Consider the following 72,089-nt stretch of genomic DNA (forward strand, 5'->3'; position numbering starts at 1 on the left):
AAACCTGGGGATGGTCTTAGAAACTTTCAATGTCAAACCCTTTCATTTGTTCCCTGACTGGTAGGGTAAGAAACATTATAGTGGAAAACCTGAAATTTCCCTTTCCCTAGCCAAGATAGTAAATAAGTAACACTGCATCCTAATTTCAGAGATTAGCACTACATTCTAAAAGTTAAAGTATGCAGAGGTGATAGTCTCCTCATATCCTCATTTAATTCACCTGTTCACCCCCTGCAAAAACTGGATGGATCATAGTGATGACAATGGACTGCAATTTGCTTAATCAACTGGCAGCTCCAATTACAGCTGCCATACCAGTGGTTATCTTTACTGGAGTAGATTAGTATAACCTTTAGCACTTGGTAGGTGGCTATTTTTCTGGTGAATGCGTTCATCTTAAACTCCACCAGTGAATAAAATCAAAAGCAGTTCATCTTCTCATAACAGGGCAGCAAAATATATTCACTGTCTTGCCCCAGAGCTATGTTAACTCTTTCCCTTACTTTTGTAACATACTCCACAAAGACCTCAACATTGAACATTCTACAGAACATAATGTTAGACTACCATATTGATGACATCATGCTAATTGGGCCTAATGAGCAGTAACTGAAAAGGACCCTAGATGGCCTAGCAGGACACATGCATGTCAAAGAGTAAAAGATTAGCCCCATGAAGATTCAGGGGCCTGCCCCATCAGTGATGATTCTAGGGGTCTGGGGCATGCCAGGAAATCCCCCCCCCAAGGTAAAACACAAGTTATCTCTTGCATCTCTTACCACTAAAAGAGAGGCACTGTCTTTGGGGACCTCTCTGGATTTTAGAGGCAGCATATACCATATTTGGAACTCAAAATGCTGCCAGGTTTGAGCAGGGCCTGGAGTAAGAAAAAGATACGTGGCAGGTTGAAACTATAATACTAGCCAATCTGATGTGATCTAGTCAATCTGATGTTGCTAAAAATGCCAGTAGTGGCTAAGGATGCTGTGTGGAGTTTCCAGCAAGCCACAGTAGGATGATTATAGTGCAAATCTTATAGTGCAGATCCATGCCTTCTATAGCAGATAATTTCTGTGTCCTTGTAAGTAGACACTGTCAGGCTCCTGAGCCCTAGTAGAGACTGAGTGGCTGACTATGGGACATCAAATGATCATCATGTCATAAGAGCTGCTTAACGTGGGCTTGGTATCATCGGAGCCACTAAACCATAAAGATTTTTTCTTTTTGTTTTTTTTTAAGAACTGATTTTATTTGGGTAACTGACTAAAGGAGTCTCATTTGTAACCAAGATGGAATTCACAGTATGTTGTTACATTCACACTTAAAAAATGTATCTCTATGTACAGGAATTTGCAAATTGATATAAACATACATTGCTTCCAAGTACATTTCTCCCCTTCTTCCTGGAGGAAAAAGAATAGAGCCATCCAGCAAGTCAACTCCTTCAAAATAACTTTAACACAAAGGACGTAAGTATCTCTAAATCAAAAAAGTGGTTCATCTGACCTGCAGATGTCACGGGAGAAAACATCATGGAATGACAGCAATGACAACAGCTTGACTTCAGATGGAACCGGACTATTGAAAATGGAGTTTCCAGGAAAAATAGGCACTGATTTCTAGAAGGAAATTCACTCCTTACTGAAGCTATTTATTGAGCCAATATGGCTGGTTAACATTCTCACTAGTGTAAAGTATCCCAGTGCAGAACTCGCGGACGACGCCGGTTGAAACCAAACGCACAGTCGGGTCACAACTGGCGCTGCCTGGGTTCCACTGAGAGCCGCTGTCCCCACTCGCCAGATGTGGAGGACCACCCCAATTTCATCTCAGGGGCCCGGTCCATTTCTTCCCATACTGCAACTGTCTAGCATTATACAAGGTACCCTGCTGCTTACCCACTTAAACTACTTTTCAAGTTAATTAGAAAAACCTTTAAAAAACAAAGGAAGAAAGAAAGGCGCTGTGAGTAGTACCAAAAATTCAAGGAAGAAATAATTCCAATCTTATACAAACACTACCATAGAATAGAAAAAAAGGGAGAACACGCCCTTAAAATATTTTGCATAACCCTGATATCAAGAAAGGAAAATTAAAAGCCAATATCACTCACTGACATAAAGTAAAAGAGAAAAAATCATACAATAATTTTTAGAGACACAGAAAAAGGATTGGATAAAATTCTGTTTATAATGGGGGGAAAAACTCCTTAAATTAGAAATAAAACTTCCTTAATCTTTAAATGATATGAAAACATGTACAGCAAAACACATTAATTGTGAAATGTTCACAGCTTTCCTCTGAGATCAGAAACAAGACACAAATGCCCACTATTACATTTATTTGATATTGTACTGGAACTTTTGGCCAGCATGATAAGGCAAAGAAATACAAGTTATGTAGACTGCAGAGTAAAAAGCAAAGTTGTTATTATTTGTAGATGATATTAAGGAGTACAAAGAAAATCCAAAAGTACCTACAGATAAAATATTATAATTAATGAGTTTAGTAAAGTTGCCGAATTTGAAAAATCAATATAAAATCAATTTATTTTATAAACCAGTAAACAGAAATTGACATTTTAAATAAAGATAGAATTTATAATAATAATAAAAATCAAGTAGCTAGGAATAAGTCTAACTAATAAAGTATAAGGCCTCTACGGAGAAACCATATGCCTTTGTGAAGAGACACTAAGATGACTCATATAAATGGAGAAATATATATATGATGTTCCTGAATTGGAAGATTCAATGTTTTAAAGTTATCAATTCTCTTCTCCCCCAGGACAACATTACTTTAAACATTACAACATTACTTTAAAATTCATATGAAAGAATAAAATAAGAGCTAGGAAACTTCTTAAGAAAAAAAGTAGGATTAAAAATTTGCCTGATTTATTATTGACTTGTTATAAAGCTATATTAATCAAGATAGTCTGCTATTGGTGCACAGGCAGAAAATTTGGCAAATGTAATAGATTAGGGAGCTCAAAAATAGACTTATATATATATGGAATGTTTGAACATTACAGAGATGGCAATTCAGAATGTCTTAGTCTGCTCAGGCTCCTCTAACAAAATACCATAGACTGGTGGCTTAAACAACAGATATTTATTTCGCATAGTTCTGGAGGCTAGGAAGTCAAAGACCAAGGTGCCAGCAGTTGGTTTCTGTTTGGTTTTTTTTTAACATCTTTATTGGAGTATAATTGCTTTACAATGGTGTGTTAGTTTCTGCTTTATAACAAAGTGAATCAGCTATACATATACATATATCCCCATATCTCTTCCCTCTTGCGTCTCCCTCCCTCCCACCCTCCTTATCTCACCCCTCTAGGTGGACACAAAGCACTGAGCTGATCTCCCTGTGCTATGTGGCTGCTTCCCACTAGCTATCTATTTTACATTTGGTAGTGTATATATGTGTATCCCACTCTCTCACTTCGTCCCAGCTTACCCTTCCCCCTCCCTGTGTCCTCAAATCCATTCTCTATGTAGCAGTTGGTTTCTTAATGATGGCCTTCTTCCTGGCTTATAGGCTGCAGCCTCCTCACCATGTACGTATATATACACCATGTATGTATACATACACCATGTATGTATACATGGCGGAAAGAAGCTCTGATATTTCTGATATTTCTTCCTCTTCTTATAAAGACACTAATCCCATCATGGGCTCCACCCTCATGACTTTATCTAAACCTAATTAGTGCCCAAAGGCCCCTCCTCCTAACACCATCACAGTGGGGGCTAGGGCTTCAATATATGAACTAGGGTAGTGGGTAGGGCACAAACATTCAGTCCATAATACAGATCAATGAGAAAAGATGAAATGTTCAATTAAAAATGGTTATCCATACAGAAAAGGATTAAATTGGGTCTTAATTTAAAAATCAACTTCAAATGGTTCTAAGACTCATATGTCAAAAACAAAAACAAAACCCAAAACAGCGTTCAAGCTCTTAGTGGAAAATACAGGTAAATGGATTTTAGACCTTGGGGTAGAAATAATTTCTTTAAAAAGACACTGACCAGCGCTTCCCTGGTGGTGCAGCGGTTGAGAATCTGTCTGCTAATGCAGGGGACACGGGTTTGAGCCCTGGTCTGGGAGGATCCCACATGCCGCAGAGCAACTAGGCCCGTGAGCCACAACTACTGAGCCTGCGCGTCTGGAGCCTGTGCTCCACAACAAGAGAGGCCGCGATAGTGAGAGGCCCGTGCACCTCGATGAAGAGTGGCCCCCACTTGCCACAACTAGAGAAAGCCCTCGCACAGAAACGAAGACCCAACACAGCAAAAATTAATTAATTAATTAATAAACTTCTACCCCCAACATCTTACCAAAAAAAAAAAAGACACTGACCATAGAATAAAAGAGTAATACATTTGTAATAAAATCAAGACACTTCATTCATCAAGAGACATCTTAAAGATGGGAAAAGGTACAAACCAGGAGAGGATACTCACATATATACTCTGACAAAGAATTAATATCAAGGATATATAAAGAACTCCTACAAACCAATATAAATAAAAATAACAATAGAAAAATGGTAAAAGACATGAACAAACATTTCACAGAAGAAACATATAACCAATAGATGCACAAAGAGATGTTCTTTTGCTGTAATTAGAAAAATATAGATCAAAACCAAGATAAGGTAGATTTTTTTGTTTGACAAAAATTTAAAAGCCTGACAATGCCAAGTGTTGGAAAGCATGTGGATACAGGAGATTCTGGCCTATATATTGCAAGTGCGTGTAAAAATCAGTACAACTACTTTGCAAAATAGTTGAATATTAACTATTAAATATAACGATTACTCCTAGATAAATACTTGCGAGTTCCAAAATTTCTATTCCTAGTTATATACCCAAAAGAAATTCTTGCACATTTGCATCAGGAGGTATATGTAAGAATGTTTATATTGACAGTGGGCAACAGGAGCAAAAATCAGGAAACAATCCATATGCCTATCAACTGAATGAATAAGCTACGGCATACTCACAAAATGGAATGTTTTACAGTAGTCTAAATAAATGAATTACAGGAACACAAGATTATTGGATTTTAAAAATAAATATTAGAGAAAAAAAGTACCAAAGTATCACATACAGCATTTTACCCTTACTATAAAATTTAAAACAAGTAGAAAAATATATATGTAGGAGTAACATATAATACAAAAAAAAAATTCAAAGGAGCAAAGAATGATGCACATAGAATTCAGGATGATAATTACCTTCATTTGCTGGGGGCCAGGGACTGGTAGGAGGAACCACTTGTACGATTAGATGTATATTACTACCAAGGTCCTGGCATTTGTGGGGAGGTACTGTGTTCACAAATTCTTATTACTATTTCGATAGATAACTACATATATAGATATACAGCTAAATGATATTGGATAGGTAAGTAAATACACAATGCAGGTCAGGTATGGACTAATGATGACAGTTTATCATAATCCAATTCTGTGAACTTGAGGTCCAACAGTATAAAAATAAAACAAAACAGCACATGTGAGAGAATATAAAGCACACAGAATCACCAATGAAGTATTCTTGCCAAAAATGTTTAAGCTCAACCAAGCCTTTAGACCTTCTCTCAAGGAGTGAAAGTCCTGAAACCCAGGAGACTTCCTGCCTAGTTCTTCGGAGTAACAGACCAGAATCAACCTGGAGGAAAAACTCCTGGATATAGTGCAAAGCTCTTATCGACGTGGTTCAGCTTTGACTCCAGACGGCAAAGAGAAGTGGAGAGGCAAGCATAAAAATAGAAGCAGAGAATTAAAAATAAAAAGCAGTGTGTCCTAAAATCCTTAATGCATTACAAAAGACAGTAATGGCGCCGCGGCAGCCTCCGGACTCAGAACCGAAGACTTACCCTGCTGCACGGCCTCTTCATGAGCAAGTGGGCACCTGAGTCCAAGTAGATTCCCACGTCTGGTGCTAAGGAGACAGAGAAGGCTTTTTGTGGACAAAACCTCCAACAACCTAGATCGGGAACTCAGAGCACGGGTTGAAGGTTCTGCCATTCATCTAAAGGCAGAAAGGAGTCTTTGCTCCGAATGGACAAAAGAACCATTTGTAAATCAATGAGCAAAGAAATTAAGTGGAGGGATGCCCCGATGAAAGTCTGCTGGTTATTGAGGAGGACCCAGTGAAACTACTTTAGGCTGGAGTAGAAATTCTCACTATACAGACAATTATCTGGCTTCCCTGTAACAGAAATAATACTCCTTCTGAGTACAATTGTTCCCCCCATAGAATGTGTAGAATTGTTAACAGACATCAATTTTCTACAAAAGTACTTACCCACCTGTGAAATTTTTTGTCTCAAGGTGCAGACTAAAGCCAGTAATACCAAATTTTCTGAAGTGGTTTTGAAAAAGCCATTATATCTGTGGCAATGAACAGAGCATCAGAACAGATGATACTCCACCAACCTTCAAGAGATAGGGACACAGGAAGATCCTAGTCCTCCTTTTAAACATCGTTTACACCATTCAAAAGGAGCCTGTATTTAAAAGTGCTGGCATTAGGAGGGCGCTGAAAACATGGTGGACCATGGAGCTCAAAGGGTGGACCACAGACTTAGATGATAGTTCCAACACTGAAATAATTTACTTTCTAAAAAGGCTCTCAGAGATTCCTGGGCCATTCCACGTGAATTTGGAGAGATCAGAGAGACCAGAAAGTCATAGACTTTGAAAACAGGAATTTCAAAGCTCAAAGGGTGCTTACGTTGGAAACGCAGGCTCCAAACAGAGGGTACTTTATGGCTTGAGCAAAAAATCTCCTGTGACTGTTTTATGCACGCAACAACTTCCTGATAATAATTATCACCCCTTCTTAGAGATATGGGCCAGAAGAAAAGAACCTACTTTTCTTCCAAGTTCAACAACTTGGGGACATTTTCTTGTTTAATTCAAGAAAATGATCAGGTTTGATACTCCACTGCCAGATATGGTCCTTCTGAGATATTACATATACTTAACTGCTGTAGCTTGGTATTGGTATCCCATGAAAGCTGGAACAGAGAATGAATTTCTAGCTACAGTATCACTATAGCATTGCAAGATGCATACCATCTGGGCCTGACAGTAGACCAAAGGGTATTATAAGATTTTTGAAAGTTGAGGGATACCAGGGAGTTCCCTGGCAGTCCAGTGGTTAGGACTTGGTGCTTTCACTGCCATGGCCTGGGTTCAATCTCTGGTCGGGAACTAAGATCCTGCAAGTTTTGCACCATGTCCAAAAAAATAAATAAAAATAAAAATAAAAAAATTGAGGGATAGCGGAGAAAACTCTAATTTTAAAAGATACATGCAAGTTCATAGTAGCACTATTTATAATAGCCAAGACATGGAAGCAACCTAAATGTCCATCAACAGATGAATGGATAAGAAGATGTAGCACACACACACACACACACACACACACACACACACACACACAGGAATATTATGCAGCCATAAAAAAGAATGAAATAATGCCTTTTGCAGCAACATGGATGGACTCAGAGTTTATCATATTAAGTGAAGTAAGTCAGACAGAAAAAGACAAATATATGATATCACTTATTTGTGGAATGTAAAAAGATGATACAAATGAACTTATTTACAAAACAGAAATAGACTCAAAGACTTATGGCTACCAAAGGGGAATGGGGGAGGGAGGGATAACTTAAGAGTTTGGGATTAACATATACACACTACTATATATAAAATTGGTAAACAACAAGGACCTACTGTTTAGCACAGGTAACTATACTCAATATCTTGTAATTACCTATAATGGAAAAGAACCTGAAAAAGTATATATACATACACACACACACACACACACACACACACACACACATGTATAACTGAATCACTTTGCTGTACACTGGAAACTAACACAATATTGTAAATTAACTATAGTTCAATAAAAAATAATTTTTAAAAAGTTGAGGGATAAATTATACTATGTGGAAGTAAAGTTTAAAATAAGGCTAGGGGCTTCCCTGCTGGCGCAGTGGTTGAGAGTCCGCCTGCCAATGCAGGGGACGCGGGTTCGTGCCCCGGTCTGGGAAGATCCCACATGCCGCGGAGCGGCTGGGCCCGTGAGCCATGGCCGCTGAGCCTGAGCGTCCGGAGCCTGTGCTCCGCAGAGGGAGATGCCAAAATGGTGACAGGCCCGCGTACCACTGAAAATAAATAAATAAATAAATAAAAATAAAAGAAGGCTAGGCATCAAAAATATGGATTTGACCAACATAAATTTTAGAAATAAATACCATCTCACCACAAATTAAATAAATAAATAAATAGTAACCTGTGAGGTGATGGACATTAACTAACCTTATTGTAATAATCATTTCATAATAAACACATATATAAAATCATAACATTGTACACCTTAAACATGCACAATATTATTTGTCAGTTATATCTCAATAAAGCTGGGGAAGAAAAAAGAAAGAAATACCATGAAACTAATTTAAAGACTACAAAGACACCACGATATAAAAACAAAAACAGGGCTTCCCTGGTGGCGCAGTGGTTGAGAGTCCGCCTGCCGATGCAGGGGACACGGGTTCGTGCCCCGATCCCGGAAGATCCCACATGCCGCGGAGCGGCTGGGCCCGCGAGCCATGGCCGCGGAGCCTGTGTGTCCGGAGCCTGTGCTCCGCAACGGGAGAGGCCACAGCAGTGAGAGGCCCGCGTACAGCAAAAAAAAAAAACAAAACAAACAAACAAAAAAACACAGTTAAGGAAAAGATTTTACACACACACATCACTGATTTTACATACACACACACACATATACACACATAATTTGGATTCTATTTTTTTGTTCTAAATTGTATTCTAGAATATTGCTCTTGTGACTGAAAACAAACATCTAGACCATCAGATCCCTGAGAACAGAAACCAGACCATTAATATCTGAATACCCAGAGCTCAATATAGTATACTGTAAATGGTGTGAATTCAATAAATATTTTTATTTAGGTAAATAATTTTAATGATAGACCACTCAAATTTCTTTAAACACAATATTTCAAGTTACTATATTTTTGTCTGAGTACAGATCTGAAGTGGTACAAATTGTATCTAAATATTGAACCATGAATTAAGCAAAAAGAGTGGAAAACAATTCTTCTGACTTAGGTTTCAATTCCTTACTCCCACTCTTGCTTGCCTCAAATGATTCCTATTGAAGATATTTAGGTAAACCTTTAATGGACAACATGTGAAAAGGTCCGTTGACTATAGGGCTAATTGAGATGAGCTCATGGGTACTGAGCAGGGGGCCTTCAGACTTTGAAAGGTTCACTTCCTGCAGAAGCCATTCCTGTTCTCTTTTCTGCTTTAATCCAGACCTGCTTGAATGAAGCCCCACTAAGTAGCTACTGACCACTTAACGTACGTAATATATAACTTAAATGTATAAATAACTTAGAAGTAAAGTAGAAAAAATGGTTTTCTTTTAAAGAAAAAGCAAATGGAAGACCAGCCATCGCTCTGGAGCACACCAGGGATGACACTGAGCATCCCCTCCCCAAATGTCTGCCCCAACCCCCATTTGTCAACATCCATCACCCTGACCCTCTTGCCTCTGGCAATATGGCTAGACTTACCTCAGAGGTTTCACATATAGAAAAAAGCTGAAGGAAACTGGTGACTCCATACCAGGTGTACATCCCGCCAGCAGTGATCGACACACATGCTATGGACGATCATTAACACTGGGAGCCTGCCTGTTTTCAGCTTTTCAGGCTGCTTAAGAACACTTACTGAGAGAGACTCTGCTGGTCTTGGATCATCATGGAATGATGAGGCTTACTTTAGTAAGAATGACCCTCTTACATTATAGGGCCAAAGAACAGATGCACAAGTGTGTAGGGATCAGATGAACTGTTTTTTTGGTTTTGGTTTTTGTCAGTGCCTATATACATACATATGGTATAGTTTAATAAAGTTGCTTTTCTTATGTTTCATTGCTTTGTAAAGTCACATCATATATACAGTCATCAATAAAACTCACAGATGGCCAGTACAAAATTTACAAGTTTCCAACACTGTAAAAAAATGACAAGGAGTTATCAGCCCTCAGGTAAACTTCAGGATGGGTCAGCCCTAACATTAATCACTGTGGACTGCAAGCACTAAGTTCTGTCTAGTTCTGTTTGAGAGGAGAGGACTTCATCCACTGGTAACGTCACCTGATCACCATCAGGGAACAAAAAGTTCTCATGGCTTTGGCACTCTCTGTTCCCTGGAAGGGTTTCTGACTGGTGGAGGCAGAGAGGACAGTGAACGATCCAGAGGGGATCAACAACCCCTAAATGGGCCAATAGTACATCCTGGAATCCTACCCAGGCCAGGACCCTGAGACTGGAAGCTAAGAACTGTTGTCAACTACATGGGTCTTCATCCAAGCACAGAAGCACAGCCCCATCCCTCACCCCTTCCTCAGTCTAAAGTAGAGCAGAGGGGAAGCTCTTTGGGAGAGGAGAGGAAGGAAATTTGGTACAAAGGCCAGGCTACTTCCCAGAGGCCTAATGCTCTAGGCCACACCTAACTAAGAGTGTGGAATATGATCCCACTTTGAAGATGAATAGCACTATTTTAAGAGTAGAACATCTTGGGAAAATCCAGGATGCCTACTCTGAAACTTTAACTCGAGACTGTGGAAGACACATCAGTATGCAGGTATATTCTCCTCTTAAAAATCTAGATGAGAGAGACCACCCTGGTGGTCCAGTGACTAAGGCTCCACGCTCCCAGTGCAGGGAGCCCAGGTTGGATCCCTGGCCAGGGAACTAGATCCCGCATGCCACGACTATAAAACAGATTCTGCATGCTGCAACTAAAGATCCTGCATGCCGCAACTAAGACCCGGTGCAGCCAAATAAATAAATAAATATTTTTTTAAAATCTAGATGAGAAAAAATATGAAATCTTGCCATTTGCGACAACATGGAGGGACCTTGAGGGTATTATGCTAAGTGAAATAAGTCAGACAGAGAAAGATAAATACTATAGGATTTCACTCATATCTGGAATATGAAAAACTATAATAAACAAACAAAACCCCTAATAAATGAACAAACCAAAACCAAATAAAACAAACATGTCATTACAGAGAACAGAGTAGTGGTTATCAGAGGGGGTAGGTAAAGGAGGGAGACAAAGTGGATAAAGGGGATCAACTGTATGGTGACAGATGAAAAATAAATTTTTGGTGGTGAGCACATTGTAGGGTATACAGACATAGAAATATAATGCCATAAATCAAGATTACCTCAATAAAAAATAAAATAAATCATTGTAGATGAAAAAAATGTAGATGGATATTTTCGTTTTCAAGCACCAAGAACTTTTAAAAAACTTTAATTGGCTAATATAGTGCACATGTTAAGCAGACTTTTAAGGAGACCTTACATCTTGAGTGGGTTAAGTAATCATTTATAACCATCTTGAAACATGTTTAACTCTGTTTCTCTGGTGACATGAGGTTAAACATGGAAACCAAACTGTGTTTCACTCACAACATATAAGCAAACAAACTGCATGTACATGGGTAGATTTATGCAAAAGCCCGCTGATACAACTATATTTAGCTTTTCAGATTAGGTACGTATATGGCCACCCACTCGCCCTGTATTATCTCACCAAACACAAGAGCAGCAACTTTTCCATTTCAATACAAGTATGGGCAGAAATTATATGATGTAAAATAGAGGTTCTTCCATAAAGCTTAAGATTTAGCATATAAGCAGGGAAGACAAAAGCAAAGTTCCCATGAAGTCAAAGATAATACCACACTGGTCCAGTGCTCCATGAAACTCTGAGTTAAATTATAGTCCTCAAAGGCATGTACTTGGATCCAGATTCACCAAGACACTTCAGCATGCTTCAAACTGGCTCATCATCATCTTCCTGCTGTATTCATAAGTCAAAAATAGTGCTGCATTGGCAGGGAACGCTCGAATCAAAGTAGCTTGCAGACCAGAATATAAAGCCGCTGCTCCTTCGTTTTTCACAACACTTAAAAGAGTTCTGATAAATCCTGCCTGTTTTCCAGACATGGAAAGAACCTGAATTCTGGATTTGATACAATCCACTGGGTATATGACAAGCCAAAGGCAAATTCCAGAAATGCCACCGCTTAACATCAAGGGGACAGGGCCTAGTTCATCTTTTGATCCATCCGAGGCAAAAAACGATCGGCTCAGTTCATAGCCACCGAAGAAGAAGAAATAGCCTGGTACTACTTGAAATAGAGTGCTCGTGAGTCCGTGGTAGAAGCCCAAGGGGCCATCCTTTCTAAGGATACTCTTCACGACGGACCAAACTGTATTTTGGCTTTTTGCTATCCTCCCTGGCATCTCCAGTTCGTGCATGGTCTGCAGCCGGCACTTCACGAGCTCAGTGGGGCACAGGGCCAGCGCGGCAAACGCAGAGGCGGCGGAACCAGCGGCCGCAGTCTGCAGATCATTCAGCTTCGCCTGCTTGTCCAATCCAACCACTTTCCTCACGAACTGTTGGCAGAAGCCGTAGCACATGAAGAGGACTGAGTTCTCGGCGACGTAGGCCATCAGCGCGGGGCCGGTCCCTTTGTAGAAGCCCCGCAAGCCCACCTGGGAGTACGTCTTCAGGCCACAGTCGGCGAGGCCCTTGTACAGGCCAGGGAACGTCTGCATCTTCACTTTCATTGTGTCGAAGGGCTGCCCGGTCAGGACGCATGCTGTGCCCCCAAGGGCCCCCGCGGTGAGGTCGATGGCGGCTTGGATGGCAGGACTGGATTTCATGTTCGCCCACTCTTCTGCAGGTCTCCGAGGAAGGGAACTCCCTGGAGCTTAGGAGGGCGTCCCGTGTCCAGCCGCCTGCTCTTGGCGCTCTCTCCGGGGCGGGAGAAGCCGCTTAACGCCAGACTAGGCCGCGGGCCGCCCTCCCCACGGACTGAAATAACCCCCGGCCCGCGGGCCCGCGCGCGCCTCTCCTGGCGCCCTGCGGCCGCCGCGTCTGGGCCCTAAACCCGCCAGCCGCCCGCCCGCTCGATCCGCGCCGCCCGGCAGTCCCAGCGCCCGCGGGCCCCGGGGCAGACTAGAGAAACACTTCTAATGAATCTCAATACAGCAGTAGAAAGCTGTCCGATAAATTCCTGCGATTACGGCCAGAAACTCTAGGCGCTGCTGCGGCGGAGTCAGACCTGCCTTCCTGTTCGGCCAGAGACCCCCACCTCCCGGCAAAACAAAATGGGAGGTGCTTGATCGCGCCTGGGGTCAAAGGGTCAAAGGGACAATCTACAGAGACCAAGGTTTAAAATAGGGAAAACGAACAAACACTTTGGGGGGTTTACCTGACAATCGGTGGCTCCTTCGGATCAGAAAACCCTTAATCGTCTCCGGAGAAGAATGGCGGCTCCACAAAGGTGCCGGCCGCCGCGCCTCTCCAGGTGTAGCTCTTTGCTCGCCAGGGGAGGCCTGAGGCGGGCACATCCCCTATTTCGTGGTAACATCGCCGAGGATCCTGGCCTGAAGCCCTGCGAGCTGGTGGGACGCAGGGCCCTCGTTATTTCTAGAGGTAAGTCAAGGCCTTGTACAATCGCATTGGAGAACATTTATATACAGCTAAAAAACTTGACATAAAAGACCTGTGTGGTTCCAGCGCTCTGTGCGTGCTAAGCCTCGGGGTTCTTGCTGAGGAGCCATGCAGCTTTATGCAGCAGAAGTTCTGGATATAACTGACTACAGGCCTAGTAGGCAAGATGCAGTTTGGGGCATCAGTGAGGGTACCGCTGTCAGGACACACTTATCCTCCCATATGTTTATAATCCCAGCGTTGGAACGAATTCTCTTAAAGTTTACATTTTAAGCCCTAGGCGGTATTTTACTTTGGGGGTAAAAACAAAATGGTGGAGGGGGCAGAAAGTATGCTAAAATGATTCTTTGATTTAGAAAGCTTTCCTTGTCTGATTCTTTGGATATCAGTTAATATTTAAAAGTGAGGCACCTAAAAGCAGATTGTGCATGGATACTGTTTGTCAACGGGTAGACTTCATTGTAGTAAACAGTGACTTGGCCTTTTCTTTGGAGAGTGCCCAAATGTATCTGGATTTCCTTTCTCTGGTACCGTATGGTTTCTTCAGAGAATAATCTTCCAGTCTTGACTGTGTGTGTGTCTGTGTGTGTTTGCGGGGGAGGGGGGCCGCGGGTGGTGTTTACCTTGGGTACTGATTTAATGACACCAAGTGGGGGAAGAGGGTTGACAGCCTGCAGTCAGAAAACAGACTTTCACACAATTCCCTTGTTCAATGCTATGGACCCCCAGCCTCCATCTGTGCCTTCTTTGGTTCAATTTACCCAGAAAATAAACTTTCTGTCTGTGGGATGGGTAAGGAAAAGTCATCTGGCTTGAGTGAGATAGGGCTCCTGGACATCCAACAGCTCTGAGCACAGATTTTATCTTTTTTTTTTTTTTGTCTGTGCCACATGGCATGCAGGATCTTAGTGCCCAGACCAGGGGTGGAATCTGTGCCCCCTGCAGTGGAAGCCCAGAGTCCTAACCACTGGACTGCCAGGGAAGTCCCTGAACACAGACATTAACGAATCCTGTTTCTAGCCTCACACCTTCCCTCTTCCTTGGAAACTGCCCGCAAAAACTGAGCCTCAGTGTCTACTTCAAGTGTGTGTGTTTCTCCTTGGTATACCTCCTTGCAGACATTTAGCATGTAACTTTCTGTGATCTCTGAATTAATTTATCGTTTCTTCATCTGCTTTGGCCTTCTGAAAACACTGACATCTCTCACCCACTGTTATCTCATCTCCTATTTTCCTTGTCCTTGGGGATTACTATGTTATATTAGCAGGCTATTTGACAGAGAAGATTCATGAGAACAATGTGCCATTTTAAACTAGAAAAAAAATTTTTTTTAATTTAAAATTTTAAAATTTCGTATCACATTTGATGTTTTTTCAAAATAAATTTTATTTATATATTTATTTTTGGCTGCATGGGGTCTTTGTTGCTGCGCTCGGGCTTTCTCTAGTTGCGGCAAGCGGGGGCTACTCTTCGTTGCAGTGCACGGGCTTCTCATTGCGCTGGCTTCTGTTGTTGCAGAGCATGGGCTCTAGATGCACGGGCTTCAGTAGTTGTGGCACGCAGGCTCAGTAGTTGTGGCACATGGGCTTAGTTGCTCCACAGCATGTGGGATCTTCCCGGACCAGGGCTCAAACCTGTGTCCCCTGCACTGGCAAGTGCATTAACCACTGCACCACCAGGGAAGTCCCTCACATTTGAGGGTTTTTAAAAAATGTTTTGGTTTTTTAAAACTGTCAATTAATTACCTATGGTTCATTGTTTATTTTTTAAAAGCACATACCGAGTTTTTACAAACACAAGAGATGCAGGATACTACAATAAATCATCAACTGCTTTTGCATTAAATTCATATATGTGTATGTTTTGGAGAAACCAAGTTAGTAATCAGTGCCAGGGATCATGAGGGCATTAATAGGGAAATGGTCTGTCATTTCATTGAATTATCAGACATAGTTGTGCAATAATACACAGATCTCAAGTTCCATGAAATATATTTAAACAGCTGGACTTGGAGCACATGTACTCCCACGCATACATGGAAAATAATGGCAAAGGAACTTCCAAATTTTCAGTGAAGACCACCACCCTTAGCAAGATGCACACCCACATCACATGTTCCCTAGCACTCAGATTGAGTAGCCAGATAGGATTACCAGAGAAAGTAAGGTTTGAGCTGAGGGCTGAGTAACAAAAAGCTAGCCATGAGAATATCTGGAGACTGTTCCAGGAAAAGGGAAATGTAAGTGTAATGTAAGTAAAGCTCTGTAGTGTGAAAGAGCTGGGCATTTGAAATACAGAAAGGCGGCCAATATACCTGCTGTGTGGTGAGCAGTCTTCCTAGTCTGTGTTTTCACACAATTCTTACCAGGTAATAAAAGTTTAAGCAGAGGTTCAAGACAGTCCTTCAGAGACATGATTGGTCACAATTTGTCCAAATTTTTTGTCTCAAACATTTGATCTACAAATTCAAAATGTCAGGCTTTATGACATTTAGATGTGAACATAAAGATCCCATTTACCTAATCTATAGAAATAATGCAAAACAGAGACCCCACTGACATGCTTATTGCAGCATTCTGTGTAACAGCAAATTTAAAATGGAACAACCTAAGTGACCGGCAATAGGGGAGTGAATAAAATTAAGAACTTGTAAAATTTCTGCATTGCTTAAAGTTTTCAGTGAGTTTTTTGCTTATAATTTTTTTTTTTTTTTTTTTTGCGGTACGCGGGCCTCTCACTGTTGTGGCCTCTCCCATTGCGGAGCACAGGCTCCGGACGCGCAGGCTCAGCGGCCATGGCTCACGGGCCCAGCCGCTCCGTGGCATGTGGGATCCTCCCAGACCGGGGCACGAACCCGCGTCCCCTGCATCGGCAGGTGGACTGTCAACCACCGCGCCACCAGGGAAGCCCTCTTATAATATTTTAAAATACTAATTTAAAAAATTCAACTTCCATTCATGAACTCAGAAATATTGAAAACCGTAGCCCACTATATATCACACTCATCAGGCAAGGGAGCTGTGAGAAAAGTGAGTCTTTTTTGGTAACTCTGGATTTACATGAAGGGAAATGGATCCCAATCTTAAGTTTTTCTCTTTTGAAGTTTACATAACAGATAATTACTCTTCATTATGAAGATTTTAATATTTATGCAAAACTAAGCTGTGAATGAATCAAAAAAAGCTACAGTAGTAAACTGACTCAGTCTGCTTATGCTGCAGATGTATTTGAAGCAAACTTTGTTTCTGCTGTAATTTATAAACTTAGAATGATTCTTTAATTTGAAATCAGTCAACCCCATTTAAAGCAGCTGTTTCTTTATACACTTTTCTACCATTTCAATCAGTCTTTAATTCAAATTTTTAATCCCTGTATGTTCAGACCCTAGTAAATAGGCAATAATAGTTTGCTTTTATTCTAGGAATTGTTCTAAGTCTTTATATGTATCAACTCAATAGCCAACAACTCAAGGGCCCTGAGGTAGGTAATATTATCACCTCCATTTTAGAGATGAGGAAACTGAAGCCAACAGATTAATTTACTTGCCCAAGATCAATCTCAACTAGGTCACTGAACTAGGATACAAACCCAGGCACCACATCTCCTGACCTTGTGATTTTAATCTCTTTACTCTTCGTTTACAGTGACTAACAAGGCAAAGTACCTAATCTCAGTGAATTTACAGCTTAGGGGGGACATGAGCAACAGGTAACTTAGACTTTGGTATGATAGATGCATAAGAGTATTTATCCCAATAGACTATTATAGAGAAAGAGTAGTAATTAAACTCCTTGAAAAAAATGTAAATAAGCTCAGGATTAAAAATAGTGAGAGAATGTGGTGAGATCAGGCTGAAAAAAAAAGAATTTAGGATAGTTTAGGAAGGTTCTGTATCTCCTGACCTCCAAATGGAGCAGGTGGATTGGAAACATAATGCAAAGATGACATTTCCCCACTTCTTTGCCTCTGCTGTTCCTCTTTTTCTTAAATTCTAACATAGCTGCTTCTTTTCCTACAAAGCAGAATCCAATTGGTCAGTCATTAAACCCCATAAAGAAACCACTTCAGAAGAGGATCTGATACCCACTACCCCTAAAAGAGCAAGACACATCATAAGGTGAAAATTACTTGCTTTTATTTATTGCTAAAACAACTTTATGAAATGATTTGCAATGCAAAATGTGGAAAACTGCTTTGAATAACTGGGAAAATAGCTACAGCATGGGAAAACATATGTAAACAAACTTCACTGCCACCAAACTAGAATCTACTAATTTATCTCAGATGGCATCACAGAGTAGCAATGGCAGCTTCTGGTAAACGGAGAAACAGCAGCAAAGTCCTGCAGTGAAGCTGTGATTAATTACCAAACTCAACTGTTCACTCCACTAATCCTACAACTTCCCTACATTTATCTGTCTATACATTCCTACTTACTACAGGACAAACACCCACCAAAGTGGTTCCAAAAAACAAATGAGACAGAAATTCACAATTATAAAACAAATCCAAGAGAAGGCAGTGGAGGAAACTGGGAACTACTGCAAAGTTTTACTATCTAGTCCAGGTGATGAAAACAAAGTTTTTCTTTCAAGGCTGACCACTGTCAGGAATGAAATTAAGTATCAAAACTCTCCTCACTTCTCTAGGAGTGATTCTAGCTCTTCTTGCAAAGAGCTGAGCTGCTCCTTTTCTCGGTCTTCCTTTTGTTTCAGTTCATCCAGCACAGCCTGAAATCTGCTCTTGAGAGCCAGGTTTTCCACTTTCATGATGAGATCCTCCTGTCGCTTTGCCCTGTCCTGGGTCTCTTGGAGCTTGCCTTTCATGTTATCAATCTGTTTCTGAATTCCCATAACCAGCTGATTAGTTTCCTCGTTTTCTTGGTGGTGTTCATCTGACTCATTTAGCTTGTGCTGTAGCTGCCTTTCCAGATCTTCCTCAGTGTCAATGATGTTTATATCTTCTTCATCTTGATGCTGTGTCTCATCTTCATCTTCACTGCTGCTGCTGAGGTCATTGAATATCTCCCGAAGCTCATCATGTTCTAATGGGTCATGGCCCTGCCTGTGGCCAGACATTCCTGGGGAAGAGATATCAAGGCCTTGACTTTCTGCTTCTTTTGTTTCATCTTCAGCAATTATTTCCCAACGGGTACTGACAGCTTCAGCATCTGTGCTCAGCAACCGCTTTACTTCTTTTTCCACATCTGGAGACTCAATATATTTCTTCTTTGCTGTCTTACGGAACCTTCTCTTTCTGACATTTTTTAGAGGCAGAGTAATTCCATGGTTCCATATAAACTTTTTCTCTTTGTCCTTATCCTTTTTCTTGCTTGCTTTGGGATCAGCAGTGGCAACTGGTTCCTCAACAGGAGGATAGAGATCACCATCAGCTGTACAGACAAGCATCTGAGAGATATCAGCTGTCTTGTAAAAGGTTTTTTTATCAATGGTTTTCAAACTTTCCATAACACATGGCAGATCTACCAATTTTGACGCCAATGGGACCTGGTCCACTCTGACAATTCCATGACGCCCATCAGGGTGTAACTCAATTGTCAGTCTGTCCTTCAGGTTGACATGACCAGACTGTATCGCCCGCCTCACAGTAGAGGCATACTCCGGAGGTAGGCGTAAGATAAACTGGCTCTCTAGTTCGTGAGGAGCATCATCTTTGCTCTTACTCATCTTTATTTCTTTGTGACTCTTATAAATTGACGTCTTTAATTACAAAGAGTTCTAGGTAGAACAGCAACTAAGCGTCTATTCGGAATTAAGTCCCAAGTCTTTCTAAATATGCTGTGACAATACCAGTCGTTAATGACGCATTGCCTTACTCAGGTCCATTTAAATCTGTTAGCTGCAATGCCAAGTTCCAACCTCTAGATAGAGGTTGTCCTGCCGCTGCAGGACAACGCAGGGAAAGCAAATGGCGGCTCCTACGGAATGATTTTCGGCACAGGAAGTAAGGCTCAGCAGATACTCCCAATCCACGAACTCTCCCGGAACAAAGATACGCAAAAAGCGGGGCGTAGTGAGCTCTCTTCGCCTCGGGTACTTACAATCCAGTGACGGTTATAAGTCCAGTCTCTCCGGACAGGCGCGAGCGAGAAACGAAGCCACTCAGAGAAAGGCGGCCGGGAGCCGAGAGTCTCCTTCCGAATTCCTTTGTTCTTCCCGGCACTTGGCAAAGCGATCCGCTGATTATCGGTGAAACGGCTGAGGACGGGCAACGCGAAATCTCGCCAAGAACCGCAGCTCCGAACGCCGGATTCTGCAACTCCGCAGCTCAGGCGGCCTCCGTCCGTTACAGCAGACCTAGCCGAGAAAAAACAGCTGCGTCACCACGCGAGACCGGCAGCTGCTGTGAGTCACAACACGCCTCGGGCGGAAGTGCGAGCTGCCCCAGCGCGCGCAGGCACAACGTGCGATTACGCTATCCGGCGTCTTGTCGTCTCGCGAGAACTTGGCCTTAAAGGGATGAAGACTGTTTCGCAAAGAGCTGTTGGTTTAAAAGTATTTAGAGGAAACGGTTCTAAGAAAGACATGGATTCTCCCGCGCGCCTCCGCTACCCCCTCCGCTAAGCCAGGGCTTTTACCGGATCTCTGTGGGGCCGGATACCTCGTAGGCTTCCGGGTGATTGCCGGAGATAGGGAGTCCGTGCGGAAATGGTGTTTGTTTCTGGAAACATCTCGGCATCTCCACAGGCTATATTCAATCTGGAGCCGATAAAGAATGTATAAGTAACCATTACCGTGGATTTTAAAGTACCCAAATCAGTGGAGTGAGGAAGTGCAGACCACTATAATGCTAAGTCTGTGTTTGTTGATTATGAAGATGGCCGTAGGGGGCCCATGACTCGGTCTGTTTCTGTTTTGAAGACCCCCTGAGGAAACAAGGGTGATTCCTCTTTTTAAATTTAATTTAATTTTATTTATTTTTTATACAGCAGGTTCTTATTAGTCATCCATTTTATACATATTAGTGTATACATGTCAATCCCAATTTCCCAGTTCATCCCCGCCCCTTCCCCCCCTTGGTGTCCATACGTTTGTTCTCTGCATCTGTGTCTCAATTTCTGCCCTGCAAACGGGTTCATCTGTACCATTTTTCTAGGTTCCACATATATGCGTTAATGTACGATATTTGTTTTACTCTTTCTGACTTCATTCTGTGTGAGTCTCTAGATCCATCCACGTCTTACAGATGACCCAGTTTCGTTCCTTTTTATGGCTGAGTAGTGATTCCTCTTTTTAATGTGTTTGACGTAGATATAAATGTAAACAGAAGGGAGTGTTCTTCTGGAGGCCCATGTTCATTTAGGACAGTTGGCTGAAAGACAAGTAGTCTGATTAAAGTAGAATATAATTGAAGTATTACTTCTTTCTACTCATTTGCCAGTAATTTTTAAATTAGTTTGGAATTTTAAAAAATCCACCACTACTGTTTGGATAACTTTTCTGCTTGCCTCTTCTTTAGGTGGTCAAGTATTCTTCAACATGTACTTATAGTACTTCAGTCTAACTGAGTAACAGTTTCCACTTATTCCTATTCATTTCCATTTATTAACAGGATCAATTTGGTAGACTATCAAGGTCATTAAAATTTCAATTTCTATTCTCTAAAATATCAGCACCTGCATCTAAGTTTTAGAGAATTCACTTAAAATGTGATTAACATTTAAAAAATTCACTTTATATCTTTATTTACTTATTGTCTCCCTCACCTAAGATTGGAAGCTCCATGATAACCAGGAGTCTAATATCATTTTCATCCGGTCCCAGTGCTTAGTATCAAAACGTGGGAGATAAAAAATATTTGCTAATTGAATGAAACAATTGATCCACCCAGGAAGAAAATAAATACAATCTAAATCCTATAGTGCTTTGTCAGAGAAAATACATTCTATGTCGCCTTAAAATGAGATAGAGCCATTTTATATATACATTTCCTCTCCAGTCACGGACCGTGCCAATTGTTATGAGGCCAGAAGTTTGCAAATAGAGTGTGTGAATGTGACCTCTTTGATTTCGTAGACTGTGCTACTGTGTGTCATGGGGTGGAACTTAAATGGTGTGGCACCCGTTTGGTTTTTTATGTTAAGTTTGAAGGGAAATTATGCTCTTCTACATAACTGTACTTTAGTTCTTTGTTCTGTAATGTGTTCAAGAACGTTAGCTGATGTATATATAATTTCCAGGATGATCTATTTCCTCTTTTTGAAGAAATTTTTCCAATGTGCTTGTCCCTTAATTGTACCTGATTTTACTTACTTAATAGATATGAGTGTAGCATGCTAGCCTTTGCATAATGCTTTATTTAACCCTATAAATTGTGAGGCCATGCTTATACATGAAAATAATCCAAATATTGCTTTGCATTTTAATTTCCTATGAGTTTTATGATGCTCAAATATCTTTGTCACAGAAAATAACTTGAGATAAATTCTAGGCAATTCAGATTTGCCAAAATTATGGTGTATTTTGGTTATTAAACCTTGAAATGGATGGTTGTCAGGGATAATTAAAAGGATCAACTGAAGTTTCCCCTGAAGTATCTACCTCCTTCAATCCTGAAACATATTTTCTGTTTTTGAGTTGAATACATTTTCTGAATGCTATTTTTTGAGGGGTAGTTACATTGATCTTAAACCTAAGGGCACTGCCACATCACCATTACCTTAATGTCTATTGATAAATCCAGTTGTTGTTGTTGTTGTTGTTGTTGTTTTGACTGGGGAACTGAATTTTATTTATTTATTTATTTTTGGCTGCATTGGATCTCTGTTGCTGCGCACGGGCCTTCTCTAGTTGGAGAGAGCAGGGGCTTCTCTTCGTTGCATTGCGTGGGCTTCTCATTGTGGTGGCTTCTCTTGTTGCAGAGCACGGGCTCTAGGTGCGCGGGCTTCAGTAAATGCAGCACGCAGGCTCAGTAGTTGTGGCTCACGGGCTTAGATCCGTCACGGCATGAGGGATCTTCCCAGACCAGGGCTCAAACCAGTGTCCCCTGCATTGGCAGGCAGATTCTTAACCACTACACTGCCAGACAAGTCCCGGGGAACTGAATTTTTAATTCTGTTTAATTTTTTTAACACCTTTATTGGAGTATAATTACTTTACAATGGTGTGTTAGTTTCTGCTTTATAACAAAGTGAATCAGCTATACATATACATATATCCCCATATCTCCTCCCTCTTGCTTCTCCCTCCCACACTCCCTATCCCACCCCTCTAGGTGGTCACAAAACACTGAGCTGATCTCCCTGTGCTATGCGTCTGCTTCCCACTAGCTATCTGTTTTACATTTGGTAGTGTATATATGTCCATGCCACTCTCTTACTTCATCCCAGCTTACCCTTGCCCCTCCCTGTGTCCTCAAGTCCATTCTCTACTTTATTCCTGTCCTGCCCCCAGGTTCTTCAGAACCTTCTTTTTTTTTTTTTTTTTTTTAGATTCCATATATATGTGTTAGCATACAGTGTTTATTTTTCTCTTTCTGACTTACTTCACTCTGTATGACAGACTCTAGGTCCATCCAACTCACTACAAATAACTCAATTTCGTTTCTTTTTATGGTTGAGTAATATTCCATTGTATATATGTGCCACATCTTCTTTATCTGTTCATCTGTCGATGGACACTTAGGTTGCTTCCATGTCCTGGCTATTATGAATAGAGCTGCAATGAACATTGTGGTACATGACTCTTTGAATTATGGTTTTCTCAGGGTATATGCCCAGTAGTGAGATTGCTGGGTTGTATGGTATTTCTATTTTTAGCTTTTAAGGAACCTCCACACTGTTCTCCATAGTGGCTGTATCAATTTACATTCCCACCAGCAGTGCAAGAGGGTTCCCTTTTCTCCACACCCTCTCCAGCATTTATTGTTTGTTGATATTTTGATGATGGCCAATCTGACTGGTGTGAGGTGACACCTCATTGTAGTTTTGATTTGCATTTCTCTAATGATTAGTGATGTTGAGCATCCTTTCATGTGTTTGTTGGCAATCTGTATATCTTCTTTGGAGAAATGTCTGTTTAGGTCTTCTGCCCATTTTTGGATTGGGTTGTTTGTTTTCTTGATATTGAGCTGCATGAGCTGCTTGTAAATTTTGGAGATTAATCCTTTGTCAATTGCTTCATTTGCAAATATTTTCTCCCATTCTGAGGGTTGTCTTTTCATCTTGTTTATGGTTTCCTTTGTTGTGCAAAAGCTTTTAAGTTTCATTAGGTCCCATTTGTTTATTTTTGTTTTTATTTCCATTTCTCTAGGAGGTGGGTCAAAAAGGATCTTGCTGTGATTTATGTCATAGAGTGTTCTGCCTATGTTTTCCTCTAAGAGTTTGATAGTGTCTGGCCTTACATTTAGGTCTTTAATCCATTTTGAGTTTATTTTTGTGTATGGTGTTAGGGAGTGTTCTAATTTCATTCTTTTACATGCGGCTGTTCAGTTTTCCCGGCACCACTTATTGAAGAGGCTGTCTTTTCTCCATTGTATATTCTTGCCTCCTTTATAAAAAAATAAGGTGACCATATGTGCGTGGGTTTATCTCTGGGCTTTCTATGCTGTTCCATTGATCTATATTTCTGTTTTTGTGCCAGTACCATACTGTCTTGATAACTGTAGCTTTGTAGTATAGTCTGGAGTCTGGGAGCCTGATTCCTCCAGCTCCATTTTTCTTTCTCAAGATTGCTTTGGCTATTCGGGGTCTTTTGTGTTTCCATACAAATTGTGAAATGTTTTGTTCTAGTTCTGTGAAATCTACCATTGGTAGCTTGATAGGGATTGCACTGAATCTGTAGATTGCTTTGGGTAGTATAGTCATTTTCACAATGTTGATTCTTCCTATCCAAGAACCTGGTATCTCTCTCCATCTGTTTGTATCATCTTTAATTTCTTTCATCAGTGTCTTATAGTTTTCTGCATATAGGTCTTTTGTCTCCTTAGGTAGGTTTATTCCTAGGTATTTTATTCTTTTTGTTGCAGTGGTAAATGGGAGTGTTTCCTTAATTTCTCTTTCAGATTTTTCATCTCTAGTTTATAGGAATGCAAGAGATTTCTGTGCATTAATTTTGTATCCTGCTACTTTACCAAGTTCATTGATTAGCTCTAGTAGTTTTCTAGTAGCATCTTTAGGATTCTCTATGCATAGTATCATGTAATCTGCAAACAGTGACAGCTCTACTTCTTCTTTTCCGATTTGGATTCCTTTTATTTCTTCTTTTTCTCTGATTGCTGTGGCTAAAGCTTCCAAAACTATGTTGAATAATAGTGGTGAGGGTGGACAACCTTGTCTTGTTCCTGATCTTAGTGGAAATTGTTTCAGTTTTTCACCATTGAGAATGATTTTGGCTGTGGGTTTGTCATATATGGCCTTTATTATGTTGAGGTAAGTTCCCTCTATACCTTTCTGGAGGGTTTTTATCATAAATGTGTGTTGAATTTTGTCAAATGTTGTTTTTTTAATGAAATCCACTTGACATGTAGAAACACTCTGAGTTGATAAAAGAATTACACTCCTGTGGTTTTTCCATAGAATATCTGTGATACTGGTGAACCAAAGATTTGAGGGGGAGCAATAAATTCCCCAGTGTGGTAATAAGCCTCAAAGGGCTTCCTACTTATGATAAAGGAGTATCACAAGTGGGCTAATGCTGTATGATTGAAAATTCCCTTTAATAAACTTTCAAGTTCCTTATACTGTGGAGGTTAAAAAAAAATGTTAGTGATGGGAGAAGGCTTGTTTATATTTTGGAGATTGAAAATTATAAGAGTGAGGAAATAGCAGATAGCCCCCAAAATACACTTATATACTGTTCCAGCAGTATATAATCAGTAAAAAGCAGGTTAACTAAATTGTAGCAGTCTCTTGTATCAAATAGGATGCTTTCGATAGAAAAAAAGACCAACCTAATTTACACTGGTTTAAACAATAAGAAAATGTGTTATCTCGAAAACCAGGTAGTCTAGAGCAGCTCTGTCCAACAGAAATATAATGTGAGCCACGGGTGAAAGTCACATATGTATGTAAAATTATCTAGTAGCCACATTAACATGCCAAAAGGAAACATGTGAAATTAATTTCAATGACATTTTATTAAACCTAATTACCAAAATATTGCTCAACATATAATCATAGTATAAAATATTAACAATATTTTACATTCTCATTTTGTACTGAATCTTCAAAATCAAGTGTTTATTTTACACTTACAGCACATCTCAGTTTGGACTAGCCACATTTCAAGTGCCCAGTGGCCACATGTGGCAGGTGATTACTCTATCGGACAGTGCAGTTCTAGAAGTATGGCTGCCTCTAGGCAGGATCGAATTATGGTCTGGCACAAATTGTTTAACTCTTGCTAATTTTGGATAATGAACATTTATTTATACTTTATTATTCTTTCAGCTTTACCCTCACCTCCTTGTAAATTTCCAAAGTCTGTCGTCATAAGAAACCTGCCAGCAGTAACTGGGGAACTTCCTTCCTTGTCCATGGTAAGTTCAGAGAGTGGCTCTTCCCAACCAAAATCTGTCTTTCAATTTGATTGGACCAACTTAGACTATATACCTATCCCGGGCTCAGTAATAGTCACCAGCGGAATACCCTAAGCCTGTGATTTTCAAAATGGTGGAGAGAAGGAGACATTTGGTGATGTCTGGAGACATTTTGATTGTTGCACCTGTGGGATCTCCTGGCCTCTCATGGCCTGTCATGCCACTGCTGGCATGATGAGCAGATGAACAAAGAGGCCACAGTGGCAAAGATAAAAGCTATTCAAGTACCTAACTTACCAAGGTTGATCTAGGTGCTTCCACATCCAAATTTCCAATATGCCAGCAATAGAGACAAACACTAAGCCCTTTACTTTATATGGCAGGAATGGCTTCAGTTAACATTGCTCTCAATGACCTGCTTGGGGAATTTGTGCTTCCCTTTTCTGAAACTCTGGGCTCTGCAGAGTTAGAAGTCCTTGTCCTTAAAGGGAAACATTTCCACCAGGGGATATAGCATGATTCCCGCTATACTGTAAGCTAAAGCTATATCCTCAATCCTTTTGTTTCCATATGACCAGGGTCCAGCAGACAAGAGAGGAGCCACCAACTTGACAGGGGAAACTGACCCTGATCATCAGGAGGAAGTAGGGCTGCTATGACACACAGGGTTCAAGGAAAAATATGTTTGGCACATAGTTGACCCACCTGAGTGCCTCCTGGTACACACTAGCCCAGTTATTTTGGTAATTGGATATATGCAACAATCCCATATTGAAAGGGCTTGATGACAAGGACTCATATCTCTTGGGGATCAATGTCTGGATTATACCACCAAATAAACCACCAAGACCAGCAGACATGCTAGTGAAGGTGAAAAGAAACCTAGAATGGATAGTAGAGAAGGGAGACAATGATTATCAGTTCTAACCCTGATAGCAGTTTCAGTGGTAGAGACTATAGGTCATCCCATTAAACTTTCTCTTCTAAGTTTCCCCCAGGAAGAGAAGACCAGCAGAACGATGAAGGAGTTGCTCCACGAATATGTGTGAAGAAAAGGATCTGAGAGGCACAGAAGGTGGACTATAAGGACATGGACATGCACCACTGAAATTCCCTTTCCATTGAAGTCTTGATTCTGGGAATGCCAGGAGTGTTATCAGTAGGCACCCTTCAGCTGTCACACCCTTTTCAGGGCAGCCCACATCCAATGACTGATCAATGTGGAAATATAAAGACCTAGCCATTTCAGCTAGCTCAGCACAACTCTAAAGGGACATTTTAGCTTCAGAGTTCCCCACTTCTCTCTTTGCTGAATCCTGCCTCTGTCACCTCTACCCCATGGATGTTAATCTCAAAGAACTCCCTAGCAAATATCCGACTTTAACTCAATCTCAGAGTCTGCTTCTTAGAGATCCCAGCTCAGTAACACAGCTCCTGGCTTGCTATTGGACCACGGTAGAGACTGAACCCCTGACTGTGGGACATAAAGTGAACATGTGATCTGAGGTGTCTATAATTTACCCAATTCATCAAACCATAAAATTGTAGCATGTGTAGCAGCACTCCATCTTCAAGTGGAAGTAGTAATACAAGATCTTACGTGAGCAGGTCTGAGGAGCATAACTATGTTTAATAAGTGGACGGTTTATACTGGCAATACACCTACTGCTCCTGCATTACCACCTCTCTTTCAACCTACATCTATGGCCTTATTGGTAATTGGATATATGCAACAATCCCATATTGAAAGGGCTTGAAGACAAGGGCTCATATCTATTGGGGATGAACGTCTGTATTATACCACCAGATAAGCCACCAAAACCAGCAGACATGCTAGTGAAGGTGAAAAGAAACCTAGAATAGATAGTAGAGAAGGGAATGATCAGCTCATTCCCTGTGATCAGATCACTAAAGAGGGAAAATTTGAGCCTAATATTAAAATATTTCCTCACAGAAATCTGACACAAACCATAAGGAGACTAGTAATGTATTACATCCCACAGGACTGGCTCGGAAAGGCAGAAGGGAAAGGAACTCCTCATGCTAGGAAAGACCTTTATGGGTTTGTTTTTTGTTCTTTGTTTTTTAATTGAAGTATAGTTAACTTACAATATCATTTTACTTTCAGAAGTACAACATAGTGATTCAATATTTTTATAGATTATACTCCATATAAAGTTATTATAAAGTGTTGGCTAAATTCCCTCTACTGTACATTATATCTTTGTTTCTTATTTATCTTATATTTAGTAGTTTGTACTATTTAATCCCCTTCATCTATCTTGCCCCTCTCCCCTTGATAGGAAAGAACCTTGAGTGGTACATCTGACTGTTCACTTTTCTTGGAAAGAAAGATGGCCCGAGGTATGTATTTGCATTTGTATTAGTTTTCTAGGGCTGCCATAACAGAGTACCACAAACTGGGTGGCTTAAATAATAGAAATTCATTGTCTCACAGTTTTTGAGGCTAGAGGTCTGAAATCAAGGTGTTAGTAGGGTGGGTTCTTTGTGAAGGCTGAGAGGGAGAATCTGCTCCATTTCTGTTTCCTTGGATATGGATGCCATCTTCTCCCTATCTTCTCCTTCTCTTCACATGGACTTCCCTCTATGTGTGTCTGTCTCTTTGTTTAAATTTCCCCTTTTTATAAGGACGTCAACCATCCTGGATTAAGACCCATCCTAATGACCTTGTTTTAACTTGATTACCTCTGTTAAGACCCTATCTCCAAATGAAGTTACATTCTGAGGTACTGGGGTTTAGGATGCCGATATATCTTTTTCAGCAAGGACACAATTCAGTCCATAACAGCATTTATTCATGAGTGGTGGCTAATGGTTTGGCCTATATGCCATGGGATAAAAGGGAATAAGATTAGAGGGTTGGTAACAAGAAAGTCTGGGTATCATCTCTTGCTCTGAGCCTCTTCCGAGGTGTTAATGTAATATTGAATTTCCCTCATTACATAACCCATTTATCATTCCTTTACCAACAGCTACTATTTTTTCTTCTTTCCATTTTATCCCAAACTTTTCTACCTTTGGAAGGGACATTAGGTTCAGCCACTATGCTGGTGTAGATTGCAGACTGCAATACACTCTAGCAAGTGTTTCTTCCTCTGTCCACTCTGTTCCCATAGAGTAAGGTACATAGTTGCAGAACTAGTGGGCTATCTTTACCACCAGGCAATATAGTGGCATTCACTGTTAATCCCAATTTTGCCAGATGGTGTGAAGGTACATCCTGCCCCATTAGGCCCTTGGGAATTCTGACATAAGGTTAAAAACATAGTTATAGTTCCTTGCTTAGGAATTCATTCATGTTTCCTGTCCTTGTAATTGCAGCCCTGGTCCTATGACCAACGCAACAAGTAGGAGAAAAAAAAAAGATGAGGTTATATGAAGAAGAAAGTACACCAGCACCTTCCCCAACCCTTCTGCCCCAGATCCACCAGGAAAACAAGAGAAATCTATTCAGTGAGGACACTCCTTTAGCCCTGCTCATGTTGAGTGTGAGCACATTCTCATGAATGTGTGTAAACCAGCCCTTCGTGCTTTTATCTCCCCCTGTTTTAGACAATCAGTGTTTTAATTGCCTGTTCCAATTCTCTATCAGAATATGACTCTGAGGAGGATATCTCTCTGCCCATTGTTGGACATTATGGGCTGTAAAGTGAGGTCATTGGTCTGAAGAAATGATAGCTATCAAATTGGTGCAATATCTTCCAATTCTCTCACAATATTCTGAGCATTTGCATTTACCACCAGGTAAGCGAAGCCCAGACCAGAATCAGTGTCTACTCCTATCATGACCCATTTGTAGCCCCATAGGGCTACCAGTAACAGCCAGCTGTGTTCAAGGGCTTTCCTGCCAGGAAGTTGGTCACACAGCTATCTGCATTCTCTGTGTATTTTGTTGACAGATGAAACAGTTCTTACTGGCATTTTATGCCTCAGAGGGTACAAGAGGAATATGTTTAGGTTCAGCCCATCTCTGCATTGCTGCAAACCCTCAACCTCATGGACCCACTTGGCCACCTCAAGCAAACACACAGGTGTATCTTCTTGTCGATTCCAATCATTTTGGCCACTGTGCATGAGTCAGTAAAAAGCCAAACATAATGGCTTTTTTCCACTGTTCAATCCTTCCATCACTGGTGAGTAAACAGCATGCAATTCAGCCCACCAAGCTGATTTGTTTTTACCTCCTTCCATCAGAGTGATGGCCTTCCAAACAGGATGTTGTCCATTCACCTTGGAATGTACAAACCAAGCAGCTCTGTCAGCCAGGCAAGGGCTCTTTATGGGGCTTTATGGGAAGTGCTTGTGTCTTTTTTTACTCCAAGGGAGTAAACACCCCTCAAGTGGAAATCCTCTTGTCCAAAGTCCCAGTAGTCATCTCTGGGAAGCATTCACAGGCTCTAGCCATAAGCCCTAGTATATGCCCCACATAGGGCTATTGCACAGAGAATTTGTCCCCACCAGCACTCCAGCTTCCATTCTACACTGTATGGCTCAGGCAATCTTACTGGTTCCCATTTAATATTGCTTGAAAGGTGGATTTACATACCTCCTGTTTGACAATACTAGGTAGGGGAAATGTTCCGCAGTCAGATTCAGTGTCCATCTCCCAAATACAATCTGGTAAAAAAGACACAAGCACTTCACATAAAGCCTGTTCTTGTTTTGTTTTGTTTTTTAACATCTTTATTGGAGTATAATTGCTTTACAATGGTGTGTTAGTTTCTGCTTTATAACAAAGTGAATCAGTTATACATATACATATATTCCCATATCTCTTCCCTCTTGCGTCTCCCTCCCTCCCACCCTCCCTATCCCACCCCTCTAGGTGGTCACAAAGCACCGAGCTGATCTCCCTGTGCTATGCGGCTGCTTCCCACTAGCTATATGTTTTCCATTTGGTAGTGTATATATGTCCACGCCGCTCTCTCACTTTGTCACAGCTTACCCTTCCCCCTCCCCATATCCTCAAGTCCATTCTCTAGTAAGTTCAAACATACCGATTCTCCTACAAACTTTTACTGTAAGTCTAACAACTCATATGTTCCTAACTGTAGCCTCTATTAGGACTTCATCCACAGGTTTTTTTTTTAATAGAACTTTATTGGAGTATAATTGCTTCACAATACCGTGTTAGTTTCTGTTGCACAACAAAGTGAATCAGCCATATGCATACACATGTCCCCATATCCCCTCCCTCTTGAGCCTCCCTCCCATCCTCCCTATCCCACCCCGCTAGGTCATCGCAAAGCACCAAGCCCATCTCCCTGTGCTATGCTGCTGCTTCCCACCAGACAACTATTTTACATTCGGTAGTGTATAGCATCCACAGGTTTTGATTTTACAATACTAGGTAGGCAAAGGGTTCCCTCACCCTTCATAATATGCATTCCCATAAAACATTCAGGAAAAGTTGACACACTTCTTTTTTTAATTTATTTATTTTATTTTTGGCTGCATTGGGCCTTCGTTGCTGCACGCGGGCTTTCTCTAGTTGTGGCGAGCGGTGGCTACTCTTCGTTGCGGTGCACGGGTTTCTCATTGCGGTGGCTTCTCGTTGAGCAGCCCAGGCTCTGGGCTCACAGGCTTCAGTACTTGTGGATCGCGGACTCCAGAGTGCAGGCTTAGTAGTTGCGGTGCACGGGATTAGTTGCTCCGCGGCATGTGGGATCTTCCCTGACCAGGGCTTGAACCCGTGTCCCCTGCATTGGCAGGCCGATTCTTAACCACTGCGCCACCAAGGAAGCCCCACACTTCTTTACATAATTCTAACTTTCATAATCCTATCAACCATTACCTTTTTTAGGTAATCTTAATCTAATCTAATCTTAATCTAATTGGGTTTCACCAGTGGGCTTTGGTACCACAGTTGAGTCCTGGAAACTTCTCTTCTCCAGCCCCTGACCATTTTACCCACTCCAGTGCAAAAGTCTTTGGCTACCCAGTGAGGGGTTGAGCCAAGTGACCCTGGCCCTTTTTTCAATCTTTACCTTATAAATCTGCCTGCCCACTCTCCCATGCAAATTCCAGTCAGGTTTCTCATTGTAATGTCTGCCTTCTGCCTTTTAAAATTTCTCCAAACAGGAGTAAATAGAGTGGACCTGTTTGGCGTCCTTCAATGTTGAGAGATCAAAGGGGGGAGCGGGGTCCTTTGGCCCACCCAACCTTAGGTAGTGCAGTATTAAATCTTTGTTTTAACCCAATCAATGTCCATTGTATTCACTGCATTTTTTAAATAACCATCTAAGGATTTCTACTCTTGTGGAATGAGTCCTGTGACTCCCCTTTCTGTTTTCTCTTTGTTTTGCTCCTATCGATATTCACTTCATTCATCTTATTGCTTTTTAAAAAATATTTATTTATTTACCTATTTATAATTTATTTATTTATTTAGCCGCACCAGGTCTTAGGTGCAGCAGGTGGGATCTTCGTTGTGGCATACGGGATCTAGTTCCCTGACCAGAGATCGAACCCGGGCACCCTTCATTCGGAGCACGGGGTCTTAACCAGTGGATCACCAGGGAAGTCCCTCATCTTATTACTTAATAACCGTTTAAAAATTTCTACCTCCTTGGGAAGAGTCCTGTGACTGCCCCCTTGACCTCTCCCCATTCTCTAGTTAATTAACTTAATGTTTTTATTAACATCTGTAAGACCCAGTGAGGGGAAGCTAAGATAGCAAATTTGATGCTTCCTGAACCTTGTTTTTTTTTAATTTATTTTTGGCTGCATTGGGTCTTTGTTGCTGCGCATGGACTCTAGTTGTGGCGTGTCGGGGCTACTCTTCGTTGGGGTGCACGGGCTACTCATTGCGGTGGCTTCTTTTGTTGCGGAGCACGGGCTCTACGCGTGTGGGCTTCAGTAGTTGTGGCTCATGGGCTCTAGAGCCCAGGCTCAGTAGTTGTGGTGCACAGGCTTAGTTGCTCCGCGGCATGTGGGATCCTCCCAGACCAGGGCTCGAACCCGTGTTCCCTGCATTAGCAGGCAGATTCTTAACCACTGCACCACCAGGGAAGCTCTGAACGCTTTTTTGATTTGGCAACAATAGGATTATATGGGATGCCCATGTGAAAGGGCCCCTTTAACCTCAGAATTTACCGTGACATTGGTAACAGGTATATTCAGCGGGTGAATATCCTACTCATCATAAAGCCAGTACCACAGGGTTTGCATATGAAGCGTATCAGCTATTTCATCTGAAGTTTTCCACTTGGCATTCATAGGGGAAGACAAACACTGCAGGGTAAACAGACCTTGCAGTGGCTTTTATCTAGTCCATCAGGCTGGCTGTTCCCTCAGGAATAATCTCTTGTGTATCTGAATCACATATAGTCGTCTGTGATTTTTCCATAGCGAGCTGTGGGGCCTGTATCAACCCAAACATGCTCTTCCACTCTGCAGCACTCAAAACCAAAGACACAGCCCTCACATTAGTTATGATTCATTTCAGTAAAGGTTCTTCAGGAAGCTGATGATACTGATCTACAAAATGAAACAATTCCTTCACACTACAACCCCTGGCTTCAGGAGTTTCTTGGTTTTGTCCTCTCCCCCTCCCACCCACCCCATGTTGATTACCTTCTTTGTGACCAGAGATCTTAGAGGACTTTCTGTTGTCCCTGCACATTTTTTTACCGTGGGGGCAGCTTTGAGGCTAGTGGCCCAAGCTCAGACTCACTGAAATCTGAGTTTGGACCAGCATCAAGGTCTAACCCAGCATTCTCTTTTACTTTTAGTTTAGCTATTACAGATAACAATAACCAAGGGATTGTATGTTTAGCATCCTTCTTATTATTTTGCACTTCCTTATACACCCAGTGATTCCATTCCCCAGGATTTGGATTCCACTGGTAACTTTTACCTTTAGTAACTGACTACAGCAAGCTGCTGCTCCATACCATGGGTGACCATGTGGCCCAGGATTCAGAGGTTCTTCATCCCGTGCCCTTTCATCCTTTCTCTTCCCAAACTATATGTTTCCGTGAGCCAGGGCTAATCTAGCAAATCCCACGTCACTGACGCCAACTCTTGTGTTCTGAGCACCCAATTTCAATGTGAGGAAAGGGGGTTTTCTTCCACACCTCCAACAAGCAATGCTCTGACACCAGCTGGGTATTCTACAATTCAACTCAGTTCTCACACTATCTCCCCTGAGATGGCATCTGATTCCACAAGTTGAGAACTCAGTCCCACAAGACTCCCCCCACCACCCCAACTGCAGATGCCAATTGCGAGCCTAGGTTGTTACCAGTGCTTCTGACCAACTGGCTACAGGTTGGAGGGTCCCAAGATTCCCTTCTCAGACTCCAAACACCAGTGGCAAGCCCAGGTTGCTTCTGACCTGTACTTCTGACCGACTGGAAATCAGAGGTTCCCACAAAGCTTGGGTTTGATTAATTTGCTAGAGTGGCGCAGAACTCAGAGAAACATTTTACTTACTAAATTACCAGTTTATTATAAAAGGGTATAACTCAGGAACAGCCAGATGGAAGAGATGCGTAGTGCAGGGTATGGGGAAAGGGGCACAGAGCTCCCATGCCCTCCTAATGTGCCACTCTCCCCAAATATCCATGTGTTCACCAACTGAGAAGCTCTCTGAACCCTGTCCTTTTGGGTTTTTCTGGAGGCTTCATTACATAGGCATGGTTGATTAAATCATTGGTCATTGGTGATTAAACTTAATCTCCAGTCCCTCTCTCCTCCCCAGATGTCAGGGGAAGGACTGAAAGTTCTAACCCTCTAATTACATGTTTGGTTCTCCTGGCAACCAGCATCCCATCCTTAGGTGCTGGTCCAAAAGTCACCTCATTAACATAACATAACAAGAGACACCTTTATTGCTCTCTTCACTTCACTTAGAAAATTCCAAGGGTTTTAAGAGCCGTATCAGAAACCGAGGACAAAGATCAAATATATATTTCCTATTATAAATCACAATATCACACTGGGTGAGAGATATGTTTACGGAACTCTCTCAGAATGGAGTACAGAGTATGTAGATATATGTGCCTCATATGAATGCTCACTAAATGTTCAACATTGCCGTTGTGAATATTAATACTGAAATTGAAAAGAAGGTCAATTATGTGGCTTTTTACTTTAAAAACATTACATAATGCTTACTATGTGCCAGGCATAGTTCTATCCATAAGATATAAATAGCCCTTTCCCCAACTATACCAGTATTTGCTGGTAAATGAACATGAAAATCTTAAAGCCCTTGACCCTCTGACTCCTCCTGGCCAACATAAGCAGACTTTTACTACTTGCCAGAGGAAAGCAGTATCCCCTTTCCTGGAAATCATACAACAAACTTATGAGGCAGGTGCTTTACAAAGTGACACTTGTTCTTCTCCACATCTGTCCCTCTAATCCGCATTCGTTTTAGGCTATAACCTATGGAAAAGTATACTCTCCATTCTGGGGGAGATAACTTTCACAGAAAGAGTTGCAAAGCCTGACCAATACATACCAGCAGGATACGGGGAAAATGTGAGAGTGGATTTTGAGGGTATTGGACCAGGGTACAGAATAGAAGCCTAGATTTGGTAGAATTAAATAACATGGAGAACTTTCCCATGACTTGGGATTTAAGCTTCTGGCAAGGATACCTGGACCAGATCCTAATACTTTGGCCAGAAAGGTCAAAGGCTTTTTGAAGATTAGACACAATTAATGGCTAATAAATGTAGTAGAGATATGAACTATCCTTGGACCTAGTATGGAGGAGAATATCAGAAGGCTTGGAGAGGTGGGAATGTTAGAATGGGTTTACTGTATAACCCCTGAGAACCCAACAATTATGTTCCCTAAGATGGCCCAGAAGTGAGGCTTCTAGTGAGGAAAATACTGACATTTTTGTAAAGCTCAGTGGGTAGCTATCCCCTATAGACCAGGGTTTGTGGTATTGATGCTGGCAAGGAACTGAGCTCTCTGGCATGAATGAGGATAATGAGATTTCAGAACAACAGAGACCAAATGGCTTCACATAATTAGTGGCAAAGTAGATTTAACTACTGCAGCAGCAGCGAGACCATCATGGCAACCAAGGTGTTTTTACACATAGGGATTGTGGCTATGCCTAATAAACCATGGTGTTCCTGGGAGTGAGAAAGATAGACAGCCAAATAAAATGTTGCTTGACTTGTTTAATAAAGATATTTGAGAGCTGGTATACAGCTACTGCAATGGACAATTGCAGTCCCTCACCCTGTTTTTAGATGTGTCAGATCACATACCAGAGCCTGTTAGAAGGGGAGGATGACCCTCTTTAAGGAAGGGCAATGCCACTGCAGCTAAAGACTCTAAGTGTTCCTTCTATCCTTTCCTAAAGAGATCTGCAGCTGTTTGCCTGGGTAACTGCACTTGGGAAAGTGGATTATCCAGACTTCTCAAGGAAGGTGAAATATAGTTCCTGAGCAGACTCTGATAAGAGGTGACCTAAAACACCATAATGGTCCTTCAGTTATAATACAGGCTTATAGAGATGAAGAGATGAATGGAATTTAGGCCCAAATCCATCTCAAAGTGGGTCCAAAGTATCCACAGACCTACCATGTGATTATTTCCTAGGTCCCTCAGTGTATAATTGGGATAGATATACTCATCAGCTGGAAGAAGCCTGTGCAGAAAAGAATTAATGTAGCAGGCTTAATACTCTACCCTTACAAGGCCCTGCTTGCAAGGTTGGCCCTTGGCTGTTATCTGGGAACTTGGATTTGGGGAGCATTTCCACTGTCCCTTACCACTGGCTTTCTTGGCATTCTGAACTCACAGATCCTAATCGCCTATATCTGACTCTAAGGGAAAATCTGATACTGTCTTCTAAGCACCATTTCAGTTATAGCATGAGCTGTGCTAAACTGAAAGCAGCCACAGGCTCAATAAAGGGAACACAGATGCTGTGCCTGTTGCAGATTTAGGAAACCCCCTTGTGGGGCCCTAAAAAGAGAAAACATGGATGCTGGCTGGACCATCTGGACCACTTACAGATGCCCACAAGAAAGGCTTATTTTCTGATGGGGCCATCTGTAATTGAGGTGCTGACTGGCTCTATATTTTTCTTTCTTTTTTTTTTTTTTTGCGGTATGCGGGCCTCTCACTGTTGTGGCCTCTCCCACTGCGGAGCACAGGCTCCGGACGCGCAGGCTCCTGGGCCCAGCCGCTCTGCGGCATGTGGGATCTTCCCAGACCGGGGCACGAACCTGTGTCCCCTGCATCGGCAGGCGGACTCTCAACCACTGCGCCACCAGGGAAGCCCTGGCTCTATATTTCTGGTAGAGATATACAGAGACTGGTTGCATTTCTAACTTGTGAGTACTGTGGAAAGCTGCAAGTTGGGGGAAGGCACATCACAGCAACTACAACCCCCTCCACCCATTCCTGACAGATCAGGCTCTGGACCCCCAATGGGGTATGTTCCACTGCTATTGACTTGTGTTCAGATTTCTAGATTGGTTGCAATTTGCATCAATGAACTGATAGTGTGACTCTATTTCCCTCACCTTTTACCTAGTACACACATCTTATTAAGGCAATTTGACTGTTAAATGCAACTATCCCCAGAAAGAGACTGATCTGTGTAAATCCATTTCGAAAACCTTTGAAAATTCAGCATATCATTATGATAAATTCCTTAACATGATATGACTTTATGGTAAAAATTATATAAAAAATTGTTTCTGTGAAAATGCTTTTGTCTTGCATACGACCCTTTCAGACAAAAGATCTGGGTAAGAGTAGAGGATGACTAAAAAAATATAAAGTTATAATTGCTGAATGGGACACATTGATTTTTTAACAATGAAGAAAACAGCCCGGGGAGGCACAGAGAGTGGGGAGGACATTAACGATGTTTGTTTTTCAGAACTCTTCCTGGAAGCTTCCCTCTCTTCTTGAAGGAAAACTCCCCGTGCTGCTTTTCCAAGCTGCTATGAGCATTCTGGATTCAAATGGACTGCTGAGCCCACAATCACACCTGACAGTGCTGACTATGAGGCAGCAGAGAATGGCTCCAGCTCTTGCACTTTCCATGCAGAACACTTCCAGATGCTGTCCACACCTGAGAGGTGGATAAAGTGATGTCATGCACAAGCAAAACTGTTTGGAACCGACTGCCTCGGGAAGCCCCTTTGAAACCAAAAACTGAACTGAATTATTTGGACTGAACTGAGAATCCTGGAGTAGGAGGCCCCATGGTTAGAGGCCATCTTGAAGTCTCTGTTAACCAGTACTGCCTAACTAATGTATGTCCTGCTTGGGGTGCCCTAACAATGTAAACTCTCTGTTTCTAGAGGTACTACATGTGCCCTCTGGGACTGTATTTCTTCCATGTGTACCCTGCTATCATGACACTGCCTCAGCCCTACAAGGCATTTGTGTCAGCTTCAACTTCCTAGCCAGAGTTGTGCTGTGCCTGACTTGATGCCTTGGGTCAGGTGAAAAGGTTACAACAAAAACTTAAGCAGGAAGATACCTGGCTTTCTAAAGTAGGCCTTTACGGTTAGTGGGATTTGTTTAACTGGCCAAATCTAGGACCCATGGAGGGCATAACTGAGGCCAATATTGTATGTTGGTCTCACCCTGCTACATGGGGTCCTACTGATGATAATCTTGTTGTAAAGACACCTTGGCCAAGGGCCAAGGGGATGGGCTGTGCAGGAAAGAGTTACCATAGCAGGCCTGAGACTCCTATCCTTAGAAAGGCCTGCTTGCAAGGTTGGCCCTTTGTTGGCATCTGGGACTTGGATTTGGAGACTGTCCCCAACATTTCATAACTGATAAAGGTCATTTACTGTGCCTAAACTGTATACACAAACAATGTAGTTTATGCTAGGCAGGGAATGCCCATGTGTCCAGCACCCAATAAAACCGCTGGATTTCAGGTAAGCTTCGCTGGTAGACAACACTTCATACGTGTTGTTTCAATCTGATGCTAGAAGAATGAAGCACATTCTGTGTGAATCCAAGGGAAGAGGACTCTTAGAAATTTCTATCTACTTTCCTCCAGATTTTGTCCAATGCACCTTTTCCCTTTGCTGATTTTTCTTTGTATCCTTTTACTGTATCATTTTACATACTCACAGTCATGAGTCTGACTATATGCTGAGTCTCATGAGTCTTTCTAGCAAATCACCAAACCTGGGGATGGTCTTAGAAACTTTCAATGTCAAACCCTTTCATTTGTTCCCTGACTGGTAGGGTAAGAAACATTATAGTGGAAAACCTGAAATTTCCCTTTCCCTAGCCAAGATAGTAAATAAGTAACACTGCATCCTAATTTCAGAGATTAGCACTACATTCTAAAAGTTAAAGTATGCAGAGGTGATAGTCTCCTCATATCCTCATTTAATTCACCTGTTCACCCCCTGCAAAAACTGGATGGATCATAGTGATGACAATGGACTGCAATTTGCTTAATCAACTGGCAGCTCCAATTACAGCTGCCATACCAGTGGTTATCTTTACTGGAGTAGATTAGTATAACCTTTAGCACTTGGTAGGTGGCTATTTTTCTGGTGAATGCGTTCATCTTAAACTCCACCAGTGAATAAAATCAAAAGCAGTTCATCTTCTCATAACAGGGCAGCAAAATATATTCACTGTCTTGCCCCAGAGCTATGTTAACTCTTTCCCTTACTTTTGTAACATACTCCACAAAGACCTCAACATTGAACATTCTACAGAACATAATGTTAGACTACCATATTGATGACATCATGCTAATTGGGCCTAATGAGCAGTAACTGAAAAGGACCCTAGATGGCCTAGCAGGACACATGCATGTCAAAGAGTAAAAGATTAGCCCCATGAAGATTCAGGGGCCTGCCCCATCAGTGATGATTCTAGGGGTCTGGGGCATGCCAGGAAATCCCCCCCCAAGGTAAAACACAAGTTATCTCTTGCATCTCTTACCACTAAAAGAGAGGCACTGTCTTTGGGGACCTCTCTGGATTTTAGAGGCAGCATATACCATATTTGGAACTCAAAATGCTGCCAGGTTTGAGCAGGGCCTGGAGTAAGAAAAAGATACGTGGCAGGTTGAAACTATAATACTAGCCAATCTGATGTGATCTAGTCAATCTGATGTTGCTAAAAATGCCAGTAGTGGCTAAGGATGCTGTGTGGAGTTTCCAGCAAGCCACAGTAGGATGATTATAGTGCAAATCTTATAGTGCAGATCCATGCCTTCTATAGCAGATAATTTCTGTGTCCTTGTAAGTAGACACTGTCAGGCTCCTGAGCCCTAGTAGAGACTGAGTGGCTGACTATGGGACATCAAATGATCATCATGTCATAAGAGCTGCTTAACGTGGGCTTGGTATCATCGGAGCCACTAAACCATAAAGATTTTTTCTTTTTGTTTTTTTTTAAGAACTGATTTTATTTGGGTAACTGACTAAAGGAGTCTCATTTGTAACCAAGATGGAATTCACAGTATGTTGTTACATTCACACTTAAAAAATGTATCTCTATGTACAGGAATTTGCAAATTGATATAAACATACATTGCTTCCAAGTACATTTCTCCCCTTCTTCCTGGAGGAAAAAGAATAGAGCCATCCAGCAAGTCAACTCCTTCAAAATAACTTTAACACAAAGGACGTAAGTATCTCTAAATCAAAAAAGTGGTTCATCTGACCTGCAGATGTCACGGGAGAAAACATCATGGAATGACAGCAATGACAACAGCTTGACTTCAGATGGAACCGGACTATTGAAAATGGAGTTTCCAGGAAAAATAGGCACTGATTTCTAGAAGGAAATTCACTCCTTACTGAAGCTATTTATTGAGCCAATATGGCTGGTTAACATTCTCACTAGTGTAAAGTATCCCAGTGCAGAACTCGCGGACGACGCCGGTTGAAACCAAACGCACAGTCGGGTCACAACTGGCGCTGCCTGGGTTCCACTGAGAGCCGCTGTCCCCACTCGCCAGATGTGGAGGACCACCCCAATTTCATCTCAGGGGCCCGGTCCATTTCTTCCCATACTGCAACTGTCTAGCATTATACAAGGTACCCTGCTGCTTACCCACTTAAACTACTTTTCAAGTTAATTAGAAAAACCTTTAAAAAACAAAGGAAGAAAGAAAGGCGCTGTGAGTAGTACCAAAAATTCAAGGAAGAAATAATTCCAATCTTATACAAACACTACCATAGAATAGAAAAAAAGGGAGAACACGCCCTTAAAATATTTTGCATAACCCTGATATCAAGAAAGGAAAATTAAAAGCCAATATCACTCACTGACATAAAGTAAAAGAGAAAAAATCATACAATAATTTTTAGAGACACAGAAAAAGGATTGGATAAAATTCTGTTTATAATGGGGGGAAAAACTCCTTAAATTAGAAATAAAACTTCCTTAATCTTTAAATGATATGAAAACATGTACAGCAAAACACATTAATTGTGAAATGTTCACAGCTTTCCTCTGAGATCAGAAACAAGACACAAATGCCCACTATTACATTTATTTGATATTGTACTGGAACTTTTGGCCAGCATGATAAGGCAAAGAAATACAAGTTATGTAGACTGCAGAGTAAAAAGCAAAGTTGTTATTATTTGTAGATGATATTAAGGAGTACAAAGAAAATCCAAAAGTACCTACAGATAAAATATTATAATTAATGAGTTTAGTAAAGTTGCCGAATTTGAAAAATCAATATAAAATCAATTTATTTTATAAACCAGTAAACAGAAATTGACATTTTAAATAAAGATAGAATTTATAATAATAATAAAAATCAAGTAGCTAGGAATAAGTCTAACTAATAAAGTATAAGGCCTCTACGGAGAAACCATATGCCTTTGTGAAGAGACACTAAGATGACTCATATAAATGGAGAAATATATATATGATGTTCCTGAATTGGAAGATTCAATGTTTTAAAGTTATCAATTCTCTTCTCCCCCAGGACAACATTACTTTAAACATTACAACATTACTTTAAAATTCATATGAAAGAATAAAATAAGAGCTAGGAAACTTCTTAAGAAAAAAAGTAGGATTAAAAATTTGCCTGATTTATTATTGACTTGTTATAAAGCTATATTAATCAAGATAGTCTGCTATTGGTGCACAGGCAGAAAATTTGGCAAATGTAATAGATTAGGGAGCTCAAAAATAGACTTATATATATATGGAATGTTTGAACATTACAGAGATGGCAATTCAGAATGTCTTAGTCTGCTCAGGCTCCTCTAACAAAATACCATAGACTGGTGGCTTAAACAACAGATATTTATTTCGCATAGTTCTGGAGGCTAGGAAGTCAAAGACCAAGGTGCCAGCAGTTGGTTTCTGTTTGGTTTTTTTTTAACATCTTTATTGGAGTATAATTGCTTTACAATGGTGTGTTAGTTTCTGCTTTATAACAAAGTGAATCAGCTATACATATACATATATCCCCATATCTCTTCCCTCTTGCGTCTCCCTCCCTCCCACCCTCCTTATCTCACCCCTCTAGGTGGACACAAAGCACTGAGCTGATCTCCCTGTGCTATGTGGCTGCTTCCCACTAGCTATCTATTTTACATTTGGTAGTGTATATATGTGTATCCCACTCTCTCACTTCGTCCCAGCTTACCCTTCCCCCTCCCTGTGTCCTCAAATCCATTCTCTATGTAGCAGTTGGTTTCTTAATGATGGCCTTCTTCCTGGCTTATAGGCTGCAGCCTCCTCACCATGTACGTATATATACACCATGTATGTATACATACACCATGTATGTATACATGGCGGAAAGAAGCTCTGATATTTCTGATATTTCTTCCTCTTCTTATAAAGACACTAATCCCATCATGGGCTCCACCCTCATGACTTTATCTAAACCTAATTAGTGCCCAAAGGCCCCTCCTCCTAACACCATCACAGTGGGGGCTAGGGCTTCAATATATGAACTAGGGTAGGGGGTAGGGCACAAACATTCAGTCCATAATACAGATCAATGAGAAAAGATGAAATGTTCAATTAAAAATGGTTATCCATACAGAAAAGGATTAAATTGGGTCTTAATTTAAAAATCAACTTCAAATGGTTCTAAGACTCATATGTCAAAAACAAAAACAAAACCCAAAACAGCGTTCAAGCTCTTAGTGGAAAATACAGGTAAATGGATTTTAGACCTTGGGGTAGAAATAATTTCTTTAAAAAGACACTGACCAGCGCTTCCCTGGTGGTGCAGCGGTTGAGAATCTGTCTGCTAATGCAGGGGACACGGGTTTGAGCCCTGGTCTGGGAGGATCCCACATGCCGCAGAGCAACTAGGCCCGTGAGCCACAACTACTGAGCCTGCGCGTCTGGAGCCTGTGCTCCACAACAAGAGAGGCCGCGATAGTGAGAGGCCCGTGCACCTCGATGAAGAGTGGCCCCCACTTGCCACAACTAGAGAAAGCCCTCGCACAGAAACGAAGACCCAACACAGCAAAAATTAATTAATTAATTAATAAACTTCCACCCCCAACATCTTACCAAAAAAAAAAAAAAGACACTGACCATAGAATAAAAGAGTAATACATTTGTAATAAAATCAAGACACTTCATTCATCAAGAGACATCTTAAAGATGGGAAAAGGTACAAACCAGGAGAGGATACTCACATATATACTCTGACAAAGAATTAATATCAAGGATATATAAAGAACTCCTACAAACCAATATAAATAAAAATAACAATAGAAAAATGGTAAAAGACATGAACAAACATTTCACAGAAGAAACATATAACCAATAGATGCACAAAGAGATGTTCTTTTGCTGTAATTAGAAAAATATAGATCAAAACCAAGATAAGGTAGATTTTTTTGTTTGACAAAAATTTAAAAGCCTGACAATGCCAAGTGTTGGAAAGCATGTGGATACAGGAGATTCTGGCCTATATATTGCAAGTGCGTGTAAAAATCAGTACAACTACTTTGCAAAATAGTTGAATATTAACTATTAAATATAACGATTACTCCTAGATAAATACTTGCGAGTTCCAAAATTTCTATTCCTAGTTATATACCCAAAAGAAATTCTTGCACATTTGCATCAGGAGGTATATGTAAGAATGTTTATATTGACAGTGGGCAACAGGAGCAAAAATCAGGAAACAATCCATATGCCTATCAACTGAATGAATAAGCTACGGCATACTCACAAAATGGAATGTTTTACAGTAGTCTAAATAAATGAATTACAGGAACACAAGATTATTGGATTTTAAAAATAAATATTAGAGAAAAAAAGTACCAAAGTATCACATACAGCATTTTACCCTTACTATAAAATTTAAAACAAGTAGAAAAATATATATGTAGGAGTAACATATAATACAAAAAAAAAATTCAAAGGAGCAAAGAATGATGCACATAGAATTCAGGATGATAATTACCTTCATTTGCTGGGGGCCAGGGACTGGTAGGAGGAACCACTTGTACGATTAGATGTATATTACTACCAAGGTCCTGGCATTTGTGGGGAGGTACTGTGTTCACAAATTCTTATTACTATTTCGATAGATAACTACATATATAGATATACAGCTAAATGATATTGGATAGGTAAGTAAATACACAATGCAGGTCAGGTATGGACTAATGATGACAGTTTATCATAATCCAATTCTGTGAACTTGAGGTCCAACAGTATAAAAATAAAACAAAACAGCACATGTGAGAGAATATAAAGCACACAGAATCACCAATGAAGTATTCTTGCCAAAAATGTTTAAGCTCAACCAAGCCTTTAGACCTTCTCTCAAGGAGTGAAAGTCCTGAAACCCAGGAGACTTCCTGCCTAGTTCTTCGGAGTAACAGACCAGAATCAACCTGGAGGAAAAACTCCTGGATATAGTGCAAAGCTCTTATCGACGTGGTTCAGCTTTGACTCCAGACGGCAAAGAGAAGTGGAGAGGCAAGCATAAAAATAGAAGCAGAGAATTAAAAATAAAAAGCAGTGTGTCCTAAAATCCTTAATGCATTACAAAAGACAGTAATGGCGCCGCGGCAGCCTCCGGACTCAGAACCGAAGACTTACCCTGCTGCACGGCCTCTTCATGAGCAAGTGGGCACCTGAGTCCAAGTAGATTCCCACGTCTGGTGCTAAGGAGACAGAGAAGGCTTTTTGTGGACAAAACCTCCAACAACCTAGATCGGGAACTCAGAGCACGGGTTGAAGGTTCTGCCATTCATCTAAAGGCAGAAAGGAGTCTTTGCTCCGAATGGACAAAAGAACCATTTGTAAATCAATGAGCAAAGAAATTAAGTGGAGGGATGCCCCGATGAAAGTCTGCTGGTTATTGAGGAGGACCCAGTGAAACTACTTTAGGCTGGAGTAGAAATTCTCACTATACAGACAATTATCTGGCTTCCCTGTAACAGAAATAATACTCCTTCTGAGTACAATTGTTCCCCCCACAGAATGTGTAGAATTGTTAACAGACATCAATTTTCTACAAAAGTACTTACCCACCTGTGAAATTTTTTGTCTCAAGGTGCAGACTAAAGCCAGTAATACCAAATTTTCTGAAGTGGTTTTGAAAAAGCCATTATATCTGTGGCAATGAACAGAGCATCAGAACAGATGATACTCCACCAACCTTCAAGAGATAGGGACACAGGAAGATCCTAGTCCTCCTTTTAAACATCGTTTACACCATTCAAAAGGAGCCTGTATTTAAAAGTGCTGGCATTAGGAGGGCGCTGAAAACATGGTGAACCATGGAGCTCAAAGGGTGGACCACAGACTTAGATGATAGTTCCAACACGGAAATAACTTACTTTCTAAAAAGGCTCTCAGAGATTCCTGGGCCATTCCACGTGAATTTGGAGAGATCAGAGAGACCAGAAAGTCATAGACTTTGAAAACAGGAATTTCAAAGCTCAAAGGGTGCTTACGTTGGAAACGCAGGCTCCAAACAGAGGGTACTTTATGGCTTGAGCAAAAAATCTCCTGTGACTGTTTTATGCACGCAACAACTTCCTGATAATAATTATCACCCCTTCTTAGAGATATGGGCCAGAAGAAAAGAACCTACTTTTCTTCCAAGTTCAACAACTTGGGGACATTTTCTTGTTTAATTCAAGAAAATGATCAGGTTTGATACTCCACTGCCAGATATGGTCCTTCTGAGATATTACATATACTTAACTGCTGTAGCTTGGTATTGGTAACCCATGAAAGCTGGAACAGAGAATGAATTTCTAGCTACAGTATCACTATAGCATTGCAAGATGCATACCATCTGGGCCTGACAGTAGACCAAAGGGTATTATAAGATTTTTGAAAGTTGAGGGATACCAGGGAGTTCCCTGGCAGTCCAGTGGTTAGGACTTGGTGCTTTCACTGCCATGGCCTGGGTTCAATCTCTGGTCGGGAACTAAGATCCTGCAAGTTTTGCACCATGTCCAAAAAAATAAATAAAAATAAAAATAAAAAAATTGAGGGATAGCGGAGAAAACTCTAATTTTAAAAGATACATGCAAGTTCATAGTAGCACTATTTATAATAGCCAAGACATGGAAGCAACCTAAATGTCCATCAACAGATGAATGGATAAGAAGATGTAGCGCACACACACACACACACACACACACACACACACACACTGGAATATTATGCAGCCATAAAAAAGAATGAAATAATGCCTTTTGCAGCAACATGGATGGACTCAGAGTTTATCATATTAAGTGAAGTAAGTCAGACAGAAAAAGACAAATATATGATATCACTTATTTGTGGAATGTAAAAAGATGATACAAATGAACTTATTTACAAAACAGAAATAGACTCAAAGACTTATGGCTACCAAAGGGGAATGGGGGAGGGAGGGATAACTTAAGAGTTTGGGATTAACATATACACACTACTATATATAAAATTGGTAAACAACAAGGACCTACTGTTTAGCACAGGTAACTATACTCAATATCTTGTAATTACCTATAATGGAAAAGAACCTGAAAAAGTATATATACATACACACACACACACACACACACACACACACACACACATGTATAACTGAATCACTTTGCTGTACACTGGAAACTAACACAATATTGTAAATTAACTATAGTTCAATAAAAAATAATTTTTAAAAAGTTGAGGGATAAATTATACTATGTGGAAGTAAAGTTTAAAATAAGGCTAGGGGCTTCCCTGCTGGCGCAGTGGTTGAGAGTCCGCCTGCCAATGCAGGGGACGCGGGTTCGTGCCCCGGTCTGGGAAGATCCCACATGCCGCGGAGCGGCTGGGCCCGTGAGCCATGGCCGCTGAGCCTGAGCGTCCAGAGCCTGTGCTCCGCAGAGGGAGATGCCAAAATGGTGACAGGCCCGCATACCACTGAAAATAAATAAATAAATAAATAAAAATAAAAGAAGGCTAGGCATCAAAAATATGGATTTGACCAACATAAATTTTAGAAATAAATACCATCTCACCACAAATTAAATAAATAAATAAATAGTAACCTGTGAGGTGATGGACATTAACTAACCTTATTGTAATAATCATTTCATAATAAACACATATATAAAATCATAACATTGTACACCTTAAACATGCACAATATTATTTGTCAGTTATATCTCAATAAAGCTGGGGAAGAAAAAAGAAAGAAATACCATGAAACTAATTTAAAGACTACAAAGACACCACGATATAAAAACAAAAACAGGGCTTCCCTGGTGGCGCAGTGGTTGAGAGTCCGCCTGCCGATGCAGGGGACACGGGTTCGTGCCCCGATCCCGGAAGATCCCACATGCCGCGGAGCGGCTGGGCCCGCGAGCCATGGCCGCGGAGCCTGTGTGTCCGGAGCCTGTGCTCCGCAACGGGAGAGGCCACAGCAGTGAGAGGCCCGCGTACAGCAAAAAAAAAAAACAAAACAAACAAACAAAAAAACACAGTTAAGGAAAAGATTTTACACACACACATCACTGATTTTACATACACACACACACATATACACACATAATTTGGATTCTATTTTTTTGTTCTAAATTGTATTCTAGAATATTGCTCTTGTGACTGAAAACAAACATCTAGACCACCAGATCCCTGAGAACAGAAACCAGACCATTAATATCTGAATACCCAGAGCTCAATATAGTATACTGTAAATGGTGTGAATTCAATAAATATTTTTATTTAGGTAAATAATTTTAATGATAGACCACTCAAATTTCTTTAAACACAATATTTCAAGTTACTATATTTTTGTCTGAGTACAGATCTGAAGTGGTACAAATTGTATCTAAATATTGAACCATGAATTAAGCAAAAAGAGTGGAAAACAATTCTTCTGACTTAGGTTTCAATTCCTTACTCCCACTCTTGCTTGCCTCAAATGATTCCTATTGAAGATATTTAGGTAAACCTTTAATGGACAACATGTGAAAAGGTCCGTTGACTATAGGGCTAATTGAGATGAGCTCATGGGTACTGAGCAGGGGGCCTTCAGACTTTGAAAGGTTCACTTCCTGCAGAAGCCATTCCTGTTCTCTTTTCTGCTTTAATCCAGACCTGCTTGAATGAAGCCCCACTAAGTAGCTACTGACCACTTAACGTACGTAATATATAACTTAAATGTATAAATAACTTAGAAGTAAAGTAGAAAAAATGGTTTTCTTTTAAAGAAAAAGCAAATGGAAGACCAGCCATCGCTCTGGAGCACACCAGGGATGACACTGAGCATCCCCTCCCCAAATGTCTGCCCCAACCCCCATTTGTCAACATCCATCACCCTGACCCTCTTGCCTCTGGCAATATGGCTAGACTTACCTCAGAGGTTTCACATATAGAAAAAAGCTGAAGGAAACTGGTGACTCCATACCAGGTGTACATCCCGCCAGCAGTGATCGACACACATGCTATGGACGATCATTAACACTGGGAGCCTGCCTGTTTTCAGCTTTTCAGGCTGCTTAAGAACACTTACTGAGAGAGACTCTGCTGGTCTTGGATCATCATGGAATGATGAGGCTTACTTTAGTAAGAATGACCCTCTTACATTATAGGGCCAAAGAACAGATGCACAAGTGTGTAGGGATCAGATGAACTGTTTTTTTGGTTTTGGTTTTTGTCAGTGCCTATATACATACATATGGTATAGTTTAATAAAGTTGCTTTTCTTATGTTTCATTGCTTTGTAAAGTCACATCATATATACAGTCATCAATAAAACTCACAGATGGCCAGTACAAAATTTACAAGTTTCCAACACTGTAAAAAAATGACAAGGAGTTATCAGCCCTCAGGTAAACTTCAGGATGGGTCAGCCCTAACATTAATCACTGTGGACTGCAAGCACTAAGTTCTGTCTAGTTCTGTTTGAGAGGAGAGGACTTCATCCACTGGTAACGTCACCTGATCACCATCAGGGAACAAAAAGTTCTCATGGCTTTGGCACTCTCTGTTCCCTGGAAGGGTTTCTGACTGGTGGAGGCAGAGAGGACAGTGAACGATCCAGAGGGGATCAACAACCCCTAAATGGGCCAATAGTACATCCTGGAATCCTACCCAGGCCAGGACCCTGAGACTGGAAGCTAAGAACTGTTGTCAACTACATGGGTCTTCATCCAAGCACAGAAGCACAGCCCCATCCCTCACCCCTTCCTCAGTCTAAAGTAGAGCAGAGGGGAAGCTCTTTGGGAGAGGAGAGGAAGGAAATTTGGTACAAAGGCCAGGCTACTTCCCAGAGGCCTAATGCTCTAGGCCACACCTAACTAAGAGTGTGGAATATGATCCCACTTTGAAGATGAATAGCACTATTTTAAGAGTAGAACATCTTGGGAAAATCCAGGATGCCTACTCTGAAACTTTAACTCGAGACTGTGGAAGACACATCAGTATGCAGGTATATTCTCCTCTTAAAAATCTAGATGAGAGAGACCACCCTGGTGGTCCAGTGACTAAGGCTCCACGCTCCCAGTGCAGGGAGCCCAGGTTGGATCCCTGGCCAGGGAACTAGATCCCGCATGCCACGACTATAAAACAGATTCTGCATGCTGCAACTAAAGATCCTGCATGCCGCAACTAAGACCCGGTGCAGCCAAATAAATAAATAAATATTTTTTTAAAATCTAGATGAGAAAAAATATGAAATCTTGCCATTTGCGACAACATGGAGGGACCTTGAGGGTATTATGCTAAGTGAAATAAGTCAGACAGAGAAAGATAAATACTATAGGATTTCACTCATATCTGGAATATGAAAAACTATAATAAACAAACAAAACCCCTAATAAATGAACAAACCAAAACCAAATAAAACAAACATGTCATTACAGAGAACAGAGTAGTGGTTATCAGAGGGGGTAGGTAAAGGAGGGAGACAAAGTGGATAAAGGGGATCAACTGTATGGTGACAGATGAAAAATAAATTTTTGGTGGTGAGCACATTGTAGGGTATACAGACATAGAAATATAATGCCATAAATCAAGATTACCTCAATAAAAAATAAAATAAATCATTGTAGATGAAAAAAATGTAGATGGATATTTTCGTTTTCAAGCACCAAGAACTTTTAAAAAACTTTAATTGGCTAATATAGTGCACATGTTAAGCAGACTTTTAAGGAGACCTTACATCTTGAGTGGGTTAAGTAATCATTTATAACCATCTTGAAACATGTTTAACTCTGTTTCTCTGGTGACATGAGGTTAAACATGGAAACCAAACTGTGTTTCACTCACAACATATAAGCAAACAAACTGCATGTACATGGGTAGATTTATGCAAAAGCCCGCTGATACAACTATATTTAGCTTTTCAGATTAGGTACATATATGGCCACCCACTCGCCCTGTATTATCTCACCAAACACAAGAGCAGCAACTTTTCCATTTCAATACAAGTATGGGCAGAAATTATATGATGTAAAATAGAGGTTCTTCCATAAAGCTTAAGATTTAGCATATAAGCAGGGAAGACAAAAGCAAAGTTCCCATGAAGTCAAAGATAATACCACACTGGTCCAGTGCTCCATGAAACTCTGAGTTAAATTATAGTCCTCAAAGGCATGTACTTGGATCCAGATTCACCAAGACACTTCAGCATGCTTCAAACTGGCTCATCATCATCTTCCTGCTGTATTCATAAGTCAAAAATAGTGCTGCATTGGCAGGGAACGCTCGAATCAAAGTAGCTTGCAGACCAGAATATAAAGCCGCTGCTCCTTCGTTTTTCACAACACTTAAAAGAGTTCTGATAAATCCTGCCTGTTTTCCAGACATGGAAAGAACCTGAATTCTGGATTTGATACAATCCACTGGGTATATGACAAGCCAAAGGCAAATTCCAGAAATGCCACCGCTTAACATCAAGGGGACAGGGCCTAGTTCATCTTTTGATCCATCCGAGGCAAAAAACGATCGGCTCAGTTCATAGCCACCGAAGAAGAAGAAATAGCCTGGTACTACTTGAAATAGAGTGCTCGTGAGTCCGTGGTAGAAGCCCAAGGGGCCATCCTTTCTAAGGATACTCTTCACGACGGACCAAACTGTATTTTGGCTTTTTGCTATCCTCCCTGACATCTCCAGTTCGTGCATGGTCTGCAGCCGGCACTTCACGAGCTCAGTGGGGCACAGGGCCAGCGCGGCAAACGCAGAGGCGGCGGAACCAGCGGCCGCAGTCTGCAGATCATTCAGCTTCGCCTGCTTGTCCAATCCAACCACTTTCCTCACGAACTGTTGGCAGAAGCCGTAGCACATGAAGAGGACTGAGTTCTCGGCGACGTAGGCCATCAGCGCGGGGCCGGTCCCTTTGTAGAAGCCCCGCAAGCCCACCTGGGAGTACGTCTTCAGGCCACAGTCGGCGAGGCCCTTGTACAGGCCAGGGAACGTCTGCATCTTCACTTTCATTGTGTCGAAGGGCTGCCCGGTCAGGACGCATGCTGTGCCCCCAAGGGCCCCCGCGGTGAGGTCGATGGCGGCTTGGATGGCAGGACTGGATTTCATGTTCGCCCACTCTTCTGCAGGTCTCCGAGGAAGGGAACTCCCTGGAGCTTAGGAGGGCATCCCGTGTCCAGCCGCCTGCTCTTGGCGCTCTCTCCGGGGCGGGAGAAGCCGCTTAACGCCAGACTAGGCCGCGGGCCGCCCTCCCCACGGACTGAAATAACCCCCGGCCCGCGGGCCCGCGCGCTCCTCTCCTGGCGCCCTGCGGCCGCCGCGTCTGGGCCCTAAACCCGCCAGCCGCCCGCCCGCTCGATCCGCGCCGCCCGGCAGTCCCAGCGCCCGCGGGCCCCGGGGCAGACTAGAGAAACACTTCTAATGAATCTCAATACAGCAGTAGAAAGCTGTCCGATAAATTCCTGCGATTACGGCCAGAAACTCTAGGCGCTGCTGCGGCGGAGTCAGACCTGCCTTCCTGTTCGGCCAGAGACCCCCACCTCCCGGCAAAACAAAATGGGAGGTGCTTGATCGCGCCTGGGGTCAAAGGGTCAAAGGGACAATCTACAGAGACCAAGGTTTAAAATAGGGAAAACGAACAAACACTTTGGGGGGTTTACCTGACAATCGGTGGCTCCTTCGGATCAGAAAACCCTTAATCGTCTCCGGAGAAGAATGGCGGCTCCACAAAGGTGCCGGCCGCCGCGCCTCTCCAGGTGTAGCTCTTTGCTCGCCAGGGGAGGCCTGAGGCGGGCACATCCCCTATTTCGTGGTAACATCGCCGAGGATCCTGGCCTGAAGCCCTGCGAGCTGGTGGGACGCAGGGCCCTCGTTATTTCTAGAGGTAAGTCAAGGCCTTGTACAATCGCATTGGAGAACATTTATATACAGCTAAAAAACTTGACATAAAAGACCTGTGTGGTTCCAGCGCTCTGTGCGTGCTAAGCCTCGGGGTTCTTGCTGAGGAGCCATGCAGCTTTATGCAGCAGAAGTTCTGGATATAACTGACTACAGGCCTAGTAGGCAAGATGCAGTTTGGGGCATCAGTGAGGGTACCGCTGTCAGGACACACTTATCCTCCCATATGTTTATAATCCCAGCGTTGGAACGAATTCTCTTAAAGTTTACATTTTAAGCCCTAGGCGGTATTTTACTTTGGGGGTAAAAACAAAATGGTGGAGGGGGCAGAAAGTATGCTAAAATGATTCTTTGATTTAGAAAGCTTTCCTTGTCTGATTCTTTGGATATCAGTTAATATTTAAAAGTGAGGCACCTAAAAGCAGATTGTGCATGGATACTGTTTGTCAACGGGTAGACTTCATTGTAGTAAACAGTGACTTGGCCTTTTCTTTGGAGAGTGCCCAAATGTATCTGGATTTCCTTTCTCTGGTACCGTATGGTTTCTTCAGAGAATAATCTTCCAGTCTTGACTGTGTGTGTGTCTGTGTGTGTTTGCGGGGGAGGGGGGCCGCGGGTGGTGTTTACCTTGGGTACTGATTTAATGACACCAAGTGGGGGAAGAGGGTTGACAGCCTGCAGTCAGAAAACAGACTTTCACACAATTCCCTTGTTCAATGCTATGGACCCCCAGCCTCCATCTGTGCCTTCTTTGGTTCAATTTACCCAGAAAATAAACTTTCTGTCTGTGGGATGGGTAAGGAAAAGTCATCTGGCTTGAGTGAGATAGGGCTCCTGGACATCCAACAGCTCTGAGCACAGATTTTATCTTTTTTTTTTTTTGTCTGTGCCACATGGCATGCAGGATCTTAGTGCCCAGACCAGGGGTGGAATCTGTGCCCCCTGCAGTGGAAGCCCAGAGTCCTAACCACTGGACTGCCAGGGAAGTCCCTGAACACAGACATTAACGAATCCTGTTTCTAGCCTCACACCTTCCCTCTTCCTTGGAAACTGCCTGCAAAAACTGAGCCTCAGTGTCTACTTCAAGTGTGTGTGTTTCTCCTTGGTATACCTCCTTGCAGACATTTAGCATGTAACTTTCTGTGATCTCTGAATTAATTTATCGTTTCTTCATCTGCTTTGGCCTTCTGAAAACACTGACATCTCTCACCCACTGTTATCTCATCTCCTATTTTCCTTGTCCTTGGGGATTACTATGTTATATTAGCAGGCTATTTGACAGAGAAGATTCATGAGAACAATGTGCCATTTTAAACTAGAAAAAAAATTTTTTTTAATTTAAAATTTTAAAATTTCGTATCACATTTGATGTTTTTTCAAAATAAATTTTATTTATATATTTATTTTTGGCTGCATGGGGTCTTTGTTGCTGCGCTCGGGCTTTCTCTAGTTGCGGCAAGCGGGGGCTACTCTTCGTTGCAGTGCACGGGCTTCTCATTGCGCTGGCTTCTGTTGTTGCAGAGCATGGGCTCTAGATGCACGGGCTTCAGTAGTTGTGGCACGCAGGCTCAGTAGTTGTGGCTCACAGGCTCTAGAGAACAGGCTCAGTAGTTGTGGCACATGGGCTTAGTTGCTCCACAGCATGTGGGATCTTCCCGGACCAGGGCTCAAACCTGTGTCCCCTGCACTGGCAAGTGCATTAACCACTGCACCACCAGGGAAGTCCCTCACATTTGAGGGTTTTTAAAAAATGTTTTGGTTTTTTAAAACTGTCAATTAATTACCTATGGTTCATTGTTTATTTTTTAAAAGCACATACCGAGTTTTTACAAACACAAGAGATGCAGGATACTACAATAAATCATCAACTGCTTTTGCATTAAATTCATATATGTGTATGTTTTGGAGAAACCAAGTTAGTAATCAGTGCCAGGGATCATGAGGGCATTAATAGGGAAATGGTCTGTCATTTCATTGAATTATCAGACATAGTTGTGCAATAATACACAGATCTCAAGTTCCATGAAATATATTTAAACAGCTGGACTTGGAGCACATGTACTCCCACGCATACATGGAAAATAATGGCAAAGGAACTTCCAAATTTTCAGTGAAGACCACCACCCTTAGCAAGATGCACACCCACATCACATGTTCCCTAGCACTCAGATTGAGTAGCCAGATAGGATTACCAGAGAAAGTAAGGTTTGAGCTGAGGGCTGAGTAACAAAAAGCTAGCCATGAGAATATCTGGAGACTGTTCCAGGAAAAGGGAAATGTAAGTGTAATGTAAGTAAAGCTCTGTAGTGTGAAAGAGCTGGGCATTTGAAATACAGAAAGGCGGCCAATATACCTGCTGTGTGGTGAGCAGTCTTCCTAGTCTGTGTTTTCACACAATTCTTACCAGGTAATAAAAGTTTAAGCAGAGGTTCAAGACAGTCCTTCAGAGACATGATTGGTCACAATTTGTCCAAATTTTTTGTCTCAAACATTTGATCTACAAATTCAAAATGTCAGGCTTTATGACATTTAGATGTGAACATAAAGATCCCATTTACCTAATCTATAGAAATAATGCAGAACAGAGACCCCACTGACATGCTTATTGCAGCATTCTGTGTAACAGCAAATTTAAAATGGAACAACCTAAGTGACCGGCAATAGGGGAGTGAATAAAATTAAGAACTTGTAAAATTTCTGCATTGCTTAAAGTTTTCAGTGAGTTTTTGCTTATAATTTTTTTTTTTTTTTTTTTTTGCGGTACGCGGGCCTCTCACTGTTGTGGCCTCTCCCATTGCGGAGCACAGGCTCCGGACGCGCAGGCTCAGCGGCCATGGCTCACGGGCCCAGCCGCTCCGTGGCATGTGGGATCCTCCCAGACCGGGGCACGAACCCGCGTCCCCTGCATCGGCAGGTGGACTGTCAACCACCGCGCCACCAGGGAAGCCCTCTTATAATATTTTAAAATACTAATTTAAAAATTTCAACTTCCATTCATGAACTCAGAAATATTGAAAACCGTAGCCCACTATATATCACACTCATCAGGCAAGGGAGCTGTGAGAAAAGTGAGTCTTTTTTGGTAACTCTGGATTTACATGAAGGGAAATGGATCCCAATCTTAAGTTTTTCTCTTTTGAAGTTTACATAACAGATAATTACTCTTCATTATGAAGATTTTAATATTTATGCAAAACTAAGCTGTGAATGAATCAAAAAAAGCTACAGTAGTAAACTGACTCAGTCTGCTTATGCTGCAGATGTATTTGAAGCAAACTTTGTTTCTGCTGTAATTTATAAACTTAGAATGATTCTTTAATTTGAAATCAGTCAACCCCATTTAAAGCAGCTGTTTCTTTATACACTTTTCTACCATTTCAATCAGTCTTTAATTCAAATTTTTAATCCCTGTATGTTCAGACCCTAGTAAATAGGCAATAATAGTTTGCTTTTATTCTAGGAATTGTTCTAAGTCTTTATATGTATCAACTCAATAGCCAACAACTCAAGGGCCCTGAGGTAGGTAATATTATCACCTCCATTTTAGAGATGAGGAAACTGAAGCCAACAGATTAATTTACTTGCCCAAGATCAATCTCAACTAGGTCACTGAACTAGGATACAAACCCAGGCACCACATCTCCTGACCTTGTGATTTTAATCTCTTTACTCTTCGTTTACAGTGACTAACAAGGCAAAGTACCTAATCTCAGTGAATTTACAGCTTAGGGGGGACATGAGCAACAGGTAACTTAGACTTTGGTATGATAGATGCATAAGAGTATTTATCCCAATAGACTATTATAGAGAAAGAGTAGTAATTAAACTCCTTGAAAAAAATGTAAATAAGCTCAGGATTAAAAATAGTGAGAGAATGTGGTGAGATCAGGCTGAAAAAAAAAGAATTTAGGATAGTTTAGGAAGGTTCTGTATCTCCTGACCTCCAAATGGAGCAGGTGGATTGGAAACATAATGCAAAGATGACATTTCCCCACTTCTTTGCCTCTGCTGTTCCTCTTTTTCTTAAATTCTAACATAGCTGCTTCTTTTCCTACAAAGCAGAATCCAATTGGTCAGTCATTAAACCCCATAAAGAAACCACTTCAGAAGAGGATCTGATACCCACTACCCCTAAAAGAGCAAGACACATCATAAGGTGAAAATTACTTGCTTTTATTTATTGCTAAAACAACTTTATGAAATGATTTGCAATGCAAAATGTGGAAAACTGCTTTGAATAACTGGGAAAATAGCTACAGCATGGGAAAACATATGTAAACAAACTTCACTGCCACCAAACTAGAATCTACTAATTTATCTCAGATGGCATCACAGAGTAGCAATGGCAGCTTCTGGTAAACGGAGAAACAGCAGCAAAGTCCTGCAGTGAAGCTGTGATTAATTACCAAACTGAACTGTTCACTCCACTAATCCTACAACTTCCCTACATTTATCTGTCTATACATTCCTACTTACTACAGGACAAACACCCACCAAAGTGGTTCCAAAAAACAAATGAGACAGAAATTCACAATTATAAAACAAATCCAAGAGAAGGCAGTGGAGGAAACTGGGAACTACTGCAAAGTTTTACTATCTAGTCCAGGTGATGAAAACAAAGTTTTTCTTTCAAGGCTGACCACTGTCAGGAATGAAATTAAGTATCAAAACTCTCCTCACTTCTCTAGGAGTGATTCTAGCTCTTCTTGCAAAGAGCTGAGCTGCTCCTTTTCTCGGTCTTCCTTTTGTTTCAGTTCATCCAGCACAGCCTGAAATCTGCTCTTGAGAGCCAGGTTTTCCACTTTCATGATGAGATCCTCCTGTCGCTTTGCCCTGTCCTGGGTCTCTTGGAGCTTGCCTTTCATGTTATCAATCTGTTTCTGAATTCCCATAACCAGCTGATTCGTTTCCTCGTTTTCTTGGTGGTGTTCATCTGACTCATTTAGCTTGTGCTGTAGCTGCCTTTCCAGATCTTCCTCAGTGTCAATGATGTTTATATCTTCTTCATCTTGATGCTGTGTCTCATCTTCATCTTCACTGCTGCTGCTGAGGTCATTGAATATCTCCCGAAGCTCATCATGTTCTAATGGGTCATGGCCCTGCCTGTGGCCAGACATTCCTGGGGAAGAGATATCAAGGCCTTGACTTTCTGCTTCTTTTGTTTCATCTTCAGCAATTATTTCCCAACGGGTACTGACAGCTTCAGCATCTGTGCTCAGCAACCGCTTTACTTCTTTTTCCACATCTGGAGACTCAATATATTTCTTCTTTGCTGTCTTACGGAACCTTCTCTTTCTGACATTTTTTAGAGGCAGAGTAATTCCATGGTTCCATATAAACTTTTTCTCTTTGTCCTTATCCTTTTTCTTGCTTGCTTTGGGATCAGCAGTGGCAACTGGTTCCTCAACAGGAGGATAGAGATCACCATCAGCTGTACAGACAAGCATCTGAGAGATATCAGCTGTCTTGTAAAAGGTTTTTTTATCAATGGTTTTCAAACTTTCCATAACACATGGCAGATCTACCAATTTTGACGCCAATGGGACCTGGTCCACTCTGACAATTCCATGACGCCCATCAGGGTGTAACTCAATTGTCAGTCTGTCCTTCAGGTTGACATGACCAGACTGTATCGCCCGCCTCACAGTAGAGGCATACTCCGGAGGTAGGCGTAAGATAAACTGGCTCTCTAGTTCGTGAGGAGCATCATCTTTGCTCTTACTCATCTTTATTTCTTTGTGACTCTTATAAATTGACGTCTTTAATTACAAAGAGTTCTAGGTAGAACAGCAACTAAGCGTCTATTCGGAATTAAGTCCCAAGTCTTTCTAAATATGCTGTGACAATACCAGTCGTTAATGACGCATTGCCTTACTCAGGTCCATTTAAATCTGTTAGCTGCAATGCCAAGTTCCAACCTCTAGATAGAGGTTGTCCTGCCGCTGCAGGACAACGCAGGGAAAGCAAATGGCGGCTCCTACGGAATGATTTTCGGCACAGGAAGTAAGGCTCAGCAGATACTCCCAATCCACAAACTCTCCCGGAACAAAGATACGCAAAAAGCGGGGCGTCGTGAGCTCTCTTCGCCTCGGGTACTTACAATCCAGTGACGGTTATAAGTCCAGTCTCTCCGGACAGGCGCGAGCGAGAAACGAAGCCACTCAGAGAAAGGCGGCCGGGAGCCGAGAGTCTCCTTCCGAATTCCTTTGTTCTTCCCGGCACTTGGCAAAGCGATCCGCTGATTATCGGTGAAACGGCTGAAGACGGGCAACGCGAAATCTCGCCAAGAACCGCAGCTCCGAACGCCAGATTCTGCAACTCCGCAGCTCAGGCGGCCTCCGTCCGTTACAGCAGACCTAGCCGAGAAAAAACAGCTGCGTCACCACGCGAGACCGGCAGCTGCTGTGAGTCACAACACGCCTCGGGCGGAAGTGCGAGCTGCCCCAGCGCGCGCAGGCACAACGTGCGATTACGCTATCCGGCGTCTTGTCGTCTCGCGAGAACTTGGCCTTAAAGGGATGAAGACTGTTTCGCAAAGAGCTGTTGGTTTAAAAGTATTTAGAGGAAACGGTTCTAAGAAAGACATGGATTCTCCCGCGCGCCTCCGCTACCCCCTCCGCTAAGCCAGGGCTTTTACCGGATCTCTGTGGGGCCGGATACCTCGTAGGCTTCCGGGTGATTGCCGGAGATAGGGAGTCCGTGCGGAAATGGTGTTTGTTTCTGGAAACATCTCGGCATCTCCACAGGCTATATTCAATCTGGAGCCGATAAAAGAATGTATAAGTAACCATTACCGTGGATTTTAAAGTACCCAAATCAGTGGAGTGAGGAAGTGCAGACCACTATAATGCTAAGTCTGTGTTTGTTGATTATGAAGATGGCCGTAGGGGGCCCATGACTCGGTCTGTTTCTGTTTTGAAGACCCCCTGAGGAAACAAGGGTGATTCCTCTTTTTAAATTTAATTTAATTTTATTTATTTTTTATACAGCAGGTTCTTATTAGTCATCCATTTTATACATATTAGTGTATACATGTCAATCCCAATTTCCCAGTTCATCCCCGCCCACCCACCCCCCGCCCCTTCCCCCCCTTGGTGTCCATACGTTTGTTCTCTGCATCTGTGTCTCAATTTCTGCCCTGCAAACGGGTTCATCTGTACCATTTTTCTAGGTTCCACATATATGCGTTAATGTACGATATTTGTTTTACTCTTTCTGACTTCATTCTGTGTGAGTCTCTAGATCCATCCACGTCTTACAGATGACCCAGTTTCGTTCCTTTTTATGGCTGAGTAGTGATTCCTCTTTTTAATGTGTTTGACGTAGATATAAATGTAAACAGAAGGGAGTGTTCTTCTGGAGGCCCATGTTCATTTAGGACAGTTGGCTGAAAGACAAGTAGTCTGATTAAAGTAGAATATAATTGAAGTATTACTTCTTTCTACTCATTTGCCAGTAATTTTTAAATTAGTTTGGAATTTTAAAAAATCCACCACTACTGTTTGGATAACTTTTCTGCTTGCCTCTTCTTTAGGTGGTCAAGTATTCTTCAACATGTACTTATAGTACTTCAGTCTAACTGAGTAACAGTTCCCACTTATTCCTATTCATTTCCATTTATTAACAGGATCAATTTGGTAGACTATCAAGGTCATTAAAATTTCAATTTCTATTCTCTAAAATATCAACACCTGCATCTAAGTTTTAGAGAATTCACTTAAAATGTGATTAACATTTAAAAAATTCACTTTATATCTTTATTTACTTATTGTCTCCCTCACCTAAGATTGGAAGCTCCATGATAACCAGGAGTCTAATATCATTTTCATCCGGTCCCAGTGCCTAGTATCAAAACGTGGGAGATAAAAAATATTTGCTAATTGAATGAAACAATTGATCCACCCAGGAAGAAAATAAATACAATCTAAATCCTATAGTGCTTTGTCAGAGAAAATACATTCTATGTCGCCTTAAAATGAGATAGAGCCATTTTATATATACATTTCCTCTCCAGTCACGGACCGTGCCAATTGTTATGAGGCCAGAAGTTTGCAAATAGAGTGTGTGAATGTGACCTCTTTGATTTCGTAGACTGTGCTACTGTGTGTCATGGGGTGGAACTTAAATGGTGTGGCACCCGTTTGGTTTTTTATGTTAAGTTTGAAGGAAAATTATGCTCTTCTACATAACTGTACTTTAGTTCTTTGTTCTGTAATGTGTTCAAGAACGTTAGCTGATGTATATATAATTTCCAGGATGATCTATTTCCTCTTTTTGAAGAAATTTTTCCAATGTGCTTGTCCCTTAATTGTACCTGATTTTACTTACTTAATAGATATGAGTGTAGCATGCTAGCCTTTGCATAATGCTTTATTTAACCCTATAAATTGTGAGGCCATGCTTATACATGAAAATAATCCAAATATTGCTTTGCATTTTAATTTCCTATGAGTTTTATGATGCTCAAATATCTTTGTCACAGAAAATAACTTGAGATAAATTCTAGGCAATTCAGATTTGCCAAAATTATGGTGTATTTTGGTTATTAAACCTTGAAATGGATGGTTGTCAGGGATAATTAAAAGGATCAACTGAAGTTTCCCCTAAAGTATCTACCTCCTTCAATCCTGAAACATATTTTCTGTTTTTGAGTTTAATACATTTTCTGAATGCTATTTTTTGAGGGGTAGTTACATTGATCTTAAACCTAAGGGCACTGCCACATCACCATTACCTTAATGTCTATTGATAAATCCAGTTGTTGTTGTTGTTGTTGTTGTTGTTTTGACTGGGGAACTGAATTTTATTTATTTATTTATTTTTGGCTGCATTGGATCTCTGTTGCTGCGCACGGGCCTTCTCTAGTTGGAGAGAGCAGGGGCTTCTCTTCGTTGCATTGCGTGGGCTTCTCATTGTGGTGGCTTCTCTTGTTGCAGAGCACGGGCTCTAGGTGCGCGGGCTTCAGTAAATGCAGCACGCAGGCTCAGTAGTTGTGGCTCACGGGCTTAGATCCGTCACGGCATGAGGGATCTTCCCAGACCAGGGCTCAAACCAGTGTCCCCTGCATTGGCAGGCAGATTCTTAACCACTACACTGCCAGACAAGTCCCGGGGAACTGAATTTTTAATTCTGTTTAATTTTTTTAACACCTTTATTGGAGTATAATTACTTTACAATGGTGTGTTAGTTTCTGCTTTATAACAAAGTGAATCAGCTATACATATACATATATCCCCATATCTCCTCCCTCTTGCTTCTCCCTCCCACACTCCCTATCCCACCCCTCTAGGTGGTCACAAAACACTGAGCTGATCTCCCTGTGCTATGCGTCTGCTTCCCACTAGCTATCTGTTTTACATTTGGTAGTGTATATATGTCCATGCCACTCTCTTACTTCATCCCAGCTTACCCTTGCCCCTCCCTGTGTCCTCAAGTCCATTCTCTACTTTATTCCTGTCCTGCCCCCAGGTTCTTCAGAACCTTCTTCTTTTTTTTTTTTTTAGATTCCATATATATGTGTTAGCATACAGTGTTTATTTTTCTCTTTCTGACTTACTTCACTCTGTATGACAGACTCTAGGTCCATCCAACTCACTACAAATAACTCAATTTCGTTTCTTTTTATGGTTGAGTAATATTCCATTGTATATATGTGCCACATCTTCTTTATCTGTTCATCTGTCGATGGACACTTAGGTTGCTTCCATGTCCTGGCTATTATGAATAGAGCTGCAATGAACATTGTGGTACATGACTCTTTGAATTATGGTTTTCTCAGGGTATATGCCCAGTAGTGAGATTGCTGGGTTGTATGGTATTTCTATTTTTAGCTTTTAAGGAACCTCCACACTGTTCTCCATAGTGGCTGTATCAATTTACATTCCCACCAGCAGTGCAAGAGGGTTCCCTTTTCTCCACACCCTCTCCAGCATTTATTGTTTGTTGATATTTTGATGATGGCCAATCTGACTGGTGTGAGGTGACACCTCATTGTAGTTTTGATTTGCATTTCTCTAATGATTAGTGATGTTGAGCATCCTTTCATGTGTTTGTTGGCAATCTGTATATCTTCTTTGGAGAAATGTCTGTTTAGGTCTTCTGCCCATTTTTGGATTGGGTTGTTTGTTTTCTTGATATTGAGCTGCATGAGCTGCTTGTAAATTTTGGAGATTAATCCTTTGTCAATTGCTTCATTTGCAAATATTTTCTCCCATTCTGAGGGTTGTCTTTTCATCTTGTTTATGGTTTCCTTTGTTGTGCAAAAGCTTTTAAGTTTCATTAGGTCCCATTTGTTTATTTTTGTTTTTATTTCCATTTCTCTAGGAGGTGGGTCAAAAAGGATCTTGCTGTGATTTATGTCATAGAGTGTTCTGCCTATGTTTTCCTCTAAGAGTTTGATAGTGTCTGGCCTTACATTTAGGTCTTTAATCCATTTTGAGTTTATTTTTGTGTATGGTGTTAGGGAGTGTTCTAATTTCATTCTTTTACATGCGGCTGTTCAGTTTTCCCGGCACCACTTATTGAAGAGGCTGTCTTTTCTCCATTGTATATTCTTGCCTCCTTTATAAAAAAATAAGGTGACCATATGTGCGTGGGTTTATCTCTGGGCTTTCTATGCTGTTCCATTGATCTATATTTCTGTTTTTGTGCCAGTACCATACTGTCTTGATAACTGTAGCTTTGTAGTATAGTCTGGAGTCTGGGAGCCTGATTCCTCCAGCTCCATTTTTCTTTCTCAAGATTGCTTTGGCTATTCGGGGTCTTTTGTGTTTCCATACAAATTGTGAAATGTTTTGTTCTAGTTCTGTGAAATCTACCATTGGTAGCTTGATAGGGATTGCACTGAATCTGTAGATTGCTTTGGGTAGTATAGTCATTTTCACAATGTTGATTCTTCCTATCCAAGAACCTGGTATCTCTCTCCATCTGTTTGTATCATCTTTAATTTCTTTCATCAGTGTCTTATAGTTTTCTGCATATAGGTCTTTTGTCTCCTTAGGTAGGTTTATTCCTAGGTATTTTATTCTTTTTGTTGCAGTGGTAAATGGGAGTGTTTCCTTAATTTCTCTTTCAGAGTTTTCATCTCTAGTTTATAGGAATGCAAGAGATTTCTGTGCATTAATTTTGTATCCTGCTACTTTACCAAGTTCATTGATTAGCTCTAGTAGTTTTCTAGTAGCATCTTTAGGATTCTCTATGCATAGTATCATGTAATCTGCAAACAGTGACAGCTCTACTTCTTCTTTTCCGATTTGGATTCCTTTTATTTCTTCTTTTTCTCTGATTGCTGTGGCTAAAGCTTCCAAAACTATGTTGAATAATAGTGGTGAGGGTGGACAACCTTGTCTTGTTCCTGATCTTAGTGGAAATTGTTTCAGTTTTTCACCATTGAGAATGATTTTGGCTGTGGGTTTGTCATATATGGCCTTTATTATGTTGAGGTAAGTTCCCTCTATACCTTTCTGGAGGGTTTTTATCATAAATGTGTGTTGAATTTTGTCAAATGTTGTTTTTTTAATGAAATCCACTTGACATGTAGAAACACTCTGAGTTGATAAAAGAATTACACTCCTGTGGTTTTTCCATAGAATATCTGTGATACTGGTGAACCAAAGATTTGAGGGGGAGCAATAAATTCCCCAGTGTGGTAATAAGCCTCAAAGGGCTTCCTACTTATGATAAAGGAGTATCACAAGTGGGCTAATGCTGTATGATTGAAAATTCCCTTTAATAAACTTTCAAGTTCCTTATACTGTGGAGGTTAAAAAAAAATGTTAGTGATGGGAGAAGGCTTGTTTATATTTTGGAGATTGAAAATTATAAGAGTGAGGAAATAGCAGATAGCCCCCAAAATACACTTATATACTGTTCCAGCAGTATATAATCAGTAAAAAGCAGGTTAACTAAATTGTAGCAGTCTCTTGTATCAAATAGGATGCTTTCGATAGAAAAAAAGACCAACCTAATTTACACTGGTTTAAACAATAAGAAAATGTGTTATCTCGAAAACCAGGTAGTCTAGAGCAGCTCTGTCCAACAGAAATATAATGTGAGCCACGGGTGAAAGTCACATATGTATGTAAAATTATCTAGTAGCCACATTAACATGCCAAAAGGAAACATGTGAAATTAATTTCAATGACATTTTATTAAACCTAATTACCAAAATATTGCTCAACATATAATCATAGTATAAAATATTAACAATATTTTACATTCTCATTTTGTACTGAATCTTCAAAATCAAGTGTTTATTTTACACTTACAGCACATCTCAGTTTGGACTAGCCACATTTCAAGTGCCCAGTGGCCACATGTGGCAGGTGATTACTCTATCGGACAGTGCAGTTCTAGAAGTATGGCTGCCTCTAGGCAGGATCGAATTATGGTCTGGCACAAATTGTTTAACTCTTGCTAATTTTGGATAATGAACATTTATTTATACTTTATTATTCTTTCAGCTTTACCCTCACCTCCTTGTAAATTTCCAAAGTCTGTCGTCATAAGAAACCTGCCAGCAGTAACTGGGGAACTTCCTTCCTTGTCCATGGTAAGTTCAGAGAGTGGCTCTTCCCAACCAAAATCTGTCTTTCAATTTGATTGGACCAACTTAGACTATATACCTATCCCGGGCTCAGTAATAGTCACCAGCGGAATACCCTAAGCCTGTGATTTTCAAAATGGTGGAGAGAAGGAGACATTTGGTGATGTCTGGAGACATTTTGATTGTTGCACCTGTGGGATCTCCTGGCCTCTCATGGCCTGTCATGCCACTGCTGGCATGATGAGCAGATGAACAAAGAGGCCACAGTGGCAAAGATAAAAGCTATTCAAGTACCTAACTTACCAAGGTTGATCTAGGTGCTTCCACATCCAAATTTCCAATATGCCAGCAATAGAGACAAACACTAAGCCCTTTACTTTATATGGCAGGAATGGCTTCAGTTAACATTGCTCTCAATGACCTGCTTGGGGAATTTGTGCTTCCCTTTTCTGAAACTCTGGGCTCTGCAGAGTTAGAAGTCCTTGTCCTTAAAGGGAAACATTTCCACCAGGGGATATAGCATGATTCCCGCTATACTGTAAGCTAAAGCTATATCCTCAATCCTTTTGTTTCCATATGACCAGGGTCCAGCAGACAAGAGAGGAGCCACCAACTTGACAGGGGAAACTGACCCTGATCATCAGGAGGAAGTAGGGCTGCTATGACACACAGGGTTCAAGGAAAAATATGTTTGGCACATAGTTGACCCACCTGAGTGCCTCCTGGTACACACTAGCCCAGTTATTTTGGTAATTGGATATATGCAACAATCCCATATTGAAAGGGCTTGATGACAAGGACTCATATCTCTTGGGGATCAATGTCTGGATTATACCACCAAATAAACCACCAAGACCAGCAGACATGCTAGTGAAGGTGAAAAGAAACCTAGAATGGATAGTAGAGAAGGGAGACAATGATTATCAGTTCTAACCCTGATACCAGTTTCAGTGGTAGAGACTATAGGTCATCCCATTAAACTTTCTCTTCTAAGTTTCCCCCAGGAAGAGAAGACCAGCAGAACGATGAAGGAGTTGCTCCACGAATATGTGTGAAGAAAAGGATCTGAGAGGCACAGAAGGTGGACTATAAGGACATGGACATGCACCACTGAAATTCCCTTTCCATTGAAGTCTTGATTCTGGGAATGCCAGGAGTGTTATCAGTAGGCACCCTTCAGCTGTCACACCCTTTTCAGGGCAGCCCACATCCAATGACTGATCAATGTGGAAATATAAAGACCTAGCCATTTCAGCTAGCTCAGCACAACTCTAAAGGGACATTTTAGCTTCAGAGTTCCCCACTTCTCTCTTTGCTGAATCCTGCCTCTGTCACCTCTACCCCATGGATGTTAATCTCAAAGAACTCCCTAGCAAATATCCGACTTTAACTCAATCTCAGAGTCTGCTTCTTAGAGATCCCAGCTCAGTAACACAGCTCCTGGCTTGCTATTGGACCACGGTAGAGACTGAACCCCTGACTGTGGGACATAAAGTGAACATGTGATCTGAGGTGTCTATAATTTACCCAATTCATCAAACCATAAAATTGTAGCATGTGTAGCAGCACTCCATCTTCAAGTGGAAGTAGTAATACAAGATCTTACGTGAGCAGGTCTGAGGAGCATAACTATGTTTAATAAGTGGACGGTTTATACTGGCAATACACCTACTGCTCCTGCATTACCACCTCTCTTTCAACCTACATCTATGGCCTTATTGGTAATTGGATATATGCAACAATCCCATATTGAAAGGGCTTGAAGACAAGGGCTCATATCTATTGGGGATGAACGTCTGTATTATACCACCAGATAAGCCACCAAAACCAGCAGACATGCTAGTGAAGGTGAAAAGAAACCTAGAATAGATAGTAGAGAAGGGAATGATCAGCTCATTCCCTGTGATCAGATCACTAAAGAGGGAAAATTTGAGCCTAATATTAAAATATTTCCTCACAGAAATCTGACACAAACCATAAGGAGACTAGTAATGTATTACATCCCACAGGACTGGCTCGGAAAGGCAGAAGGGAAAGGAACTCCTCATGCTAGGAAAGACCTTTATGGGTTTGTTTTTTGTTCTTTGTTTTTTAATTGAAGTATAGTTAACTTACAATATCATTTTACTTTCAGAAGTACAACATAGTGATTCAATATTTTTATAGATTATACTCCATATAAAGTTATTATAAAGTGTTGGCTAAATTCCCTCTACTGTACATTATATCTTTGTATCTTATTTATCTTATATTTAGTAGTTTGTACTATTTAATCCCCTTCATCTATCTTGCCCCTCTCCCCTTGATAGGAAAGAACCTTGAGTGGTACATCTGACTGTTCACTTTTCTTGGAAAGAAAGATGGCCCGAGGTATGTATTTGCATTTGTATTAGTTTTCTAGGGCTGCCATAACAGAGTACCACAAACTGGGTGGCTTAAATAATAGAAATTCATTGTCTCACAGTTTTTGAGGCAAGAGGTCTGAAATCAAGGTGTTAGTAGGGTGGGTTCTTTGTGAAGGCTGAGAGGGAGAATCTGCTCCATTTCTGTTTCCTTGGATATGGATGCCATCTTCTCCCTATCTTCTCCTTCTCTTCACATGGACTTCCCTCTATGTGTGTCTGTCTCTTTGTTTAAATTTCCCCTTTTTATAAGGACGTCAACCATCCTGGATTAAGACCCATCCTAATGACCTTGTTTTAACTTGATTACCTCTGTTAAGACCCTATCTCCAAATGAAGTTACATTCTGAGGTACTGGGGTTTAGGATGCCGATATATCTTTTTCAGCAAGGACACAATTCAGTCCATAACAGCATTTATTCATGAGTGGTGGCTAATGGTTTGGCCTATATGCCATGGGATAAAAGGGAATAAGATTAGAGGGTTGGTAACAAGAAAGTCTGGGTATCATCTCTTGCTCTGAGCCTCTTCCGAGGTGTTAATGTAATATTGAATTTCCCTCATTACATAACCCATTTATCATTCCTTTACCAACAGCTACTATTTTTTCTTCTTTCCATTTTATCCCAAACTTTTCTACCTTTGGAAGGGACATTAGGTTCAGCCACTATGCTGGTGTAGATTGCAGACTGCAATACACTCTAGCAAGTGTTTCTTCCTCTGTCCACTCTGTTCCCATAGAGTAAGGTACATAGTTGCAGAACTAGTGGGCTATCTTTACCACCAGGCAATATAGTGGCATTCACTGTTAATCCCAATTTTGCCAGATGGTGTGAAGGTACATCCTGCCCCATTAGGCCCTTGGGAATTCTGACATAAGGTTAAAAACATAGTTATAGTTCCTTGCTTAGGAATTCATTCATGTTTCCTGTCCTTGTAATTGCAGCCCTGGTCCTATGACCAACGCAACAAGTAGGAGAAAAAAAAAAGATGAGGTTATATGAAGAAGAAAGTACACCAGCACCTTCCCCAACCCTTCTGCCCCAGATCCACCAGGAAAACAAGAGAAATCTATTCAGTGAGGACACTCCTTTAGCCCTGCTCATGTTGAGTGTGAGCACATTCTCATGAATGTGTGTAAACCAGCCCTTCGTGCTTTTATCTCCCCCTGTTTTAGACAATCAGTGTTTTAATTGCCTGTTCCAATTCTCTATCAGAATATTACTCTGAGGAGGATATCTCTCTGCCCATTGTTGGACATTATGGGCTGTAAAGTGAGGTCATTGGTCTGAAGAAATGATAGCTATCAAATTGGTGCAATATCTTCCAATTCTCTCACAATATTCTGAGCATTTGCATTTACCACCAGGTAAGCGAAGCCCAGACCAGAATCAGTGTCTACTCCTATCATGACCCATTTGTAGCCCCATAGGGCTACCAGTAACAGCCAGCTGTGTTCAAGGGCTTTCCTGCCAGGAAGTTGGTCACACAGCTATCTGCATTCTCTGTGTATTTTGTTGACAGATGAAACAGTTCTTACTGGCATTTTATGCCTCAGAGGGTACAAGAGGAATATGTTTAGGTTCAGCCCATCTCTGCATTGCTGCAAACCCTCAACCTCATGGACCCACTTGGCCACCTCAAGCAAACACACAGGTGTATCTTCTTGTCGATTCCAATCATTTTGGCCACTGTGCATGAGTCAGTAAAAAGCCAAACATAATGGCTTTTTTCCACTGTTCAATCCTTCCATCACTGGTGAGTAAACAGCATGCAATTCAGCCCACCAAGCTGATTTGTTTTTACCTCCTTCCATCAGAGTGATGGCCTTCCAAACAGGATGTTGTCCATTCACCTTGGAATGTACAAACCAAGCAGCTCTGTCAGCCAGGCAAGGGCTCTTTATGGGGCTTTATGGGAAGTGCTTGTGTCTTTTTTTACTCCAAGGGAGTAAACACCCCTCAAGTGGAAATCCTCTTGTCCAAAGTCCCAGTAGTCATCTCTGGGAAGCATTCACAGGCTCTAGCCATAAGCCCTAGTATATGCCCCACATAGGGCTATTGCACAGAGAATTTGTCCCCACCAGCACTCCAGCTTCCATTCTACACTGTATGGCTCAGGCAATCTTACTGGTTCCCATTTAATATTGCTTGAAAGGTGGATTTACATACCTCCTGTTTGACAATACTAGGTAGGGGAAATGTTCCGCAGTCAGATTCAGTGTCCATCTCCCAAATACAATCTGGTAAAAAAGACACAAGCACTTCACATAAAGCCTGTTCTTGTTTTGTTTTGTTTTTTAACATCTTTATTGGAGTATAATTGCTTTACAATGGTGTGTTAGTTTCTGCTTTATAACAAAGTGAATCAGTTATACATATACATATATTCCCATATCTCTTCCCTCTTGCGTCTCCCTCCCTCCCACCCTCCCTATCCCACCCCTCTAGGTGGTCACAAAGCACCGAGCTGATCTCCCTGTGCTATGCGGCTGCTTCCCACTAGCTATATGTTTTCCATTTGGTAGTGTATATATGTCCACGCCGCTCTCTCACTTTGTCACAGCTTACCCTTCCCCCTCCCCATATCCTCAAGTCCATTCTCTAGTAAGTTCAAACATACCGATTCTCCTACAAACTTTTACTGTAAGTCTAACAACTCATATGTTCCTAACTGTAGCCTCTATTAGGACTTCATCCACAGGTTTTTTTTTTAATAGAACTTTATTGGAGTATAATTGCTTCACAATACCGTGTTAGTTTCTGTTGCACAACAAAGTGAATCAGCCATATGCATACACATGTCCCCATATCCCCTCCCTCTTGAGCCTCCCTCCCATCCTCCCTATCCCACCCCGCTAGGTCATCGCAAAGCACCAAGCCGATCTCCCTGTGCTATGCTGCTGCTTCCCACCAGACAACTATTTTACATTCGGTAGTGTATAGCATCCACAGGTTTTGATTTTACAATACTAGGTAGGCAAAGGGTTCCCTCACCCTTCATAATATGCATTCCCATAAAACATTCAGGAAAAGTTGACACACTTCTTTTTTTAATTTATTTATTTTATTTTTGGCTGCATTGGGCCTTCGTTGCTGCACGCGGGCTTTCTCTAGTTGTGGCGAGCGGTGGCTACTCTTCGTTGCGGTGCACGGGTTTCTCATTGCGGTGGCTTCTCGTTGAGCAGCCCAGGCTCTGGGCTCACAGGCTTCAGTACTTGTGGATCGCGGACTCCAGAGTGCAGGCTTAGTAGTTGCGGTGCACGGGATTAGTTGCTCCGCGGCATGTGGGATCTTCCCTGACCAGGGCTTGAACCCGTGTCCCCTGCATTGGCAGGCCGATTCTTAACCACTGCGCCACCAAGGAAGCCCCACACTTCTTTACATAATTCTAACTTTCATAATCCTATCAACCATTACCTTTTTTAGGTAATCTTAATCTAATCTAATCTTAATCTAATTGGGTTTCACCAGTGGGCTTTGGTACCACAGTTGAGTCCTGGAAACTTCTCTTCTCCAGCCCCTGACCATTTTACCCACTCCAGTGCAAAAGTCTTTGGCTACCCAGTGAGGGGTTGAGCCAAGTGACCCTGGCCCTTTTTTCAATCTTTACCTTATAAATCTGCCTGCCCACTCTCCCATGCAAATTCCAGTCAGGTTTCTCATTGTAATGTCTGCCTTCTGCCTTTTAAAATTTCTCCAAACAGGGGTAAATAGAGTGGACCTGTTTGGCGTCCTTCAATGTTGAGAGATCAAAGGGGGGGGCGGGGTCCTTTGGCCCACCCAACCTTAGGTAGTGCAGTATTAAATCTTTGTTTTAACCCAATCAATGTCCATTGTATTCACTGCATTTTTTAAATAACCATCTAAGGATTTCTACTCTTGTGGAATGAGTCCTGTGACTCCCCTTTCTGTTTTCTCTTTGTTTTGCTCCTATCGATATTCACTTCATTCATCTTATTGCTTTTTAAAAAATATTTATTTATTTACCTATTTATAATTTATTTATTTATTTAGCCGCACCAGGTCTTAGGTGCAGCAGGTGGGATCTTCGTTGTGGCATACGGGATCTAGTTCCCTGACCAGAGATCGAACCCGGGCACCCTTCATTCGGAGCACGGGGTCTTAACCAGTGGATCACCAGGGAAGTCCCTCATCTTATTACTTAATAACCGTTTAAAAATTTCTACCTCCTTGGGAAGAGTCCTGTGACTGCCCCCTTGACCTCTCCCCATTCTCTAGTTAATTAACTTAATGTTTTTATTAACATCTGTAAGACCCAGTGAGGG

The 72,089-nt window shown here is 41.4% G+C and overlaps 2 protein-coding genes and 2 pseudogenes across 2 annotated transcripts; all 4 read right to left on the reverse strand.

Annotated features, from left to right (window-relative positions):
- Nucleotides 1-11,947: 11,947 nt before the first annotated feature.
- On the reverse strand, nucleotides 11,948-12,810 carry LOC132485485 (mitochondrial ornithine transporter 2-like; annotated as a pseudogene).
- A 4,913-nt stretch (nucleotides 12,811-17,723) lies between these two features.
- LOC132486396 (transcription initiation factor TFIID subunit 7-like) lies at nucleotides 17,724-19,987 on the reverse strand. The gene has a single exon (XM_060093488.1). The coding sequence runs from the start codon at nucleotides 19,288-19,290 to the stop codon at nucleotides 18,241-18,243; it is 1,050 nt and encodes a 349-aa protein (XP_059949471.1). The 5' UTR covers nucleotides 19,291-19,987; the 3' UTR covers nucleotides 17,724-18,240.
- A 31,216-nt stretch (nucleotides 19,988-51,203) lies between these two features.
- On the reverse strand, nucleotides 51,204-52,066 carry LOC132485487 (mitochondrial ornithine transporter 2-like; annotated as a pseudogene).
- A 4,948-nt stretch (nucleotides 52,067-57,014) lies between these two features.
- Nucleotides 57,015-59,282, reverse strand: LOC132486397 (transcription initiation factor TFIID subunit 7-like). Its single transcript, XM_060093489.1, has one exon. The coding sequence runs from the start codon at nucleotides 58,579-58,581 to the stop codon at nucleotides 57,532-57,534; it is 1,050 nt and encodes a 349-aa protein (XP_059949472.1). The 5' UTR covers nucleotides 58,582-59,282; the 3' UTR covers nucleotides 57,015-57,531.
- Between the last annotated feature and the right edge of the window lie 12,807 nt (nucleotides 59,283-72,089).

Source organism: Mesoplodon densirostris, chromosome 3, assembly GCF_025265405.1.
Source record: "Mesoplodon densirostris isolate mMesDen1 chromosome 3, mMesDen1 primary haplotype, whole genome shotgun sequence".
Classification (NCBI taxonomy): Eukaryota; Metazoa; Chordata; class Mammalia; order Artiodactyla; family Ziphiidae; genus Mesoplodon; species Mesoplodon densirostris.

What these genes read in the sequence shown, in the direction of transcription:
- LOC132486396 (XM_060093488.1), bottom strand. Translation starts at nt 19,290, where the DNA reads ATGAGTAAGAGCAAAGATGATGCTCCTCACGAACTAGAGAGCCAGTTT.
- LOC132486397 (XM_060093489.1), bottom strand. Translation starts at nt 58,581, where the DNA reads ATGAGTAAGAGCAAAGATGATGCTCCTCACGAACTAGAGAGCCAGTTT.